Source organism: Diplotaxodon limnothrissa, linkage group LG20 (assembly GCF_057381915.1).
Source record: "Diplotaxodon limnothrissa isolate DT_005_m linkage group LG20, D_limnothrissa_male_GT1.1, whole genome shotgun sequence".
NCBI classification, from domain to species: Eukaryota; Metazoa; Chordata; class Actinopteri; order Cichliformes; family Cichlidae; genus Diplotaxodon; species Diplotaxodon limnothrissa.
In genome coordinates, this window is record NC_140615.1 from 2,460,883 (window position 1) to 2,529,329 (window position 68,447).

General features: G+C 42.0%; 7 protein-coding genes across 12 annotated transcripts in view; 2 read left to right on the plus strand and 5 right to left on the minus strand.

The window, feature by feature from the left end:
• Nucleotides 1–170: 170 nt before the first annotated feature.
• Nucleotides 171–9,671, plus strand: tead3a (TEA domain family member 3 a). 4 transcript variants are annotated; one of them, XM_085344054.1, is made up of 12 exons: nt 175–656; nt 819–881; nt 972–1,034; nt 3,422–3,433; nt 3,832–3,942; nt 4,036–4,079; nt 4,192–4,253; nt 4,344–4,477; nt 4,575–4,745; nt 5,213–5,353; nt 5,492–5,644; nt 7,111–9,671. In XM_085344054.1, exons 1-12 carry the CDS (start codon nt 585–587, stop codon nt 7,222–7,224), a joined length of 1,140 nt encoding a protein of 379 aa, XP_085200180.1. In that variant the 5' UTR covers nt 175–584; the 3' UTR covers nt 7,225–9,671. The 4 variants fall into 4 exon arrangements, with proteins under 4 accessions (XP_085200182.1, XP_085200180.1, XP_085200181.1 ...); XM_085344055.1 differs by lacking the exon at nt 3,422–3,433; XM_085344057.1 differs by lacking the exons at nt 819–881; nt 3,422–3,433 and having other exon boundaries at nt 177–656.
• Nucleotides 9,672–14,843: 5,172 nt separating this feature from the next.
• Nucleotides 14,844–28,642, plus strand: pkp1a (plakophilin 1a). 2 transcript variants are annotated; one of them, XM_085345036.1, is made up of 15 exons: nt 14,844–15,208; nt 16,004–16,122; nt 19,252–19,425; nt 19,519–19,703; nt 19,853–19,982; nt 20,538–20,745; nt 20,979–21,147; nt 21,320–21,437; nt 24,526–24,687; nt 24,769–24,933; nt 26,805–26,958; nt 27,060–27,246; nt 27,332–27,416; nt 28,016–28,119; nt 28,271–28,642. In XM_085345036.1, exons 1-14 carry the CDS (start codon nt 15,028–15,030, stop codon nt 28,085–28,087), a joined length of 2,109 nt encoding a protein of 702 aa, XP_085201162.1. In that variant the 5' UTR covers nt 14,844–15,027; the 3' UTR covers nt 28,088–28,119; nt 28,271–28,642. The 2 variants fall into 2 exon arrangements, with proteins under 2 accessions (XP_085201162.1, XP_085201163.1); XM_085345037.1 differs by having other exon boundaries at nt 28,275–28,642.
• Nucleotides 28,643–31,748: 3,106 nt separating this feature from the next.
• tnnt2a (troponin T type 2a (cardiac)) lies at nt 31,749–39,705 on the minus strand. Of its 2 annotated transcripts, XM_085345361.1 has the most exons (16): nt 39,613–39,705; nt 39,413–39,489; nt 39,229–39,239; nt 38,545–38,562; nt 38,137–38,184; nt 37,734–37,790; nt 35,498–35,527; nt 35,239–35,263; nt 34,342–34,405; nt 34,024–34,140; nt 33,838–33,915; nt 33,643–33,753; nt 33,449–33,558; nt 32,917–33,007; nt 32,793–32,833; nt 31,749–31,959 (listed from the first exon to the last, which is right to left on the minus strand). In XM_085345361.1, exons 2-16 carry the CDS (start codon nt 39,448–39,450, stop codon nt 31,926–31,928), a joined length of 873 nt encoding a protein of 290 aa, XP_085201487.1. In that variant the 5' UTR covers nt 39,451–39,489; nt 39,613–39,705; the 3' UTR covers nt 31,749–31,925. The 2 variants fall into 2 exon arrangements, with proteins under 2 accessions (XP_085201487.1, XP_085201486.1); XM_085345360.1 differs by lacking the exons at nt 38,137–38,184; nt 39,229–39,239; nt 39,413–39,489; nt 39,613–39,705 and having other exon boundaries at nt 38,545–38,558.
• Nucleotides 39,706–40,508: 803 nt separating this feature from the next.
• lad1 (ladinin) lies at nt 40,509–46,255 on the minus strand. The gene is made up of 14 exons (XM_085345247.1): nt 46,218–46,255; nt 45,392–45,583; nt 44,732–44,999; nt 43,839–43,912; nt 43,322–43,466; nt 42,973–43,062; nt 42,592–42,635; nt 42,474–42,516; nt 42,228–42,271; nt 42,066–42,132; nt 41,822–41,956; nt 41,639–41,728; nt 40,720–40,844; nt 40,509–40,561 (listed from the first exon to the last, which is right to left on the minus strand). Exons 1-13 carry the CDS (start codon nt 46,253–46,255, stop codon nt 40,752–40,754), a joined length of 1,323 nt encoding a protein of 440 aa, XP_085201373.1. The 3' UTR covers nt 40,509–40,561; nt 40,720–40,751.
• Nucleotides 46,256–48,398: 2,143 nt separating this feature from the next.
• tnni1a (troponin I type 1a (skeletal, slow)) lies at nt 48,399–50,342 on the minus strand. Its single transcript, XM_085345460.1, has 5 exons — nt 50,295–50,342; nt 49,663–49,794; nt 49,405–49,494; nt 49,084–49,260; nt 48,399–48,503 (listed from the first exon to the last, which is right to left on the minus strand). The coding sequence occupies exons 1-5, from the start codon at nt 50,340–50,342 to the stop codon at nt 48,399–48,401; spliced, it is 552 nt and encodes a 183-aa protein (XP_085201586.1).
• Nucleotides 50,343–63,699: 13,357 nt separating this feature from the next.
• phlda3 (pleckstrin homology-like domain, family A, member 3) lies at nt 63,700–65,995 on the minus strand. The gene is made up of 2 exons (XM_085344888.1): nt 65,333–65,995; nt 63,700–64,203 (listed from the first exon to the last, which is right to left on the minus strand). Exon 1 carries the CDS (start codon nt 65,762–65,764, stop codon nt 65,342–65,344), a length of 423 nt encoding a protein of 140 aa, XP_085201014.1. The 5' UTR covers nt 65,765–65,995; the 3' UTR covers nt 63,700–64,203; nt 65,333–65,341.
• Nucleotides 65,996–67,333: 1,338 nt separating this feature from the next.
• csrp1a (cysteine and glycine-rich protein 1a) overlaps nt 67,334–68,447 on the minus strand; it is an 8,980-nt gene continuing 7,866 nt past the window's right edge. Inside the window, exon 6 of the mRNA XM_085343954.1 lies at nt 67,334–68,297. Coding sequence (XP_085200080.1) covers nt 68,221–68,297 — 77 coding nt within the window. The 3' untranslated portion in view covers nt 67,334–68,220. The remainder of the gene's footprint in view (nt 68,298–68,447) is intronic.

The window sequence follows — 68,447 nt, forward strand, 5'->3', positions numbered from 1 at the left end:
TAGCAACCACCTACACGTGGGCTAAAACGACCCATTTGTTGCATTTCTGCACCTGCGACACCATTAAAGCAAGCTTGGGATCATTTTCATTTATTTATATACACAAAGCTAGACACGTGCAATATATAGTCATCTTGTTGCTTAGCAACCACCTAACAGCCTCAAATAACATTTGATATAGTAGAACTGATGAGTGAATTGATGCTGTTTTTTAGATTAAGTTGATATGGTTCCTTGATCATTGAAAGATTTAAATACATTTTATTGTATATCAATAGTCATGTCACTCCCACATTTACCTTGTAATTTTTTTACCACTCCTGTTTTCTTACTTTTCTCAATGTCATTATGCAAATCAGTTTGTCAGCAGCACAAACAGCCCAAACAATACTGCAGCTTGGCCACATACTAGTAATGTAAATACTAGAGAGTGACTGTTACAGGGAGACATTTGAATATGCCCATGCTAAGTCTGCTCATAAGGTGTGAGCTATATCTGCCCAAACAGTGCAGTTTAAGAATAACTTAACAATTGTATAACGTGTTTGTTTTTTAGTCATTCTAATTTTATCAGTTTCTATGTCATGTCAGGTCGAAATGAGCTGATAGCTCGCTATATCAAGCTGCGAACGGGGAAGACACGCACACGCAAACAGGTACGCACAGATATTTGTGTCGACTACGACACTGATCTGTTTTATGTAACATTGTAACTTGTTCCACCTTGTTTAAATGAATATTTATGGACTGTGTCTGTTTAAAATGATGAAATCATTGTGTAAATGTGTGTTTTCACGGGGGTAACCCTGGGTCCACAGGTGTCTAGTCATATTCAGGTTTTGGCACGTAAGAGGGTACGAGAATACCAGGCAAGCATCAAGGTGGGTTCTCACTGACTATACTCTACTCCTCTCTGTAGTCACAGCCTTCTTCTTTTCTCTTTCCTTTTCCTTCATCCTGTCTTTCCTCAGGTCTCTAGTCACCTGCAAGTCTTGGCCAAGAGAAAGTCTCGCGAGATTCAGTCTAAGCTGAAGGTATACATGCTCACTGACTTTGCAATGCTAGCCGCTTCGCTTTGCATGCTCAGATGTAACTTGACCCAATCTTAGACGCAGATTTTTCTGCTGGGGTACTACCTGTATTGGGGGTATCTTTACTGTCAAAGCCGACTCCCACCACCTTAAAACTACAACTATATTTAACTGTATTTTCCAACCATATTCATGAGACTCGTGCCCTTAAAACTGGTGCCTTGCTCTTAGTTCTTAACATCGGCCATACGAGTCTCCAGGGAACTGCAACTGCTAATCAAATTGCAGACGATCAATATAACCTTCATGGAGCCTTTTTGTCGAGACCAGTAGAAAACTTTGATGGACCAAAGTTAAATCCAGTATAGAAGGACTTTGCTGCATGATTGGAATATAGTCAGTAGGGCACAGACATTTATTTATTTATTTTGCTTGTATTGTCTAGCATTGCACAGTGCACAAGTTTGTTTTCTTGAGTGTTTATATATGTTTGGCATCATTTTTATGCATGGCTGGTACGTTGGTCATTTCACTTGGATCAAGTTTGTGGCCTTAGACAAATAATTGCATGAGATTAGGTTGCTGGCTTTTGTTGACCACTTAGTTTACAATGCTAGCGGCATGTAACCTACATGCATGCCCCCATATCAGTAAACATGCAAGGTGTCTTTAATGTGGCCATTTGAGGAATTTCAAAAGTTTTCTCCGTTGATTTTTCTCTTTCTTTAGATTCTTGCTCTTGAACATTTCCTACATTTCTTTTTATCTTTTCTCTCTATTTCTTTCTTGTGGTTTTACCATTCTCTGTTCTACACAAAACAAACCGTCATTTTACACCAAATCTGTTGAACCACCTGCTCTCCTGTACACATGTGGAGAGTAACCTTTATAATCTCCAGATATAAACAAAGGACTCAGTTTTATGATGGAACAGATCAGTAGGACATATCCTGCTCTTTCAGTATAAGGCAGTGCTTTTGACTACAGTTACAGCTGATTTCACCTTTTTCACCCATGAAAATTTCATTCTAACTTGAAAAATGAACCTAAATTCATTAACTCACGACACCAAAGTGAAAATTGTGTTTTTAGGTTTTTGATTTTATTTATTTATTTAATTTATTATTCATGTATGCGCACATCTGTTTATTTTCTGACAAATTTATTTAAAGAAATAGTTGAAATAAGTATGTCAAAGCATTTGGACTATAAATTAAGTTCTTTGTGGACATCAGTCACTTTTGATTGTTGGCCATGCTCACATGGATTGTGCAGTTTATTCTTTCTGGGTCATCCGCTGACATTAGCTGAGACTTTGATGGTGCCACCAGCACTACTCCCAGACTAATCATGAATCATTTGATCCCATATGGAAAAGATATATATAAATCTTATAAAGTTTGTATCTGTCTTGTGTGAAACTTGTATGAAAAGCATATAAGAGTGGAAACAGATATAAGATCCCTTGAAAAATTATATAATGAAACTTGTATGTTTTAGTAAGTATCCAAAACAATGTATGAAAGTAATGAGAAAGTGGCCACTTTCATGAGTAATCACATATACGTTTTTACTATTTCTTTTCCATATGGGATCAGTGATTGAGTCTTGTTGAGGTGGTACTCCTCTCTGCAGTTAACTAACTGAACACCGATTAGTTAGCTTTGGGTTCTATCGAAGAAATACTTGCTTCCGTAGTTAAAGAGAAAACTCCAGGATGTGCTTCTAGGAACACTTCTAGCATCTGCTATCTTTTAAGCTGTGGTCTGCTAGACTGGTGGAACGGCAGAGAGGGACAGGGGGAGACTTAACAAACTGGTCAGGAGGACCAGCTCTGTCCTGGACTGTCTGCTGAAGTCCATCGAGCAGGTTGGGGAGGAGAGCATGTTGTCTAAGCTAACATCATCATGGACAACACCTCCCAGCCCCTGCATGACACTGCGAGCACTGAGCAGCTCGTTCAGCAGGAGACTTTTACACCCACAGTGTAGGAAGGAGCGAAGGACACCCCCCCACACACACACACACACACACGTACATATCTCTGTACAATTATTATACATATTTCTGTACATTGTTATCTCTATATGCGAACTTCAGTTGCTTATTTATATAAGACCACTTTGTGTCTGGCTTCTATATTTTATATTCCACTTGCCATAAGAGCTGCGTAACAGCCAAACTTCTCATTCGTGGAATAATAAAGCTTTATTCTATTCTATTCTATTTAGAAAATAAAAAACTTTTATTCAGACATAAACATGCAAAAAGTGAATGTATCTAAATGTTTTCTGAAGTATGAACAAGGCATATTCCTAACAATGATTTTGTGATCTGCTTTTACTTTGAATGTACTGAAGTTAATTAATAAAATGTCTTTTTTGCCATAGGCCATGAACTTGGTAAGTTTCGGTTATGCAACTACAGTTTTCTGCTTCAGGCTTCTGTGTTGTGTGGTTGGCATCACATTGCTGCTAGTCCACAGTTGCAGTTTTATTGCCAAACTCAAAAAAACAAAACCCTGCTTGTTGCTCTTTCGTTTTAGTGGCTTTAGTGAAATACTGGTGACGGTTAGCTCTTCTTACTTGGTTTGCCTCCTGCTTCGGCTCCCCCTCGTGCGCTTTGCTTTCTGCGCTATTTTTCCATATAGTTGCTGCATCATGCTTATGTACACTACATGTTGGCTGGCTTGCTGTCTAAAGTGGCCTTTGGAGTTGGCTGATCTTGGAATGATAACCTGCATTTTATTGTGACGTTTCAGAGTTTTGTCATTGTGTTTTACTTTGTCTTTGTCATTCAGGACCAGGTCTCGAAGGACAAGGCGCTGCAGACGGTGGCCAATCTCTCATCAGCTCAGATCGTCTCTGCGAGTGTAATGAAACCCCAGACTCCCTTTCCTCCACCAGTCAGAGTGAGACGCTAACACAAACACATCTGTTGTTTTCTACTTTTCGGGGTAAACGTGAGCAAATCGTTTTACTCAATCTGTTTCTTCTTTGTGTAGTTTTGGCCCGGCCCTATGCCAGGACAGCCTGGGCATTCTCAGGAGTAAGTATAGCTGGCACATACCTTGGTTTTCTGTCTTGAAAATCAAACTTTCTTGCGTAAGCAGGTACATTTACTCATTTTTGGGGTTATTTCTTCTGTTTCGTTTTTACAGCATCAAGCCCTTTGCACAGCCGCCGTACACTACACTCCCAGCCCCCGTCCCTGCACCTATCAGTAAGTGTGAACTTGATTTGCACAGTTTTTTTTTTTTTTTTTAATAAATATTGTTATTTGAATTGTTTCACAGTTTTAAATGTTAAACAGGTTATGAGGCCTTGCCACCCCCTCGACCTGCAGCTATAGCAGCTCCTGTATGGCAAGACAGAACCATTGCCTCTGCAAAACTACGGCTACTGGAGTACTCTGCTTTCATGGAGACTCAACGAGACAGAGAGACGGTACAGACAGCCAGAACCTTTTGAAGCAAGAGTCCTCAATATAAAATTTTTTCTTTCTTTTTACCCTCTTGGACTTATTTCTCCTTCCCTTCTACAGCATAAACATCTGTTCGTGCACATTGGCCCATCAAACCCTGGCTACAGTGACCCAGTGTTGGAGTCCATAGACGTGAGGCAGATTTACGACAAGTTCTCTGAGAAGAAAGGAGGCCTGAAAGAGCTTTACGAAAAAGGGCCACACAATGCATTCTTTCTTGTCAAGTTCTGGGTACGTAACCAACAACACTAAACCATTTTAGCAAAGAAAGTCAGCAAGTTCTAATCTCAAAAACTGAGCTGGCGTTTAGGACATGCGCACTAACATGCTTAAGTGTTTACACTAGATTACTTTCACTTTGTTAAACAAAAAATTGGGTCTTTTGTAGAGTTCATTTTGCAGTCTGAGGTAATAACCTGCTACACCACACGGGGGAAGCAAAGCCAGTGTAACACTAGAAATTATGCAGGAAATTACTTTTTCACTTTTTTGTTCTTAAACAAGTGTTTTTAGTTGCATTATTATTATTCAGCAAATCAAACACAAGTTCTTGAATAGTTTCTAGCTCGGTCCATGTAACGTGTGAGTATTAAACACTACAGTTATATTCTTTGGTGGTGACGTCTTCATTTATTTTCTTCTACCCCTTTATTTTTTGTCGCACTCATTCTGTGTCCATCTCATTCTCCTTGTTTTAGGCGGACCTGAGCAGTGACATCGAGGAAGGTTCTGGCGCTTTTTACGGCGTGAGCAGCCAGTACAGCGGAACAGAAAACATCACTATCAGTGTTTCAACAAAGGTCTGCTCCTTTGGTAAACAGGTGGTGGAAAAGGTTGAGGTGAGAAAATTATTCACACATTTTAATAATGGCTCTTATTTGTTGAATATATGTACACATACTCAAATATATTTTACATTAGACCCCACCTGCATGTGTTTTAACTGCAAATAACGCATGTGGATTTCTCCTAACCAGACTGAATATGCACATCTGGAAGGAGGAAAGTACATGTTCCGCATCCATCGCTCACCCATGTGTGAATATATGATCAACTTCATCCACAAACTCAAACACCTGCCGGAGAAGTACATGATGAACAGTGTTCTGGAGAACTTCACCATTCTACAGGTGTGTGTGGGTAATCTGACCACCAATACAAAACCATACACTGTTTATAAACCTGCTTTGGTTCATAGTGTGAGGCAAGATTTGGTTAATAATTCATATAAACTATTATGTGGATAAAATGTAGAGTTGAATAGAGTTGAATAGAGTTGAATATCCTTCGGCATCATTTAAAAACAATTGTTAAACTGAACTTTAAGAATTCATGAAAACGGCACGAGGGGGTTACAATCAACTGTACATTTACTGTATTGTACACTTTTTTTGTAGCTTTGCATATTTACATCGACATAGTGGATTTTAAATTGGGCTCGATGCTGAAAATCTTGTGAATATGATAACTTGAGAACAAGGTGATGTAGGATTCACACATTCATAATATAGTCGTCTCTACTAAAAATGGCAGAGGAGTTTCAACACCAGTGACCTTGACCTCAAGATCAGAGGTCAACCTTTATGATAATAATGAAATAGGTGAGGAACAGGCCTCAACTGACTGCCATGGTCCTTTCATGACAAAGTAAGCAGACATGATTTGACACTGAGTCCATTCAAAGTGCTCAGTTTCACTTCAGTTTTATTTCTATGACTCGATACACTTTTACATCATAAATTAAAGACCTAGAAGTGATTAATTTGTATTTTCTAGTTTTCACTGTGTTTTTAAACATGAGGCCTAAAGACATGTCAGTGTAAGTGCGAGAGGCCTTTATTGCACTGGGGGGGGAGTGGCTAAATCAGTAATCTGGTACATTGTTAAAAAGGAGTGTACCAGCCAAATATTGACAGACCTAACTGCATGCTTATGACAGATTAGACCAGAAAGCTTTAGAGAGTCTGGCTCTCTCGGGGTGGAACCAAGATTAACAGCTCATAATCTGAACCATAACATATCTTGACCTGATCTCCACCAAGTCTACTGAAAAACTTCACTGACTCTCAAAACAACAGCAGCTGAAACCTAGTGCAGCATGTCCAGCAAGTAAACAGCATTTGGTGATGTGCATGAGTTTTGGGCTTCAGGCAGTCATTCACTGCAAATGATTTTAATCAAAGTATTAATACCAATTCTTAGATATTCATAAATGAGGTGAGATCTTAGATATTTGTGCAATTCATTTTGAACTAAATATAGAAATAGAAATATAATAATAATAATAATAATAGAAATGTAAAAATGGGTGTGAGTGGGTTATTCCAAAATGTCTGTAAAACCCCTTGAATTAAAGCTTGCAGTTTGGTCACATATTTATTAATTGATTGATTTTATTTATTTTGAAATCCACTGTGGTGGTGTCCAGAGGCAAAAAAAAAACCCCAAAAACAAATTATAGGCCTAACTGTGCACAAAGGTATTTTTGCACCTTCTTAATGTAATGAACTGAATTTGAAAAGGTTTTGCTGCACATTGACAAATGTACTTTCTCCCCCCTCAGTGCCTTTCTTGTCTTTATTTGTGTCTTTGCTAGGTGGTGTCCAACAGAGAAACTCAGGAGACTCTGCTGTGCATCGCCTTTGTGTTTGAAGTGTCCACGAGCGAACATGGAGCGCAGTACCATGTTTATCGACTAGTTAATGACTAGCAGCATGTTGTGTACATGCAGAGACTCTTCACGGACTTTTTGATACTCACACCATAAACACTATTTCCAGCTGAACACTCAGAATTGCTCCTCTATTCTAAACACACGTGTTTCAACAGACCAACCGTCACACTGTAGTCACGCCTGTTGTTTATGGTTTCCCATTGCTGGAACATGTATGATGTATGATCATATAACAGCATCCCTCTGCTTAAACCAAAAGAGTCGGCAAACGCAAAGGTCTTATATACATTAGATACTCCTTTTTTTTTTCTAATTGGAAATTGAAAAAACCTTTTAAAGTGAATCAAGTTTAACATGCAATCCTTTGATCAACAATGGAAGACTGTGTGATGCACTACAAGTGGATCTTTGCATTTGCATCACAGGTGTGACTGATGTGAGATGAGTTTGAATATAATCTATGAAAACAAATATTCATCGTTCATGTAACCTGCCACAAACACTATTACTTTTACAGACTGCAGTAGCTCTGCGAGGTACAGTTTGAATGAGTCTACATTGGAATAGCCTCTGTTACCTGTTTAGTATGAAATCGTGGACTTCAGTCAGCTCAATCGAAGGTCCAAGGATACTGCATAAAGTATAAGTGAGCCTCATGTAAAGAAGAGCATGTTGTATTTATATTTGATGTTGTGTCAAAGTGTAAAGAGGGAGATCATTTTAGGAGTATTTGCTTTCTCTTTGTAAAGGTTTCCAGTGGAGGACGTGTTTTCGACTGCCTCACTTGTCGTTTTAAACAACAGAAGAATTCAGACAGTCTCAGACTAAGTTCACGTTTTGCTCTTTGCAGCATTTTTAACGACAGAATCACCTCCGTGGACGTGCAACTATTTTTACTTTGACTGTGTGGGCTTGCTGCAGTACTTCTACCTCCATGCGAGTTGGGATAAGAATGTGCTTTGATTTCTAAAGCCTTAAGCTGAGGAGCACTGATGTATAGGACACGTACACTACGCTTGTAATGGTACTGTTTGTAAGCCAAACCTAAGGTAAATAGTCCATTTTTGTAAAGATGAACTTTTTTTCTTTCTTTTTGTATTTCACCAGCAAAGCAAAAAAGTGTTACTCTAAAAATGTTAAAGGACGGGTGTTCGGGGTCTATCTGTTTTCATATGCAAACAATGGTATGGTACAGACCTCATTAAGGTCGCCAGCAGTGCACTGGGATAGATTTTGCCTGATAACACTAACGACTATCCAGCTGACACTTTTTTCTTTTATTCTATGTAATGTGTTGGATTATTGGTACATTTGGCTTTTCTCTTTCTTTAGTAAACCTCACATTTTTTACTTCCTATTACACTGTCATGGCCTCTCTGTGCAGGATTATCTTTGCCTGTGCCGAAGAGAATTTGTCATTTGACTTTCTATCATGACACTAAGAGCTAGCTGGCTCTATATTTTCTTTTTTTTTAAAAAACATGAGATCATATTTTAATACTCACTGTGTGGTCAGCCAAAAGTGTTTTATTTTATAATTGCGTGTACTGTTTGGCTGTGCCTCGTCACTCCTGCCTGCTCAGTGAATTAAAACTGGCTATACGCTGTACCTGTAAAGTTACGCGTTGGTGTCTTGATCATAACGTTTAGACAGATGAGAGGAAACGAGCCTTCCTGGGTCTGAAAATAACAAATGGTAAATATCATTTTTAATCCACTGTTCCTAATTTATATATTCTGGTTGATCATGTCCACGTGCCTAATTGCTCTGAGTTCCTGCCAGTTAATTGGCTGAATTGTAATCTGGGTAAACGGTCAGTTGAACAGGTGTACCTAATTAAGTGGTCGCACCTAATTTAAATTAGAATGGAGCTTTTCACTGTTGGTACATAAAACATTTGTTAAATGTAGTGTAGGAATTAATAAGACACTTTTTTTCTTTCAAAAATAAGGAAATATGAGCATAAGCAATACTACAAGGTTTGTCTGAGAGTACGGGGGCTGTTTGTGTGTTTTTTGGGGGTTGTTTTGTTTTTTGTCCTCCTTTCCATGCAGGCTGACAAAGCCTGACTTAGTTTCACGGATGCAGAGCATGGCTGCTATATGAAAGGCACTCGTATATCCCTCAGTGTCCCTGGTGTTTTAACAACCAGGCACAGTTTGAGTCGCTTCTATGCTCATGACAGCGTTGACACAGAGATTGCAGTTTGTCGTTTGCCCTACTAGATGGCGCCCTTTGCTCAAATGTTTAAACAGCATCCAAAGTATAGCAGGCTTTTTCAACGCACTTGCATATCAGTTTTGTCCCACAACTTTTTCACTTACACTTGCAACCAACACTCCCACATAGTTGCATAACACTGGAATTACGTTTACGTAACCCCTCTGTGCTGCAGTCATATTGCCTAAATATTAAGATAAGATAAGATAGAACTTTATTAATCCCTCGGGTGGGTTCCTCTGGGAAATTCGACTTCCAAAAAAAGCACAGCAACGACCGAAGTTACAGTTACAGAACTGATATATATATATATATATATATATATATATATATATATATATATATATATATATATATATATATACACACACACACACACTCTCACATATATAAATACAGAGACAAATATAAATAAAATATACAAAGGGGATAAATAGGAATAAAAAAATAAAAATACAAGTGAATTGCACATTTCAAGTATTGAGTCTATTGCACTGTTGACTATTTACAAAAAGTATTGCACAAGGTATTGTACAGTGAGGTGCAGAGGCACTACAGCTTAGTTGTTCCCCCCTCCTTTGTCCTCCTGTCTCCCCTCCCTCTCCCCTCCAGAGAGGAGTTAAACAGTCTGATGGCGTGTGGGACAAAGGAGTTTTTAAGTCTGTTAGTTCTTGTCTTGGGGAGAAGCAACCTGTCACTGAACAGACTCTTCTGATTGTTTATGGCCGTGTGCAGAGGATGCCCAGCATTGTCCATAATGTCCATCAGTTTCTTTAATGTCCTTTTCTCTGCCACTGTCACCAGAGTGTCCAGCTTCATGCCGACCACAGAGCTAGCCCTCCTGATCAGTTTCTCCAGCCTGGATGAGTCCCTCTTTGCTGTGCTGCTCCCCCAGCACACCACAGCATAGAAAAGTACTCCAGCAACCACTGACTGGTAAAACATCCTCAGGAGCTTCCTGCATTGCAAAGCACTGCTGTCTCAGATAATCATGGCTCAAAAGTGCAGATGTGTGTAATTGTCTGGTTTTAATTACTGCAGTTTGTCAGTTAACACTAACATGGGGATGGGGGGGGTCATCATCTATAAGACAAATCACGTCTTCAAATACCAGAGCTGACCTGAAGTCACGTGTATAGCTGTCAATTTGAAATTCAGTCACACCTCCTGCGTGGGCTGTCCAGTCTGTTAATCCACTCGATAAATCCAAGTCACGCCAACAGACTAATGTACAGACAAGTGAAAGCTAACATGGTAAACCTCAGTAAGGCGATGCACCGCCGCTTGCTGCAGTAAGAGTTTCATAGAACTTCAACACGTTGGTGCAAAATGTCTCACAGAGGTTCAGTTGGGCTGAAGTCTCGTGGCTGCGAAGGAGACGAATCCCATCGGTCTTGTACATATCAATAGTGTGCCACATGGGTGCTGATAACAAGCACCCTTATCACTGCTGAATTTCTAACAATTGATAAGCTTTGTGTGGACTTACGGTAATGGTGCAATAAGGACACAAGTGAAACCACAATGCACTGGGACACAGCCGCCAGATTGCTCACGGCAGACGTTCAGTGCAGTCACCTGTCTGTATGTGCTTTGGCAGCCTTCCAAGGTGTTTAAAGGAAAAGTGAAGTTTATAGAGCTTTAACTTCACACATTTTCTGTCCGTAGCCAGACTATAAATAGACGGTGAACGGTGCTTACTTTGTGCTCTTTTTTTTCTGGGATTGGTGTCTTGAGTAAAAACACAAAAACAATTCTTGTTATAATTGATGATAATAATAAAATGCAGTGAATGCCGCACATGCGTAAATGCTGTCCTAGGTGGACAAATGTGGCAAAGTCGGATGTTACTGTAAGTTTGTCATGGTAATGAACAACTTGTCTCTAACACACTTCTGAGTTTTTTCTCCCAGACATTACTCAGCTCACCTGTCGCCATGACAACCACCCCACCAGTGACAGCATAAGCAAAGCCTGGGTGTGGCCCTGACAACTAAGATTGTCATCTAGCAAAACACAGTCTTGGTTAACAAGGGGTCATTTTATATTTGCAGTGAAGACACTTAATTGCTCGTTTATGGACGAGCAGTGGGGGGGCTTTGGTTTCACGCAGAACTCCCCAGCACTTTAAAAAAAATCCTGGTGTCAATTTTTTTTTTCAAATGGTAGTTTTACCTGATCAGGTTATTAGGGATGGGTATTGATAAGATTTTAACGATTCCGATTCCATTTTCGATTCTGTTTAACGATTCGATTCTTTATCGATTCTCTTATCGATTCTTTTTTTTTTTTTTTTTAAAAAGGAGAACACTAAGGTCGATTAGCTCAGAGCTTTGTTTTATATCTTCTCTTTGAACAAGATAGAAATTTAGGAGTAACATGGCCTTACAAACCCAACAGTGAGATCTTGAGAGATCCAGCCTACGGCTCTTCAATGGGGTGTCACAGGGTCCCCAGGAAAAAAAATTGTAAATGTAAAATAATAAAATAAATATTCTTGGGAGACATATCACATATTGACGGGGTCGGGTTATGTTAAAAAGTATAAATTGTTATACTTTGTTCATTGGTTCAAAGGTACCCCACACTTCTTTTTTTGTTTGCTTGTTTGTTCTGGTGTATTTTTCATTTGAACTGTTACTCTGCCAGAGTACTCATATTTACAAGATGGCATTGAACGCCCCATTGGTGTATCAGGAAAACTATTTTGTACGTATGTTCCTTGAAGGGGATTGAAGTCGTTCTTTTTTCCACCGCAGCGAAGGGCTAGGAGTAGGAGAGGAGCTGCTGTATGTTTTTGTTATCGAATCGATCTGATTGTGAAATAAAGCATATGCAGTGAGAAAGCAACTCCAGGAGTCATCCCTGCCTTAAAGCTGCAACATTCTTCTGTAGCAATAACAAAGTATAACATAAATTGTTCTGTGGCAATTACACAAGAATATCCAGTAATGTCCCTGCCCACAATTAAACACATTCACTTACCAAAAATCGGGGGCATCTGCTGTGGCAAATGGGTGCAAGCCTTTGACCACAAACTTAGACACTGCTCGGTGACATTAGTCTATCCTGGCCTGAAAGGAGACGCTACCGGTAGACTGCAGCGAGAACTACCAGCGAGCGCCAGCCAGACTCTGTCTGTCTCTCTCATCATGGTCACCTACATGTACAGTAATGGCAGGTTTTGGAATAAGGCAGATTGCGCTAACATAATATGCACTGTTAGTTGATTATTTACCTGCCGCATTAACGGGAGAGGACGTGCAAACGTTAGCGCTGCTGCTGGGTTGAGAGTCACGAGTCCGGAGCGGAATTAAAAACGCGTGTCATCGCGTGTTTTGTGAGCAAATGCTTTTGCATATTCGTAGTGTTTCCTCCCTTAAATGAAATATCTACTTTGCAAGTTGCCCTGTTGTCATCAGTTCTCATAAAGTATAATCAAACTTTTGAGCGTTTGAGCCGCTTAGGCGCCGTGTTTCCTGCCAGGTAAATGACGCTCCGCAACGTGGTGACGTCATTCGGGGCGACTGGAATCGATAAGGGAATCGTTTGCAAAAATGGCAAACGATTCCAAGGAATTGAAACAGTGGGAACCGGTTCTCAACAAGAACCGGTTTTCGATACCCATCCCTACAGGTTATCAAATAAAACTTCAACTAATGTCCCTCCCACTTTCTTTTTTGGCTCAAATACTTTGGAAGCTTATTTTAGTGGGTTACCGTTTTCCTCATGAATACATTCACATTCATTCAATACGAGCACATGACACACACTGCAAGAATTTACTGCAATTGCACTGTACAACTGAAGGGCGTGGTGGGAAAATGTTACCTGCAGAAACTTCGCCATAACAATCCGGTTATGCAGCGAGCATGTGCTCATATTATTACTCCCCCACTCCCTTTCCGTCCCTGTAGTTTTTCCATTATCTTAGAAGTTTGCTTCTGGGTATCTCTTTATTGACTCTTCCTTCTTATCCTTTCCCAATTATTTTTGCAGTGTTTTTTTTAAATGGTGCAATTAAATAAAACATTATTACTGAAAAAAATCTAAGTTTAGCCCCACAACACCACCCTGTTTGTTTATTTATTCATATGCTCCTCATTATCACTGACCAACACTTATTATTATTATTATTATTACTAACATCTGCACTACCACATGAAAAGCTATTAAAGAAGAAAAAGCCCTGCATGTGACTACACAAAGCAATGCCCTTTTCAGATAATTGATAATTTATTGCATAAATTGCACAAAATGTGTTAAAATTTACAATTACATGTGTGGACTCGAAAAGGTTTGTGTTTGTTACGATTCTATCGTGTTTTGTATGCAGAAAAGCCTGTTAATCTGAGAATAGCTATAACTATCAGATATAGTCCAGTAAAGAGGGTTTTCATCTGAAATGCAGTGCATCCAAATGTATGACAGCTGTAATATTTGCAATCCGTTTGATTTGAACTTCGAAACAGGAATATTTCATTTTTGCCTCCACCAAAGAGGTTATGTTTTCAGTACTGTTTGCATGCATGCACGTCAATCTCAAGTTTTAGTATGCTGATTCTGATTATTACTTTCTGATAAAACTTCATGGGGATGTCGTGTTAACCATCTGCTGAAATTTGGCTTATGTCCTGGTCAGCTTGATTTATTGATCGAAAACTTACAAAAAGCCTTATAACGTAGAAACTGTGACTCTGTGTGGTTTGGATTTTTAGCATACAAAGTACCATTTAAAGATATAAAATAATGGCACATTTGACCTCTGACCTGTGTGTGTGTGTGTGTGTGTGTGTGTGTGTGTGTGTGTGTGAGTGATTGAGAGTGAGAGAGAGAAAACTACTTAATAAAAACTGTTTAAACCTGATAGTTGTTACTAAACATTTAAACGAATTATGCTACACAATGAAATTAAATAATACTCAAAATGATGTCAAGTGTATTTATAAAGCCTTTAACAGGGCAACAAAATTCTGCACTTTTTTTTATTGAACTAAAAACATGTTGAAGTACGTTTAAAAGCGACGTTGCTGTCTTGGAGGAGGTTTGCTGTCATCAGACATGGAGAAAAATGAAAAACGTTTCAGGATGAAACACTAATGTTTTCGTGCTGGTGGAGACCGGCCGGACTCTCACGTCTCAGCCTGGTTATAAGCATTTCTTTTTCCAACAGGGTTTATCATAGTTCCTTGACACGATGCAAGACAGACAACATTTCCTCGAGTGGCAGTTGCAACGCTAAACAGGCTGAACATGCTCCTGTACGGTTGTTTGTTTGAAAATAGAGAATTAAAAACCAATTTTAAGAAGAGCAACATTAGCGCCCCCCCCCCCCCCCTCCCTCACCCCCCCGCACGTATACCGAGTACTGCGCAGTGGAACTCCTGCCTTTCTCGGCTCCTCCTTGCACACCACACCTTTCTGTGAACTCTCCCGGCCGGGCGCGGTTCCCAGGGTGGAGTTATACCGCCACTGCTCCGAGAACAACTACAACCAATCTGCATACTTAGCGCGGCCGTTACAGCTGTCGGTGCACTTTTTATTTTCCCTCCGGGCCTGCGCTTCTCTGGAAGCCCGTTCTGTCGATCCGTTCACAAGAGGGGCGCTGAGTTGGGAAGATGATGGCTCCGGAGCCGCTGCGATCAGTGACAACCATCCGGGTCGCGGAGGATACTTCGCTCGCGCTGCCCTCCGACAACAAGTTGCGGTCGGGACAGCAGCGCGTGCTGGACCAGGTCCACAGCATTAAGAGGAGCAAGTCCAAACACGGCAAGAGTGTCAGAGCTCCTTCTCCTACAAGTATGGAAATAAGTTTCTACAACTATAATAAAACAAAAAAACAAAACCCAACGTGTCTGTGGGGCTCGTAAACTGAGCGTTGTGTTACCTGAGTAAGATGCGTCACACAACTTCCATTGAAGTAGCACCGCTTAACGGGCTCGACGTGCTTTTTTTTAATGTGCCACGTTATCCTTTCCTTTTTATTTCTTTCCTTGTTTTTGTATAACTTCACAGGCGCATCTAAGTTGTAGGTTGGAAAGTAGGTGGTTCAAATATGTTTCGAGGCTTTTTGGTATCAAAGTGACAGTTTTGTTTAAAAAAAGAAAAGAAAAGAAAAAAGACCCGCTGTGTGACACTAGCAGGTTCCAGCAGGCGTGAGAAAGGCGTAACGACGATTGTTGACGTAAGAATTTCTTCTGAAAATGGGTTGAAACTGCGCTGTAGGAAGATTTTACCCTTTAACAAACACTCGATTGTAAATGGGGAGAAATCAAAGCCGGAGTTGCGGACGCACCTCCGGCTATCAGGTTGCCTTCTTCAGTGTGCAGCTGCTTTGTAATGTTTGAGTTACTTCTAGGATCTTAATTACCTTCAGTTGTTGTTTGCTGTTATCTAAAAGGACGTGTTCACTTGTAGCCTCCGTGTGACACTCAGTGATTGTGTGTGTGTGTGTGTGTGTGTGTGTGTGTGTGGGGGGGGGGGGGGGGGGGGGTTCAAGTTTCTGCTTTTTGTCATCATTCATACATACATACATACAAATTATTATTATTTTGTAAAAGTGTGTGTGTCTCATATCTTTCTTTTTTTAAACAGGTCCACCTCTGCCGTCTTTCAGAAAACAAACAGATTTCGCCTCGTTCAGATATTCTCCATCCAAAGCAAATGGCACCTTCCGCAGCAAATCCACTATGTCTGCTGGCACCACGAAGGAGGTAATTACAGCAGCGCACAAACCTTTCCCAGCAACAGACTGCTTATGCTCAACATGTTTATTTTTGCTCGTTATGTTCACACAGAAACAAATTAATTTGGCTGCTTCCCTGTTAGCAAGTTGGCTGCCACAGCAGATGGATCTGCATATTTGATTGAGAGCTGATTTTATTTTATTTTTTTAAACCAGATGCTCTTCCTGTAAAACGTGTGTCTCTTTCACTAGAGATCTTTGCTTATCTTATCAGAGCCAATAATATGACTAAATCTGCATCATGTTAAAGACACTGCTGAATTCTTGCTGAACTAAATGCCTTTTGGTTTCCAGCTTCTTTAAACAGATATATGCAAGATTGTTTTTGGTTATCTTGTAATTCTCGACAAGAAAAGCAAAAAACAAAATAGATGCTTCCACAAATGTCTGCCCATTTCCAATGTGTGCGTTTACAAGTCGGGGTGTATTTGTGTGTGTGGCATTTCTGTGCCCCACCCTTCAAAATGAGGGGGTTTATGTTTTGAAACTCAACTGTGAGAAATTTAGGGTTGATGGAGCAATTGGATGCAATCTTAAATTCAAGGAGGATGCCTATTAGTCCATATGTTAGTGTTGACACCAAACGGGAAGGCTCGCTCAGTCACTGGTGATTTACGACATTGTTTTAGGAAATGATGATACTGGCTGACGACTCTGTAGCTACACGGGTCTCCTGGTGTTCATGCCTGAGGTCATCTCAATCCATACAATGTTCTCTTGTACCGAAAACCCTGAAAAAAATATGCACGTTTTCTGCTCGTTCGTTTTTCTTCTCACAAACCGGAGTGTATTTTTGCGCTGGTGTGAATCTGTTGTTTTTGAATGTTGTTCTGTGAGTCTTGCCAGGAGCAGTCGGGGTGAAACAACTCATTTACAATATCGAACTATTTGAAATTCCATAGCTAAGTGTAATGCTCATCGTTCTTGGTGTGTGTGTGTGTGTGTGTGTGTTTTAATATTTGTTTGCTGCGTGTTGTCCTGATTTGATCTGACAGTGAGTTGAGGAATGCGGCGAGAGTGTGGTGATGTGCTCTTGCTGATGAAGACTCATAATCATCACATCATGAAACACTTATGTCACAAGGTCGTTTCCAAATAATCCACAGAACAAAAATAACACAAAGTTACTTAGTGAAGAAATTGTATCCAGCAGTTGGAATACAACGTGTTGTCTAGTGCAGCATTTACAAGCACTGCTTGAATGAGACGGCTTACGAATACAATTATTTATGTCTTTATAAAAAGAAAACCCAGAAGAAAGTATAACAAACTGAATTACTCACAGTTTTTGTGTTTGTGCGGTTCTCACATTTTTATTAGCTGAATTTGTCATCTATGGATTACCATATTATCACGAAACAGTCGTGCCCATTAAGTTGCAACCTTGCACGCAGTGGACGGACAGGCCACAAAGATATACCGTTAATGTCTTTGATGCAGATAACAACTTTTTTTCTGTATCTCGGGAGCCACCTCGGTCTCAGTTTGATGGGACTTGAACTGAGCTTTTACAGTTCTGTTGGTGGTTGTAGCCGCTTAGGAGCTCAATCTGCTCATTTTAAGGGCGCAGGTTCGATGCCTGGCTGCTCCAGTTTTTAGTCTGCGTGGGGTTCAGTGTTGTTTGGCAGTATGGTGAACCCAAAGTTGCTCTCTGATGTGTTCATCGGAGTATGAAAGTGTGTAAGTTTTAGATAGGTGTAGAATAAAGTCCTTGTATGAATGGGTGAAGGAGGTGTGTTATATAAAGCGCTTTGCGAGTAGAAAAGTCCTACATAAGAAGCAGCCCATTTACCCTTTTTTTTCCAGTTTCTTTGCTGTTTTTTTCCAGATAAGTTGGCTAACCTGTTATAACTCTGCACCACTCGACTATAATAATAATACCTGTGCTGTTTGATACGGCTTCTTTCTGGCAACACCACATACAGTAAATCTGTGTTAATCCCAGGTATAATCTCTCCTCGTAACAGAAAACAATAAAGCCATTTTTTTATTAGTCTAGTGCCAGAATAGAAGCATTGTACTGTTTGTCTCTGTATTCTGGACGTGCTGAGTTTGCATTTGTCCACATTGTCCTGTGTATGAAAGGTTCTCGTGGCTCACTCAGGCTGTAGCTGCATGAAGGGAGCACTGTGAGAATAAACACACAAACTTCTCTTATCAAGTGTACTGTTGACATATCTTTCTTTCACCATGTTTTTACTGCCTGCTATCATGGCTGACGTATGGATGGTAACTCAGCAACCAGTCCAGTTAGGAACAGGAACGAGCTAAAGACCAATAAGAAAATTCATGTGTGTACCCGGAGCGCCTGCTCCACCTGTAGCAGGTCCTCCTTCATAATAAACTCTGCGATTGAAAAGAGTGAGCTGAGGCTGTTTGGTTTTGTGGTCGTGTAAAGGCGAGGTTTTTCATTTCCTCCTTTCTGTATTTTTTTTCAAGCCAATAGGAGACGAGCATTTAATTTGGTGGATGACTAATCAGTGAAGCATTAGTGAGACATGTTGGGTCCTTACTTTATGGGAAAGCTTGTCAAGTGTGTTTTACATGTGAACAAACGCACACACTGTCGTGCCCATGCACACACTTCATAGATTTCATTTATTATCCTTTTAATTTTGCACTCTTAAATGATGCACAATTATGAGATTAAGCTGGCAATTACATCAAGATCGTGAATACAGGTTTAGCAGGTGCTCAGTCTCACTTGTGCACACAAAGCTCCTCTGTTTGCTCCAATGTATCATCAGTCTTAGAACAGAAATGGCTTGGGTTAGTCTCAAATGACGGACATTTTGTTACATTCGCACGTATGGTCATTTGCTTTATTCTACAGGTTTCCTGAGTGTAAACCGAGAAAAGGGAGGATAGGAAGTGGCACGCAGGCTTTGTGTCAGTTGAAATTTTCCTGTTTTGGGTTTCCGGGGATCTTTGAAAACTGTTCTTGTGGGAAACCAGGTTACTTACCTTACAGAGAAGCCTTGAAGTTAAGATGTTGTGGAGTTTTGCAATGTGTCATTTGTATCTCTGTACTTTTGGAAAACCAACGATGCAAATGTTGCTTGGACAGTAAGTAAATCTCTCTCTTTTGACAATGCAGACGAGTCGTACTCTATCCACTAGAAATTCTGGAGGAAGATATATGAGTACCTCCGGTGTTTGGGAAGAGAATATCAGTGCCTCCACCTGGCCAAAGACTCCCAATGGGATAAAACCCAGTAAGAGTGACCCTGCCTTGGCTCCACCTTTTTCTCCTGCCACTGGACCTGGCATGGTGATCATTTTGTGTTTTACATTTTTTCTGTTCTGCGTAGTTCACATAGAAGTACCAACAAAATGTTCTAAACTATTTTTTGTTGCTTTCTAGAGAATAAAAGGACAGATGGCACAGGGCCAAAGCACCTTTCAAACTCGAACAAACAGACACAGTGTTTCATCAGTGACTAACGGTAATGCGATCACCAGCAGCCAGTCGCGCATAGTCCGGATGCCCTCCACCCAGTCTCAACATGAGGGCAAGATGGGTACCATCAAAATGGAGAGTAAATCAATGTAAGGTCACCTTTATTCTGGCATTAAAATGTAGCTTAATATATATTTTAAAACTTGAAATTAAATCCAGACTGTTTACTAAACTCAGAAGAGCGTATTTCTTTTCTAATTTCCTACCCTTGCCTACATTCCTGGGTGTGTTTCTCCAGGATGAACAATCCAGACCTGACCCTAAAGGAGGCTGTAGAGTTTTTGGGTAGCAGTGAGGAAAGTTACCAGCAGTGGGGAGCAACTTTCATCCAACACACCACCTACACCGACGAGTCTGCCAAATCAGAGGTCCGAGCAGGCACACAGAAGATTACTGTACATGCTTACTGTGAAGAGAAACACGCACTCTGTATAGTACAGAGTTATTATAGTTTTGTATTTTTAATTATTTAATTAATTAAATTAAAAAAGTAATTTAATTAATTATTTTAATTTCTAATTAGCTATTATTTTTATTATATCTTGACTTTCTGTTTTTAATTCAGTTTAGTTTTAGTTGGTTTTGAGAGTAATGAGGCTTTTTAAGAAAACAATTCACTTCAGTTTTTATTGGTTTGCATCATCAGGCCAGAAGTTATTAGAGAGAACATCCTGGTACTTTATTTACTTAAAAAAATATGATCCTCTCATGTTCCCATACGCAAAGCTTATGCACACGTGTGATGCACTTTAAATAAAAATGCATGAGCATCTATTAGTTTCTGAAAATAGGTGACTATAAGCAATGCTAATGCATGATTTGCATACTACTAATTAATAAGTAATGAGCTTGTAACTGCTTTTGCTTTCATATCACATCAAAAAATTCTCTCCACCTCTCCGCTTTGTATTTCTGTGTTGCAGGTTTTCCAACTCGGGGGCATTCCTACTCTGGTGGCCCTGCTGAGAAGCGGCAATCCTCAGGTGTGCCAGGTTGCTGCTGGAGCTCTGAGGAACCTGGTGTTCAAGAACCAAAATAACAAACTGGAGGTTCAGCGCTGTGGTGGTATAGCGAAGGCCCTTCAGCTGCTAAAGGAAACAGATTCTACTGAGACCCAGAAACAAATTACCGGTAGGAACTTTGACTGAGATAGAAGACACTGACATATCATATAGAAACAGAAATGAGGTAGTAGTGATTCCAGTAATAATACAGACAAATGCAAAAAAAAAAAAAAAAAGAAGTGAAATAGAGCGAACCAATTTGATGATGGATGAAATGCCCAGAAAAACAAATGGACTGTCTGGCTTTAAACAAAACTAAACACCGGTTGCATGTATTCTCCTTTGGTTGCCATATTATAGGCCTGCTGTGGAACCTGTCCTCTGCCAACGAGCTGAAGGAAGAGCTTGCAGCTACAGCACTGCCCGCCCTGACTCAATGTGTGGTGGTGCCTTACACAAGCTTGTCAGACAGCGGTCCGAGTAGCTACATTGACCCCTCTGTCTTCAGCTCTGCCACAGGGTGCCTGCGGTAAGAATAAGTCTTTGTAATGACAGCGATCAGTCAGTTAATATCTTTTATACAGTGGCTATAAAAGGGATTTATATATGTTATACCATCTGTTTTCACTTAATTTAAGGGATCACGTATGTATATTTATATGTATGTACACGCTGCAATGATGATTTCATGGTGGTTGCAGGAACTTGAGCTCTGGTCGGGGTGGACAGAGGCAGGCAATGAGAAGCTGTCCTGGCCTTATCGACTCCCTCATGAGTTACATGAAGTCCTGTGTGGCAGAGCAAAACCCCGATGACTCGGTAACCACTTAAACACACAGTTAACTCTTTTATTACCAACAATTCAACCTTTTCCCATCAGTTACAAGTATTCATAACTTTTTCACTGGTAGTCTAATGATTCCCATATAACAGTACACAATCGGGCCGTGTGGCCAAAATGCAGAGTTTGTTTTGTCTGCTGTCGTCATCGCATCAGTAAAATCAGTAGAGCTGAAACAGTTAATTGATTTTTCAGAGACGTCAGTGACAGAAAGTTAACCAGTAACCGATTAATGATAATTTAGCAAATTGGTTATTAGTCTTTGTTGATATATTGATTATATTGTTTTTGTCATTGTAAACTGTCTTTCAGTTCTGCTTGTAGAGCTAATCGGTATTGAAGATAAGAGATAAGATAAGATAAGATAAGACTTTATTGATCCCACAACAGGGAAATTTTTGCATCACCTCAGCTCAGGTACAGATATCAGAAGAAAATACAAAAATACAAATAAGTGCAATCAATGAAAAAAAAGTAAGATAATACACTACATACAGCACACACAGTATGTGATTATGGATATGGTTGGAAATATGCAAGACATAAACTGTATAGCTTGACATAACTATTGTACCACTACTATTCCTATTTATAGATACACACACATGTACACACTAAATATACATATGTATACATATACATACATATATACCTGCACACGTCCATACACATGGAGGGTCCATTATGCATGAAGTGAAGTGGTGGATGTTCAGTGTCCAGTGACTTATGACATCGTGACTGAGGAGTTATGGAGTCTAACTGCTGTTGGGATGAATGATCTGTGAAAGCGCTCCTTCCTGCAGCGAGGGTGTTTCAGTCTCTGGCTAAAGGAGCTGCTCAGCCCACTCACAGACTCATGCAGTGGGTGATGTGGGTTGTTCATGATGGATGTCAGCTTTACTAACATCCTCCTCTCGCCAACCACCTCCACAGACTCCAGGGGACATCCCAGCATGGAGCTAGACCTCCGCACCTGTTTGTCAATCCTGCTCCTGTCCCTGTCCGTGCATCCACTCCCCCAGCAGGCCACTGCATAGAAAAGGGCAGATGCTACCACAGTGTCATAGTATGTCCTTAACAGAGTCCTACAGAATAAATAACAGAGTCCTGCAGACTCCGAAGGACCTCAGTCTCTTCAGCAGGTGGAGTCGACTCTGGCCCCTCTTATACAGGACGTCTGTATTTGTAGTAGGGCTGCCACAAACGATTGTTTTGATAGTCGACTAGTCACCGATTATTTTTGCGATTAGTCGACTAATCAGATCATCATCCATTGGAGTAAAACGTACAGCTTATTGCACCAGCAGCATCTGCTCTTATATAACTATCATTAGCTTACAGCTTTAAGTGTTTAAGGTCTGTGCTAACTAAAAATAAAGACAAGATGATAGTTTATTAAATTTTAATGAAATTTGCAGATTGTCTCGGTGAAGTTTAATAAACTCCTTGCTATCTAAAATATAACAGGACACCGGAGTAAATTCTTGAGCATCTCACACTTCTGATAATCAGCTGTCTGCTTGACGTTTATTCAGCTGTGTAAAAACTATAACTTTAATCTCAGCCAAACCGATTTACTCAGGAAAAAATAAAATACTAAAGAAAGCCAAACAATAACATTTGTAAGTTATCTAAGTGACTTATATATCATGTTTAACCTGAGTAGCGAAAGACGGTGGTGGGTTTGAAAACGATTTGCCCAGAGTCCGGTGTTCTCACGGCTCTAGTTAGCCTTGCCCCCGGCTAGCTATCGAGCTAGTGGGTAACAGACGTCTCCGAAAACGTCGGAGCGCTTTTGAAAATATGCGGTGTCTTGATAAACTGAGCAGATATTTGAGGTTTACACAGCTACATTCTCGCCTGAAAATATGTTAAACGTTTATTTTGTGGCCCAGAAAGAATAATAAGAGTAATATTAAAACTAACTAGCTGCCGCCATTGTTGGAAACTGAGCAGGGCCGCGCTATGAATTCTGGGACACAGTCTTCTTCTTCGGGGTTTAACGGCAGCTGGCATCCTTGTACATGCAGTGCTGCCATCTTCTGTTTCAGTCCGTTATTACACTCTTAAATCCTGCTACTTATTCCTGCGTCTTTTGTGATCTTACAAAGCTTCAAACGACGCGTCGACTATTAAATCAGTCGTCGACGATTTTGATAGTCGACGTAATCGTGACTAGTCGACTAATCGTGGCAGCCCTAATTTGTAGTCCAGTCCAGTTTATTGTTGAGGTGAACACCCAGGTACTTATAAGAGTCCACTATCTCAGTGTCATCAGTGGCATCACCAGCCTCATAATCATTGGGCCCTTCTTTGTCTTTGTGGCTTTATTGTTTTTCTGGTTCACACCAGTTTGTGTGTTTAAATTGTGCGTGAGTGAGCAGTTTTCTGTTTTTGGAATCATATCTTGTGACGAATCCTTGTGTAGTCAAAGTTGTACAACATTTATCTTGCGTCTCCTACAGAATGTAGTCAGTCCAGATTCCAAATGTGTCTTTATGTTTGTTTTTTAAAAGCATACCCATGTGAATGTACATATGCTCACTAAATTACATGCTTATTATGAATCTGTGCGTACCTGTAATTTGTGGACGTTTCAGGTGTGGGTGTGTCCTTAATTCTATGTTTATGTTAATGCAGAGTTTACACAGACTTCATTTCATGAACTAAAGCATAATTAGTGAAAGTGCAGGCAGAGATTATCTCATCGCACAAAGAACATAGAGAAACATAGCGTTACCTTGAATAGAGCTTCCCATTTGATCCAGTTGTAAAACAGTGATCTCATAATAGTATATAAACACAGGTATGTAGTGTTTTTTGTGAAACATGCAAACAAAAAGCACTTTTATATTTACTATTAAGTATGAATTGATGACTGTTATTAGCTATTTTTTTCTACTGCAGTCTAAATATGTTGTCAGCAGACTGACTGTCTTTCTAGTGTCTGACACTAAAACCGTTGTCCAGTTCATCATCAGATAGGTCTGCTATGCTGTTTATGAGTCATAACAGACAAAAGTATGAAAATAAAACCTTTAATGTGAACTCTCTCCTGTTCTTTAGTCCTTGGAGAACTGTGCATGCATCCTCCATAACTTGTCCTACAAACTGGAGCAAGAGTCCCCCGTGAGTTTCATAAACTACAACCCAAGTAGAGATGCCCAACACGAGAAAAGCCCCACAATTGGATGCTTCAGCCCTAAGAGCAGCAAGGCCCAAAAGACGGTGGGCACTAAGCACAATGCCTGTAGACTATTTTGTTTGTTGGAGTCTTTCATTTAAACTTGCCTTCTCTGCTTCTCTCAGTTCTCCTTTGATACTGTGGATGCTAGCCCCCCATCAGGTGTTAAGTGGTTGTCCCATCCCAAAGCTATAGACACCTACCTGTCCCTCCTGGAATCGTCCGAGAACAAAGCCACTCTAGAGGCCTGCTGTGGTGCTCTGCAGAACCTCACTGCCAGCAAGGGAAACGTGAGTACGAAGAAGTTAATTATTAGGATTATGGTGTTACTCTGTAACTGGATTAGCTCAGGTTGATTTATGAAAGAGGAAAGATGTGAAAGTTTTGTGAGAAAGGGTGGAGTTGTCTTTGTATTTCAGGTTTGTAGATGAATTTCACTTGTTTTACAACACAAAACATCTACACGTTAGTTAACCGTGTAAGTCACAACATAATGTAATGAGCTATTGAGCACATTTATACATATATACATGCATGTTTCTCTGATTCTTTTAAAAGAAACTGTACATGCAACAAATGGCAAGTTGCCCTGTGTGACATTCATACTCCAATCGATATAATTCTTTAACTCTTTTGAAAAGTGTTTTCAAGCCTCTTCAGGCACCAGTTGTAAGGATCTGTTTTTCCCCTTTGTCCTGTGCAGAGCTCTAAACCGTCTTATCATTTTCTTTTCTGCTTCACAGTTTAAAGGTGAATCTTGTTCAACCTCTTGCAGTTATTCTCCCATATACAGCGATGTGTGGTTTTGTTGTGTTTGTTAGGGGTTCCGAAAGAGACTCAGGCGCAGGCCAGGGTTTTCCTTTAAGCGAAGGACAGTGCGTTTATTTACAGTGAACACATACACCAAGTGGCTATATACAACGTGCAGGGGAAACGGGTCCGGGTCGCCAGGGTCCGTGGGAAACAGGGTTGGGAGAAGGGTGTTCCACACTTTCTGTACAAAAAGTTCCCCCTTCAATCACTCCTCTCCGCATCGGGTTCCAAAAACGATCTACACAAAAAACGTCGGGTTAGCAGGATAATAATAAGAAATTCTCAAGGTGAAGGTTAGCCGAAACACAAGTCTAACTGACACTGATAGCTCAACGATCCAGCGAAGACTAGTGCAGACTCGCCATCTAAGTAGTGCAGTAATCAGCTGGGATCAGCGGCCGGTGTGGTGATGAGCAGGTGTGTGGGCCAGCAGCGGGAGCCCGCAGTGAGCATCGCTGTGGCGAGAGAGAGAGAGAGAGAGTGAGAGAGAGGGCGAGAGAGCAAACAAACCACAAACATATTGCCCAATAGAGGATTGACCAGCGGGGCACAGGGACCATGACAGTGTTAGAAGTGAAGAAAGCTATATTCCAGTTATTAGTCACGATTAACTGGTGACACCAGTGTTTAAACCAGCTGAAGCTGTTCTTAAACTTTCCTCTGCCAGCTCCTTAGTGCAGATTCTGTATAACGTATCAGTGTGGGAATATGTCTGGAGAGTTCACAGTGACTGGCGATCCAGCCTCCTCCACACTGGCCTTAACCAAACAGGATGTTTCCTTCAGAGGCAAAGAGCAGCTGAGGCCAGTGTCCCAAGCTGATTCTCCCAACACTGTCTAGAGTTCATGTGTGAAAATGGCACATGGTTACAGACACTACTAAACATTTTGAAGTGAAGAGAAGAGCCTGTTCTTTGACATAAATCTCATATTTCTAACCTCCTTAGACCTGAACTCTTCCACGGCAGCATTTTTAATTTCCCTTTGATATTTGGGCTGATTGGGACCTGATGAATATAAAAACAAAGAATTACCTGATTTTTTTATTTTTTTTTTACCTTATTTTTGTTTCTAAGAAAAATCAGAGCCACATATGAGGATATTCATTTAAAATTTCGATAGAACAGTAGCAGCATAATGTCCTCGTAAGTGGATATCAGGCCCTTGTAGAGCGAAATTGCGTATTTTGGTCTAAATAACCCAAAATGTGATGTCCACATATGTGGAGGTTAAGAAAGTTTTCAGCAAATTGCCTTTTCCTTAATTCCGTTGTGGGTGTTGTTGATGTTTTTTCCCCTGTGTTAAATAAACACAAAAATTAAATAAATTCCTCTTTGTAACCATTTCAGGGGTCAGATGCTGTGAGCCAAATTTTGGTTAGTAAGTCCAGAGATCTGAGTCAATTTGGACCTCTGCTGAAGCCATCTAACCCGAAGCTTCAGAACACTGCCTTGTCCTTGTTGGGTAACATGTCTCGGACCGACAGTTTGCAAGGCACCATGGGTAAGAAGTAGGATAATGGTAGCGCACAAAAGACTTTGACTATCCAGTTTTCAGATATGCAAGTTTAGTCCACATACAATTGATTTGCTGTTTTCTTTTAGCAAAGCAGATCTTGCCTCAGCTCGGAGAACTCCTGCAGGGTGGGCCCAGTCAGTTGGGAAATTCTGACGAGTCTGTAGCAGCAGCTTGCAACACAGTGCTAAGACTGATGTCAGCAAACAGTGACACCAGCAAGAAGGTCATCAATAATGCCGTTATTCGGTCGCTATTTGACCTCAGTGAAGACAAGTGAGTGTTTTTTTTAAATATCATTTGCAGAGGTGGCAAGCTTCAGCGTGTTTCTATGACCGATGATGACTTCTTTTCTTTTTAGGAAACTTACCAAGGGAAGCAGCGCAGCCTCGCTGCTGCTGTACAGCATATGGCAAGACAAGAATTTGCAAAGCTCTGTGAAAAAGGTAAATTAGAAAAGGGAGAAATGGCCTAATGGTACAGCTGAGGTGACGTTTCAGTGATGTGCTTATTGTCTTTACATTTCATGCTAGTTCATGCTCAAACTTCCTTGCTGGGAGGGCCCAGCTTTATTGGTGGACAAATGGATGGGTGTTTATCATGACTCCTCAGACTCTTCACTTTCCCTTCCCTTCTGCCACACCCAAAACATCAGTGAATAAAGAAACATTAGACTGGAATCCTGGTAGACTTGTTTTCAGTGCTCACGGTTTCATACGGGAGGAGTAATCCGTGGAAAATTGGGGCTGTCGCCCCCACAATAAAAGCCTGAGGTGGAGGATCGAAGGAATATGAGACATTTTCTTTAGATTCATGCAGCTATGTTCACCTTATTAACACTATCTGCACCATTTCTGTCAAAGATTAATGCGTCACTAGTAAAGAAAAAAATGTGACAGATGAGTAGAAAACATTTTTCCCCTCGCCGCTCTAAGTTCAGAGGGCTTCACAATTATTGCAGGGGTGTGTTGCAAACACCACGCGTGTTTGCGGACTAGTGCATCTCTGCAACATCTTTAACTGATGGAATCTATTGAACCCACAGATGGGGTTGACCAAATCAGCCTTCATCAACGACAACATAACCCACGTGGTCTCGCAGCTCGAAGGACAGTGATCGGGCGGGATCGGCAGCAGTAACCGTAAAAGGTACGATTCCAGTTTGAGTGGCTGTATTTGTTCACATTTTCAGACCAGTTGGAATCAAAGCAACATGAAATCTGAAGATGTCTTTTTTTCTCTTTGCCACTCGCTTTTCTTTCTTTTCATTTCCCCTGTGTGCTTGTGCCCGTGCTTGCAGATAGAAACCGACGTGTTCAGACACTGCTGTTGCCACACCCTTCCAACGAAGACAACAAAAAAAGAGAGAAAAAGGATGCTTTTTATTAATACCATCTGGATAGAGCCTGACAATTGCTGTTCATTGATTGATGCTTTGTACATATTATAAAGGAAAGAGTGCTTTTAATTTTACAATTAATCCTGTGGTCTGTTTGGAAATGTTTGCCTGTATCTACGTAGGTAGGCTGAGAGTGCTTTAAGACGTGTGTGTAGTGTGTGCTGAAACTGGCTTGTTTTAGGTTGCAAGTCCCCGTACACCAGGCAGCCACCGTACACCAGGCAGCCACCGTACACCAGGCAGCCACCGTACACCAGGCAGCCACCGTACACCAGGCAGCCACCGTACACCAGGCAGCCACCGTACACCAGGCAGCCACCGTACACCAGGCAGCCACCGTACACCAGGCAGTGTGGATTGACAGTTTTACGTGCAGCAGAATGTTACTTGATTCCCATCACTGTCAAACGTGTCTGCACAACTACGACTACATAACTAAAAGTTATATGCAGAGAGAGGTCTGAGCAGCCAAATATGAAAGCTTTCTGACAAAAATCAAAGAAACAAATATGACTGTATTTGTGGTATAATTGCAGTATGTTGAGAAATATGATTCAAAGAAGGTTGTTTCTTTTAAAAGAATAATAATATATCCCCACCACAGCCCCATTTCTTGATTTCCTTTAGTGAAGGTAATAGATTTTCATGTTGAATGCACTAAGAATACATAAAAAAGGTCCAAGCAAAGATTCACTTTAGCAGTACTTTGATTTTCAAGGTTAGCAAAGAAGCGCTATTTTTAATGTACAAATGCACTTTTATTTTTTATCAACATTCTGTCACCCTAAAGAGTCAAGCACTAGTTCAACATTTAAATGTGTTTACTTGCTTTCTTTGACATTAATATCATGCTTTTGTTTGTACATGAAATAGAAGCTACAACTGGCAGCTCGTTAGCCTAGCATGTAGACTGAAAACAAGCTCAGAGAATAACTCAGTAGTGTCTTCATTATTCATTAAACCACATAAAACAGAATTGTTGACAGTGGAGGTAAATTACCTTCTCTTGTTTCCAGGGTTTGTGTTAAACTAAGCTAACTGACTGCTGGCAGTAGCTTCATTATATACAGGACAAAGGTTATCTAACTTTTCAAGCAGCTATTAGCCGTGTATTCAGTTTTGGACTCTATCTTAGTACTGAGTGCTTGTCAATATTCACTTTTTTTAATGCTATATATATTTCTTTTTTAAGTATTGCTTTGTTTTCTTGTGGGGAACAGGGACATGGAAAGACTGGGATGTAGCACACAGCATCTAGCACCCATCACTTTGCCTCACTCATGAACTATGTGTAGAAATTTGAACCAGCAGTAAATTATCAGTCAGCACTGTCAGCAGTTAATTTGCTGGCTGACTCTGAGTGTTCTTTGACCTAATTCAGATAAATGTTGTGGAGACAATGAAGGGGTCGTGCCTTCTAACCAGCATTTTAATGAATTACGAACTGTGCGCACCAGTCGAGGGAAGAGGAGCTGCTTTTACAAGTGTGTCATGTTTAATAGTTGTTTTTATTAAAGCAGCTTACAAAGAGGTTATTTGCAGGATATCTGCCATCATAACCGAACTGCCTGTTTATTGAACACAGATTTTAAATTTTTGTAAAACTGAAATGCTTTTGGAAAAACCACCATTACACGTCATAAAACATACCTGCCATGAAACACGGTGGCAGGCAGCTATGGGGCTTTCCCAGGGCCACAGGGTACAAGGCAGGGGACTGTCTTTCTGCTTGGGAAATGGCTGTATTGAGGTTCATTTGATCAATGTCAGTATTTGCTTAGAATGTATATTTTTGAGAAATGTGTGTGTGTGTTTGTGAGGCGCATAAGTAGGAGGCTTGTCTTTCACTCAGAATAAATAAAACATGCCAAAAATATTGCGAGTTTTGTTTTTTGTTAATTTTCCAGCGACCTTTAAAATATGTGATAAATCTATGCATGATTTTCAAAACCGTGAATCACTCTGAAGCGAATGCAATATTCAGAATTGACTGTTGTGAATGAGTAATAATATTTTTCTTTCTTACTGTGCCTTTGTTTTCTGCTGATCCTGGATCAGGCAGGTCTCAACAAGGCTCTTTTGGTCACTGAGTAAATCAGGCGTTTTTTTCTTTTCACCCTTTGAATCCCCAGAGGTTTGTGGGAAAACTGAGACACCAGACTGTTTGGTGGGTTGAGAGCTTGTTTTTTGTTATCAGTAACAACATGACAAACCATTGTTGCTTTGCTGAGGAGAAGCAGTTAAAAACATGATGTGCATTTTCTTTGCTCCTGTGACCAGTTATACACCACATGGCCATCACAAAGACATTCTCAGTGTCTCATTTCAGCGTTTTTGTTCTTTCTTGTGCATATTTTGAGTATTTTCAGACTAAATAACTGGGCTTGTATCTGCCTGTTTGCTGAGAAACTGCAGTTTTTCTCATATGAAACTTGGTGACACGATTGATTGATTGATTGATTGATTGATTGATTGATTGGTAATTTATTTCAACATGTGAACAATATACAAGTACATTTAGAAAAGAAATAAGAGAGAAAAAAAATACTATACAAATTACATACAAAAAAACATTCTGATTAATTTATATGTTGAAAGGGAGTGGGAAGAAGTATACACTTATTTAATCCCACCCCTGTCCCATAAATTATCAGTGAATATTTAGTCAGCTTCCTTACTGATATAATTTGTAATAAAAATAGTGAACAGATTTCTGATATACTATATACTATAATATCACATCATGAATTTTTTGTTTGTTTGTTTGTTTTTAAATAGAGACATTCACTTAATTTAAATATTTTCCTTTTCTTTATAGATCGAGAAGATCATATTTTTATAACTCTTTTTGAACAGTTTTATGTTTGGACATTGCTTTAATTCCATATTCAGTTTGTTCCATAGTTTCACTCCATGAACAGAAACACAAAAGCCTTTTCTTGTAGTACGTACCTTCATTGTTTTGAAGTTACAAAAACCCCTTAAATTATAACTTCCTTCTTTCAAAAAAAAACATACTCTGAATATTACCTGGCAGTTCTTTATTTTGTCCTGTAACTTGAGAAGTTACAGGACAAGAAGGATTTTCCCACCTGCAATATGCATAATGGAAATTATTCATTCTTTTTCAATTTAGTGTGGGTGTGTTCATAGGTGAACTTTGGGTGTATGTCTGGGCGTCAGCTCAAAAAGCATCATGTCAGCTCCAGTCATGTTAGAGCCTGTCTTTCAGTAAGAGGATGTCTTTGCTTTAAGCTTTCTGTCATCGGGTCTTGCATGACTTTTTTTCATTGCCAACAAAGCAACTCATGCACACTATGGAAGAACAAAAAGCAAGTCATTAAAGTGAGACTGTTTATTTACACTTTTAAATCCCCATTATCCTGAAAAAGTAGAGCGAGAGATAAGGCTGGACAACTGGACCCCCAAGCTGTGCTTAAGGCAACCGTAAGAAGATAAGTGTGACTTGGGTGTGGCCGTAAAGCCTGGGCTTGGTTTGAGGCAGTGGCTGCATGACAGGGCGGATGATAATACTTGTCACTCAGCACATCAGCATCTATTTCCTCAGTCCTCTCTTGGTCCTCTTTGACCTGTTGAAAAACAGAAGCGTTTGTGATTCAGACACAACTGATGTGGCACAGATCGTAGCGAGGTTGCACGGTTACGTTTTGAAATCTTCCTGCACCCTGTTCAAAAATAACAGTGACATCATGTTCTTTCACTTTATCCCTGACAGGTATGACAGATGACCAAACGCAGCCAGCTCGCCGAGTTAGGACAAGGCGGCTGTGAGATTGTGAATACACAATATTTGGTGACACTGCAGGGAGTCTGAAAACAAAAAGCTTTTCCACTTGGGCCTCAGAGACGGTCGTTTCTTAACAAAAAGCTTCCCCCACAAACACCGGCATGAATCACAGAAGAAGGGATTCATGCAAAACTCTGTCAAGTCGCTCTAAGGGAGATGCACGACCGTTCAGGGCTTTCACTCATAGCTGCAACTAAAAGTCAGCCTCTCCTCACTCATCTCATTGGCCTCTCCAGTGGTGACCTGCTGCTTTGTCCACACTTGCTCTTTTCTTTTCTTGATCACTCATTTAATTATTATATATGATTTGTTTGATTTCTCCTCACCTCTTAAAGCATTTGTTTGTTAATTATATTACTTTTTTTGGTTATTGTTACTAACAAAGTGTTACACTCCCTCTCTCTTTCTTTTAACCCCGCCTCACTATAAGTTTTAAATTCCCATGACTCTAATGCTCTCACACACACATAGCTTGACACTCTCCAATCAAGTTATTGTCCCAAACCTCACCTGTCTGTTGCATTTTGTTACACCTGTGTGACATCATATGTGCGCTCTATGGTAACTACATGTTTTAAACTTTTAATTAAAATGGGATTTCGAGCTTGTGCTCACGTTTTCTGATGGTCGCTCACACGGTTCCTCAGCACATTAATCTGGAATGAAGAAAACATTTTGTTACACTGTGACCAGGTCTCACTGATGCCGTGTCTTTGTTTCTTCAATTAGCTGAGCGCACCTCATATTTCTGTCTGCTGAACTGGTACTGCAGATCAAACTTCTCTGCCTCCAGCTGCTGGATCCACTCCCACAGCTCCTTAGCTTTCTCTCTGGAAAACAAATTATTATAACGAGAATTATTTTCATTGTTTTATTATTTTAATTTTGTGTGTCGTGAAGAAAAAATGCAATAGCTATTGTGTGAGATAATGAAACATGCAGTGGGAGAAATAATTATTTGATGCCCTGCTGAATTTGTTTGCTTACTTACAAAGAAATGAAGAGTCTCTATTTTTAATGGTAGTATTTGTTTTAATGGAGGGAGACAGAATATTAACTAAAATCCTGAAATAAAACCTCCACATGACCAAAATGTTATCAGATGATTTGCATGTAATGGACACGTGTTCTTGATACACACAGGGAGTTGAGGCAGTGCATTGATTAATTTTTGGTTCATATTCGTCTCTCTCCATTAAAATGAAACCACATTTCTTTGTAAGTGAACAAACCTACAGATTCTAAGTCCTGCTCTGTGCGTCTGAACCTACTTGAGTCTTTCCTGACTCATGTTCTCGATGTCCAGAGATTTGCGCCTTTCGTTCAGGATCTTCTTCTTCTTTTCTCTCTCTGTCTGCCTCTTGCCACTCCGTTTGTCTGTCTTTAAAAATAAAATAATTTCTGTTATAAAAGTTACTAGTGGAGCTTTTTGAAAACCCCCACTGTTAAAACTCCACTGACTCACCAGCTTTTGCATGTAACCTCCAAAGTGGAGGCTGGTGAGGGTTTTCTTTTTCTTTGCATCATCCTCTGCCCTCTTCTTGGCCTCCTCCTCCTCCTTGCGAATCCTCTCATCCTAGAACCCCGAGAGAAAGACGATCCGAGGTGAAACGCGTGCCACTTTATAGACCGTGTTAAAGCGCGTAGAACAGGACTCTACCTCAAGACGCTTCTGTCGCTCTTTATCTCGCTCGCTGCGAATTCTGTGCTGCTCTGCTCGCTCAGAGCGACGCTTCTCCTGAGCAACAGATCATCACATCTCATTAAAACAGATCCTAAAGCAGATCTGTAATGTCTGAGGTGGGAAGTGGTTTACATTTGACTGGCTGTAGTGTGGGGCACTCACAATCCTTTCTTTGAGCTGAACGAGCTCTTCTTCTTCCTTCTTTCTGCTTTCGAAGTGAACCTCGATTAGAGTTTGAAGCTCCATCAGGTCCTTCTCCATTCTCTTGCGATGTATATCCTGTTGAATTCAGTGACCCAGTTCTATGTTATACTGATGCACATATTTGTTTTTGGTCCTAAATTAAAAGCAGGCTTAGAGAAAGCTAGAAAAATACAGAGTGAAAGCTGTGAAGACATGTCTACTCCACCCTGAGACCTGTACATAATACACCAGGATACAAAAGCCCATGCACAGTAAGTACTGTATTGTGTCACGTACATCAAAATCCACCCTCTCGCCGTCTGGGATCTTAGGGGGAATAAGGTTTGGCATGATGAATGGCCTGAAAAAGCAGGAAAAGATATTAAGTTAACAAGCGTGGGTTAAATAAGAACTATTTAGTTAAAAAAAAAAAAGATCAATAACAGGGAAATTGAGTTGTGATGACAGTTGGTGTCAAACGAGGATAAAAAACAATAAGCATGTGCCAAACAAATGTCCCCTCTGTGTTTGCACGTGTTGCTGTCTGTTGCTGCTCAGAAGTAGCTGCATATCTGTAGTTTCTACAAACTGCACTATATGTAGACAGAAATTGGGATTTTCTTTTCTTAGTGCCGGAGCAGAGAGGCACAGCCTAGAGAAGAGATCTCTGGAAATGTTTTTATTAAATCAAAGTAATTAAATCTGAACAATCAAAACGGCCACTTATGGTCAATGCAACTCTCAACACAAGTGTATTTGTAAAGCACATTTAAAAAACAACGTGCTGAGAAAAGGTGGAATGGACATTTCTAAAAAGCCACAGGATACACAATGAGGAATCACACAGACTCAAATGGCAGTGAGTTTTAATAGATTTAATGAAGGGAGCTAATTTGGCAGCGAGGGGAACGACGTTCCACAGTTTGAGTTTAAATCGAGGGGGGGGGGCACTTCCTGGATTTTAAAACAAAGTAAAAACGAAATTACTTTGTGACTTTTGAGCTTAAGATGTTGATGTAGAAGGATCGTATCAAGCAACCTCATTGAGTTGTGAAAACGTAGCTTGCTGCTGGTATGATACATAACAAATGGATCACAGTGGTGTGAGTCCTCTCTTTGTTTATTTATGCGTCGTATGTTTGTTACTCATAACCATGCTATCGTAAAACGTGTTTATCCGTGCGTTTTACTTACTTGAATTTGGGCTTTGCTTCCTCCTCTGTTAATGAAAGACAGTCAAGCAGAAAGTATGAATGAGTTAGTGCAGACCACACATTAATAATGAGACTGCACAAAATCACAAATTCTGCCAGTTCCCCCCGCAAGTTATGGCACTGAAGTCTGTTTACACCATTTGTGCTGATATTAATAATAAAAGTAATGATGTGTGATTCATGTCAGGGAGAACATCCAAGAACAACAGAGCCACAAAACGAGATTCCCATTCACTTACCTTCTCCCTCCTCTGCTTCGCCTTCTCCATCTGAAACCAAAATAACATGCTTGAGAGAGGGTTTGTGAGAGCACATCTCAAATGACTGAGCATTACGCCACAGTAAACAGTCGTTTAGTGAGTGATAAGATAAGATAAGATAAGATAAGATAACCTTTATTAGTCCCACACGTGGGAAATTTGTTTTGTCACAGCAGGAAGTGGACAGTGCAAAAGTTATGACGCAAAAATTAGAATACAATAAGAATAAATACAGTACACAGCTGTACAGAATAGAATAAAATAATATACTATATACAGTAGAATAAAATAGAATAAAAATATACAATAAGATAAAAATAGAATACGAATGCTATATACAACTGAGTAAAAATACAACGATGCCAGAAAAGATTATTGCACTTAGTGTTATTGCACATGTGTGGATGTGTGTGTTTGTTCAGTTAAAGTCTTTGTTGTGGAGTCTGACAGCAGTGGGGAGGAAAGACCTGCGAAATCTCTCCGTCCCACACCGTGGGTGCCGCAGTCTCCCACTGAAGGAGCTGCTCAGTGCTGTCACAGTCTGCTGCATGGGGTGGGAGACGTTGTCCAACAGGGATGACAGCTTGGGCCTAGTTTAGCTTTCTGCAAAAGAAGCAGCTAAGTTCTTTTTTTGTTTTCGTAATAATAGAGGACAGCTAGACCGTGCTTGAAACCTAAAACGTCGTCCAGTCAGCTGATAGGCCCAGACTAGTTTCCTATGCTGCCAACTTGGTTAATTAGAACCTGAACTGGTAAAGGGAAGGGTGTAGTCGTGCTTTTTTTTTTTTTGGCACGTCAACAAGTCGCCTGCCTTTTGTCTTTGTGGAAAGTGACAGCTCACACGGTGTTTATCAGTATAAAGGAGCCAAAAGGTAAGAATAAGTCTAACATCCCTCCCATTTCAAATGATCTCAGTGGGAGCAGGTGAGACACCGAAACAGTGAAAAACACCTGGTTCTGACTAAGAAATGAAAGCCTTGGGGCTGGGAGGGGCTGGAGGACTACTCTCAGCCCAGCTGGCCCTTCTGGTGTGACTAAGAAAACCTGCATGCTTGATCCTCAAGTGCAGACTGTCACATACCAAAATGAAATGTGTCTGAGATAGCATGTTATCTCCCTGCCTGTGAGTGATGGTTACTGGTAAACGACATTACTCATCTTCACTGTGCTGTCAACACAGGCCCAAAGCTATCATTTCTCCCATTAATCAGTGGTTCCCAAACTTTTTTTGCTGGGCCCCCTTTGTTTTACAAGAAAAATGTTCGCGCCCCCCTCCCCCCATGCGCGCGCACGCACGCACGCACGCACGCACACATCCTCCAACCACACACACACACATTTTGCTCCATTGCGGTTTATTTTACACCTCAAACATTTAGTAAACAATTAAGCAAATACAAGTAACCTGCAATAAATTACAGGTAATAAAATAAACTCTTTTACGCTGCGGCCGCACCTACACGGGTGTTTCTGAACACGCAGCTATTTCGTTCACGTAAACGGCGTTTCGAATCACCGAGAACGGAGATTTTTAAAACTCCTTTTTTTGCGTTTACGTGTGGACGTGGAATACAGAGCTCATCAGGCAAAGTCAAAGGTATGTGCCTTTTTCCGCGTCACGCTGTGCGCCACGTTATTGTTTACATGAGATGAAGAGCAGACAGTCAGATTAACAGTATTGTGTCTCTATCTGCAGGTTTTACACGCAGTTACTGTCCCTCCATTACAAAGGCAGAGGCGTCACGGTGTCATTATTTTACACGTGGTTGTTTTTCCTGTGTAATAATGTTCAACACTGCGATCAATACATTTTAAAAAATGCTTCTCTGTGCAAAATGGGTTTAAAAACATAAACAGCTGTGGGATCCTGTTTGTCCGTGATGTAAACAGCCCAGCGCTGCTCCCCACGCAGGGAAAAGCAACCCTGCAGGGAGACCTACCTCCGCACCTGTGCAGGTGAAGCCAAAGGGCAGATTTGCTTCACCAGATTTTCTAGTCTTTGGCTTAGAATGAAGTTGGTTTGGAAACATATTCAGCGATGCTTCATCTCCTGCTTTGCGTTTGTGTGGGAGCCCCAGGTCGTGTCCAAACGTTGTTGTTTTTTGTTTGTTTGTTTTTTTTCCTTTTCATACCGCGCACCCCTGCAATGGCTCTGCGCCCCCCCCCCCCCCCCCCCATTTGGGGAAGTCTGCATTAAGTTTTTAGTAACGTCTACCTTGTTCTTCGTTGGCCTCCTCTTCTGCAGCAGGTTTGTCTTCCTCCTGTGGAGCCTCTGGTGGAGAAGGAAGCAAATAATGACTTATCACAGAAAGAATGTTAACTTTCACTAAGCCTGAATAATCACTCTCCCTGATCAATAACCTCTTTAGTACAGTCACAGGGAAAGAGACGAGAGGAGTCATCCTGTGAACATAACTGATATCTTCTGTCTTGTCTGATTCTGTTGAATGTTTTGCGTCCACATCGTTTTGTTTTCTTTTTCTTAGACTGAAACTGCTCTATAAACAAACAGGCAACGAGCAAACATAGTATGTGGTTTCCACATCAACAAATTCACCCTCAGGTTGCTATCAATGCACTGTGCCGGGAAAAAAAACATTACATCTGCCCAATTATACCTTCCTCTTCCTCCTCCTGCTCCTCCTCCTCATCTACCCCTTGCTCCTCTGATGAGCAAAGCAGAAAAGTAGTTAGCAAAGCGATGAGAAGTAGGTGAAGTAAGTAAACAGAGTAAGTCAAGTAATTAAAGTAATGTAAGGAGGTTAAATAAATAAGAATAGCTGAGCAAGCAAAGTAAGTTAGCAAATACATCAAAGAATCTCTTTCAAAGTGAGATTAATCACAATCACTTTAAATGTGTTTATAGATGAAGCTCAGTCACAGCGCTGCTATTTATCCCAGAGACTCTCAGGATAACTGCTGTCGACCGCTCCTCCACATCACCCTTGATGTGTGCTATTGAAACGTGACAAAAGCATTCATCGATGACCTTGACACTCATTTATAAATATCAGCGCCGTCAGTACCTTCAGCGGCCTCCTCTTCTGTGTCGTGCAGCCGGAGAAACCGCAGAGAGAAACACGTGAACAATATTTTCACATAATCAGAAGTGCAAACTCTACAAACTGTTGTTTCTAGCACACAAAGTCAAATCAATTAATGATACTAACTAATGAAACACTGACTTACGAGTAATCATAATATAAGCATTTGATTCGCTCATTTTTAATCCAGATTGTGATCCTTACCTAAACCACACCGAGCTGCAACAAAAGAATAGAAAAGAAAACTTTCTGGCAGGAAGTCCTTAAGGCAAACCTTTCCCACTAGCGATTCCTGACTTCACATATAATTTGTGCTTTTGTGTTGCATTATAATTAAACTTACCATGAAAAACGTTTTACACGGTAATTCTGTAACTCTCACACATACATATAATAACCTCCTCCTACACCTGATTAGGAGTTGACAAACAGGCAGAACATTTACGTTTGATTTATGGATGATCTTGACATTTCATTCAAACTACACACAATTAGCAACATGTCTTTACATTCCTCTTAAATCCTTATAAGAGCGCACTGAGTATACAGTACAGCAGTTTTTACATCACGCTCGTCGGATTAGCCAAGAGAAAGCATTTGCCTGCACAACAGGGTTTTAACCACAGAGTGACTGCGCTGTGTATGAGTCATGATGAGAGGTCTTACCTTCCACCTCCCTGTGAAAATGAATCACATAGGCGCGTTACTATTATGATCAAAAAGACAAATGCATGACAGTGTAAAATGATCATGCAGTTGCTGCAAATAAACCACGTGTCAGTGACAAACGGTGGATGTACTCTCGGGATACATTTAGAAGTATTTTAAGTAGAAGAAAAATCCAACCTACTCCTCATACTCCTCCACCACTTCCTCGTTGTCTGACATGACAGGGCGCGTTCAGGTGCGCGGCAGCAAATCTGATTACTTAGAAAAAAAGCCAATCATGAATTTTTCACTTTCTGTTCAAATCAATAAAAGCTTCAATATTTTCCAGTTAAAACACTTTCTTTCGTGTGCACACGTTACGTTACAGTTAGTCAATCGTACCTGAGGATCAGATGAAGGGATCAAGACAGAGACCCGGAGAGAGTGGATTTGCAGCACAAGACAGGTCCCACTTTCTCTAACGGGAGCGTGGGGTGAGTGTCAGCGGGTGAAGGACGGACTGTGTTGTGCGGATGAGGCTTTAGGACCCCTTGTTGTGTTATTAATAACTTTCTAGATAGCATGTACTCTCCTTTATCACCATTTCCCAAAAAGGCCGCCGTGAGCATGACTGTGGGCTGCAGAGCCAAAAAGATCACAGACAGCTGATTCGCGCACACACACACACACACACGCACACATTCTGGTTTCCTTGTATGGCACCTTGTTGTAGACGAAACACAGGCACGGAGCGCTTATCTATATGCATCCCGGTCTGAGATAAGGTAAAGTGCGTTTATTCATCCAGGGCTATTTAAAAAGAAATAGTGACAGACAGTTATGGTAGTAAAACATTTTATTACTTAGAAAGACAGAATCTCGTCCACAAGTCCAGATGAAACCAAAAAAAAAGAAAAAAATTACACTGGCAAATTAAACAAGACACACACATATTACAACTCCAGCAATCCCAGCAGTGTAATTCAGTAAAAGATATAATCCTTAAACCTTCACCTGTTTAAAGTGCTCAAAGAAATTACACAACGTTAAGGCGAACAAATAAAACATCACTGACACGTTTTTTTGGGGGTATTTTAATGTTAAAAGTAGGCACACTTATTTTTTAAAGAAACAAAGCAAAAGTGTAAGATAGAAGCTTTTTAACTTTAAAAGCAGTTTCCTCCTTTTCAGTCCTCTAAAGATACAACCCAACAGGCCATTTCTCTCTCTTCCTCCTGCCTGTTTTACATTTGTGCTTTGACGGCAAAGGGGAAAAAAATCACTCAGTCATCAAATCCGTTAATCTTCCAAATCTCTGCCTCTCCCTTCGCCATCTTAAAATCCTGCAATCCTGCAAATACAAGCACAATAAGAGCAATTTATAATTGAAGGAGCGCCTTTAAAGTTCAGTGAAACATGTACGGCTTCCTCTTGTTTGCTTCATTTGTGGAGTTGGTAAATCTGCCTCCACAGCATGTAAGACTAACTCAGTAGCACTTGTATCCTTACCTGTTGGACATTATAAATAAACTTCCTTCACTTCAGATTTTTCCAGGGCTGGATTTAGAGACACTGTCTTCACCGCTATTCTCAAACAGGCTCCTCTTACTAGAAATGTCCACATGTCTCAAATCCTACAAATCAGAAACAGAATCATTATATCAGTTCTTTTTACAGTGAAGAGAAAGAAAAAAACACTCTTTAAATCTGGAGTCTTGAAATATTTCTGAAGCAGGGACCTCTTACGGGGCAAATAGTTTTGTAAACACACCCTAAAATGGTCTTTATGTCGTCTGACAATTTGGACTGACTTAAGCATTTCTTCATGCTCAATAGATAACTGCTAAAAAGCCAATGGCACAAAGCAGGAGGAACGGGTCACTCTACTCTGACAAAAGTGATGTTAGGACAGATTAGCACGAAGTCAGTCATGCCAGTGTTTCTGTAGGCGACCCTCTGCTTTAAAGTGTGCTTATGAATTTACCCAGATAGATATTGTTTCTGCTCAGATATAACAAAGATAAGATTTCTGCAGCCAAAAACATGCACTGCTAAATCTAACAGCAAGTTGGGTATGTCGTATGAAGCTTTCTGAACAGCTTAATTAAGTTAAACATCCAACTCTAAATTCTTAAGATCAAATTCTTTGAGCTACTTTTGAAATTAAATGAAACGTTCCCATTCATTTAATGCCTAAATGACTTTACTGAGTTTACCAGAGTAGAAAAAAATCTGTGTTTAAAAAGAATTAATTGATCAGAACTTTCTTCACGATTAACGACAGTCATGCGTTTTACGTAGTTACCTACATAATGGCAAACTCTTTAATTTAATGTAGGCAACACAAACAACGAACTACGTCCTGCTCAGCCAGGACTTACAGCTCAAAGAGTAATACTGCCCCCTGGCTTCCATACACTGCACTTACAGCAGGACTGTGCGAAGACGCAGCTTTGTTGCTCTTGTGGAGCCAGCGGTTGATCCGCTCTGACATTCCTGATGTCAAGCCTCTAATTTCCTGAAATCAACAACAGTTACAAAATCATTTGTTAACTAACGCTACGCACACATCTAATACTGAAAAGAGCTTTTGGGCGAATGATGAGTGTACCTGTTTGGAAACTCCGGGGCTGGTGGGGCTCTGCACCTGCTGCTCCTTCTCAAAGATCTCTCTCTTCCTGGACACTTCTTCCAGCAGGACCAGAGTCCTCTGGGTGACATCTGGGAATCGCGTCAGCTCGGACTTCTGTGGATGAAGAGCCAAGAGAAGACCATTGGCGACTGACAGTTGATGTTTGCTACAGAACACAGGAACATAATTTCCCCTTTAGTACATGGAGGGCTGAGAGGCTGACCTGCGCTGCCTGAGCCAGCCTCTCCATCTTTTCCTGGATGGATCTAGATGAAATCCTCTGCCTAGAGCTGGGAAGACAGAATACATTAATGTACAAGTGTAATCAGTTACACTCAATAAAATATAAACAAATAAATAAAGATTAAAAAATTGTCAAACTCACTTTCTCTGGAAAGATGACGCTTTGTTTTCATCCTCATTTTGGTCCTGCTTCAAAACAAAGACAATCAACACTGTAAATTGTGCATAACATTGTGTGTAGTGCTAGCAGGTCTACAGATCTCATAATCCTATAACTGTAAATATAATTGTGTTTTTGTAAAGTGCCAAACAAGAAAATAATGGATAAGCGATGAATGATTACTGATTATCAATCATATTAGGTGAAAGTCAATTAAAGTTATCTCACGGTGTTGGGTTCAAACTTCTTGGAGGCCATCCTCACACTGGAGCTACAACAGAAGAAGCAAGTCAGCAAACCAACTAAGCGAGGCTGATACAAAATGAACACAAGGCTGTTTCCTTACCTCCTCTGGAGCGGCGAAGGATCCTCTTCTTTCTTTCTCATCATCTGTGGAAGACCGAGCCTGTGTGAGTGCGTGTTAGCGGCACTTACAGCAAGTGACCTGCTCAATAATCCTCTGCACGGGGATGTGTTTGGGTGTTAACAAAGCAACCAGTCAGCAGTAAGAGCTGGTCAATATTCATGTAGCTATTAACATGAGCTGGAAGCTTGACTGGCACAAGCAAATTATCCTGAACTGATATTCTGAAAGCTGACGGCAGATAAAATCGTGTTTTAACAGTCAAATTGGCAAAAGTTCATGCTGACGTTTGCCAGGAAGAATGCCTGAATGGTTTTGTGTCCTCGTGCATGTATTTGTGTGTGCGTGTGTGTCAGTGTTTACCCTGAAAGATACAGTCCTGGAGCTCTGTCTGATGAAGGCAGGTTTGTTTGCCTGTTCAAAGTTTCCACTGGTGGAGCGATTCACGCCGGTCTGAGAGAAATTAAAACAACTTAGGTTTGCTGTTTAGCTGCAGGTACCTCTCTGGAGCCAAGACTGTTTTTACCGCCATAAGGAACCTTTACTCTTTATAACACCAGAGGGCGCTGGTGCCCACACTGGATTGATAAGATGCAGCGTCAGTGCTTACCTGGCCTTATACAGCATTTGACAAGCAAAGCTTGAAGCTGAGACGAACATGTCAGTTTATTTGTGTTTGTGTTTCTTTGTGCGTGTGTGTGTGGTGAACTACCTCCTCTGTGTGCCCATTGTGAACAGGGCTTTGGGGGGAAGTCCAGTGTTCGCGAGGTGACCAGGGGGCTGACGGAGAACCGGGGCTCATGGGAGTTGTGCGCCCGCTGGCAGATGGACTCTTGTCAAGTGAGATGGAGACAGAACTGAAAGGCAAGAAAGAGAAGTGAGTTTAAGGAGAAGTTGAAGAGAAAGGAACTAGTGACCACTGAAAGTACAGTTTTCTCTGATCTGTTGCCTAAATTAAATCTTAAAGTGCGTCTAACGTGAAAACTGAAGGCAGATTTTTTTTACTCTTCCATCTTATTCTCTGGTTATCTTTATGTGGTTCACAATCTGTACAAAACAATCTTATACGTCCTGTTTTCTCTTTTATATTTCTACATTGTTCTGGTGCTTTCATTTCCATTTGTGGAATCAGTAACCTTTATCTTATCTAAATAAAATGCATTTGATCCTTTTAGGTGATCAGCCAACAAAGAACAAAAGAGCAGCAAAAAAGAAATGTCACTGTTAACCTGACAAACTTGCGAGCTGGGCTGGAGGAGGGTTTTGGATCAGGGTCTTTGCCTGATGACTCTTCATTTTCATGCTGACAAAGGAAGAAACAGGCAGACAATCAGCATGAGCACATAGCACACAAGCTTTTGTACAGACGACACACCTTGCATTACATAACACGGCGCGGTTATGGCCTCATTTGCAGATACACAGAGCTAAAGCAGCCTGCGAAGGTAATAAAAGATAAAGTTCAAATTATGGCCTTAAGCACGTCTTATCAAAGCTTTAGAGATGATTTGCATGGTCACTTGACTCGCGGGGAGAGTTCAAGTCCGGAAACAAGACGGGGAGTAAAGGGTTGTCTTCTTTTTCTAAAGCTGTAAGTTAAAAGTAGATTCTAACTTCTTCTTGTGAGCACAGGAGGAAAATGCCCACACCAGCGTTGGTCTTTAATAGCAAAAATGACATCATATGCTGCACTACAAAAAACGGTTTGTTGTTGTAAAATCTAGAGAATAATTAACTCCCCCCTCTGTGTGGGATAGCAGTTAACTGTACAGGGTGCTGCTACTGGTGTCATGACTTAGTGTGTGAGGGAAGATTGGTGCTTTCTTGTCAAAGGATCTGTCAGTTCATGTTTTATCATTTGTAACGTTTCTCAGAGAATCAACAAAATCTCTCTGTTGGTCATTTAATCAAAACTGAGGTTATGACCTTGTTTCTTCCACTCCAGGTGGACAAAAGTTCTAAATAATCACGTGAAAAATCTCGATTTACATCGTTATTTGGCAGCTGACTTACAGACTTTCACTGTTGCAGTCTTGTGAAACTCAAGCACATTTAAAAGATCTGTGAGATGTTTTTTTCTTTAGATTTTCTTCCAGAAATTAAGGAGCAACTTCCTTCTTACTTTGTTGCTTGAGATGCTGGTTCTACTTTTGCTGCTGCTGGTGGGACTGTGAGAAGATGTTTTTACTGGTGGCTGTGGTTTGACAACACTTTCCTTCTCTTCATCCATGTCTCCCAGCAGCTCTACCCTGGCACCTCCTCCTTTGCTGACCTCAGCTTCATCCTCCCCTCCATCCTTCTGTTGTCTCAACGTTTCCACGTGCCTCATCCTTCGCCTTTCGTCACGCACTCGCAGCATCTCCACAAAGTCAAGCTGTACCTGCTCCATGCTGGCAATAAACAGTACATATGTGCACATTAATGACCAACACATGTGATGAATGGTCTCTAGAGAGACCTAAAAAGATTCCTGCATCTGATCAGGTTTCTATTATAAAAGGCTCTTTGAAGACAGGTACTCAGCTGTCGGGGTTTCTGACAGCATTTCATACTTTCCCTGCGTGAGTATCAGGTGTTTTCATGGGTTTGAAATGTATACAGAAACACTCCCATGGGGCAAAACTGTGAGAATCATCCCTTTGCTAGTTTGAAACCACTAAAAAGGCCTTCAGAAACCAAAAGAACAAAACAGTCACACAGACAAAGTCCACAAAGAGGATTGTGTTTAGACAGCGTATGAGTCCAACGTGACATATTTGTTTTACTAAACTATGAGAACAACCTGTTGGAGCTTTGGGACATTTCACTTGAGGAGTCTGTCCCAAAGGCGCTCTCGCTGGCAGATGTGTTTGTAGGAGTGGGAGTGGGGCTGAAGTCATCATCTTGGTCAGCACTGGTGCTTGAGCTCTTCACCCTCCTCCTCTTCTCCCGCTCCACCTCCTCCTCGTCCTCCATTGTCCACTGTCGTGCAAGGCTGAATCAAGACAATCAGCGAATATGGAAAAACAAACATACAAAAACAACAGAGGCTCAGTGAGGATAACGGGTGGTGGACACATGTAAAACAGCGTGCTGTACATGAGAACTTGATGAGTGGATCCTCCACACTATTTGTTTTTGGTTTGTACTTTAAAAGAAAAGATTAATAAGCGTTACAGGGAACCTGCTTTACTTGTTCATCAACCGCTTTTTGTGGCTGTATTTTGCATCCTGTTTAAAAAGAATTATCAGTGGATTCAATCAGCCAGCTGCAGAGCGGCAGGCTGGTGTTTCCTTTTTAACTGAGCTCAACAAGGGCCAAACAGAACAAAACTCTCCGTTATCTCTAGACTGTAACGGGCAAAAAAAGGCAGAAGTGACAGTATAACAGTGACACCAACCGACACAGTTTGACTGCATGTTACACAGTTACTATATGAATGTAATAAATCATTTCTTCCAAATTGGGATGCTTTGTTGCCAGAGTGAAAACCCTGCAACATGCAACAATTATGCGCGTTCCTAAACATCCAGCATCTATTAAAAAGCATAGGCGCGGGCATCGCTCTGAAACGCAGGTAACACAGGTAATTAGTCGCTACAGAAACCCAGAAGTCCTTGAATCTTACCTGGACAAAGCCGACCAGTTTCTCCGACTTACAGACATATTGAGAAAATAAAATAGTTTCCAGCTACGATCACAGACGAAGTCGACTGACACTCAGACGACGGCAGTCGAATTACAGTCACCGCGGCACAAAGCAGTCCACCTTTAGCCCGGTGCAGCGCACAGACGCGTCACGTGACCACAAAGGTAAGCTCCCCACCTGACAGACTGAGTGAGGGGTGGGGAGAGCGCGCGCCAGAGAGCACCTTGTATGGTGGAAGTGGAAGTGTGGAAAGCGTAATACCTGTACCTGGCACTCCTTTCCCGCCCCTGGACACTTCGCTTATTCGGGCAATGGCAATAAAACATCCCAGAATAATTAATCTTACACTTGTATTCATTTTGTTTGTGTGGATCTTACAGGCTGTAGCTAAAAGGAAAACCTGTACAAGTACAACAAGTAGTTAATAGCAATCAAACTCTTATTAAATGATAATAATAAAGCATACAAATATATGTTATCCTTTCTTGTACTGGACTCTCACTACAGTCTGAGTCAGAGTGTTTGCTGTGTGAGTCCACACCTTTCTCTGGAGCCCATGTGTGTTGGACTCTGACCTACACTCTTTATATCACATCTGTGTCTGTTATACTCTGTGCAGTTCCTCAGTAAACAAAGTTAGATATTATCGTAACTGATAACTGAGGCATAGCATAAGATGCATATCAAGACTCTTTCAAGTTTCACCTGTGAAAGTCTGCTTCCCATTTATTTAAAGAAGAGGCTGTCTTATAGCATACGTTGTTGGTCTATCATGCATCTGCTATCTTATGGAAATAGTTTGCATGCCCCTGCCTGCACCGGTGCTGTATCATTTTAGGTCCTGTAATGAACTCTGTGTGTTTATGCATCAGTGTCCATTCAGTCTGTTCTAATGTTCCTGTGTCTAAAGTTAGTCTTACATTTTCAGGAAAGACCTGATCAAACAAACGGAAATAAAACAGAAAGGCATTCCCAACAAAAGTTATATTTACAGACACAAGACGACTGCGGGTGCTTTGCATCCATTTGGGTAAGGCGATTTTTAAAAAGTACTGAAGCAGAGTGTGCTTTATGGACATGCAAAACACACAGAAGTGCTTTACATCTGGACAGCATGCACACAAAGCATATCAGTTCAAATGTACAAGTTGTTGCAGCAAACAGTAATCCTTCAAACTAACAAGTAACTGTAACCAATATTGAAAAGCTATTAGCAGTAGTGATGCTTGCCGTTTTTAAGTATATATTAGGTTGCAGAGCGGATTCATCAGATCAAAGTAGGAACTTTCTTTTAGTGAGGTTGAGCACAGCAAGGTATTGTTCCCATTAATCCCAGGTGTCCTGGGAGTCAATCCCAGTCAGTATGATCTAGCAGTTAAATGTCTTAACCATATGGGAGTTGTTGGCAAGGTTGGCATCACAGACTGAACAAATTGTGTTCAGACTGGAGTAGAAATAAGCATTTTTTAGTAGTGGATGATATTTTAGCCATAAGAACACACACAAACCATTTAAACTGCACGTGTTCTTATGTGCATTTGCTCTATCTGCTGTCTGCAACCTGCAATAAAAAGCTGGTCCTACTGCGACAGGATCACAGAAACTAAAATTCTCAGAGTTTATAAAAGCAGTTTATATATCTGAATACAGCAGCTGATCACACATGAAGGAGTATCACACAGAAAAATGTTTCATGTAAAGTATACTTTTGATATTTTATTCGTTCTTTTTCCCTTTCAGTCCAGCCAATGAAGTGCACCTTTTTTTTTTTTTACCACTATTATTTGATAATCTACATTACAAGGTTAAAGTTTATCCCAAGCAAAACAATCACACGTACAGTTTAATTTGGCACATTTGTCCGCCATACAAACATCAGGCCGATTGTCTGAGGCTTTGGTGCAACATGGTGTGAAAAGTACAAATAATCTTACATAACAGACAGAGTCATTTGAACACCTTATCAAAAACAAAGCTGACAGAATAGTTGAAAGCCTTTCAGGGGTGTGGGGGCATACTGTCACCTCCATGGCAGGAGCATCCGCAGGGACATCAGCGCGAAACAACAACACAGACGCCACAATAGACCCAGGAAGACCAGGACAGATTCAGATGTAGGGGAGTGATGTCACTGATGTGACCCCAGCCCACCTCCTGGCTTCACTGCGCAGAACCTTTAGCGGCATCAAACATCTTCTTCCTTCCCTCCATCCCTGACATGGCTTCCACATTCTTCCTCCAGTCACTGTCCTCCACTGGCCTCTTCTGCAGATAAGGGAGACAGTTGGATTGTGCAACAGAGAGTATAAAAGACTAAAAACAGAGGCTGCAAAGTAGAGCAGGTTCAGAAAATGTTATTGTTGCATCTAAGCCTTTGAGACCTGTTCAATTCAATGGGAAGCCCTTTGGAGAATTGTTTATTACCATACTAGTATAACTGGTTTACCTCACACTTGGAGAGACACACATTCATTCACAGGTATACACACACCGGAACAAGCTAATCTGTACATGCATGCACTCAGGAGTTGGGAGACGTGGCCACAAAAGCTTATATTCGGTGTACAATGGGATCATTGTCTTGTGTTCGGTGCCTTCTCTCACAAACACACGGCCCCCGCCCTGCAGTGGCTTCCTACTCGGTGTCTTAATAAACACACTTTTCACACACACTGTTTCCAGGTGTTCCATGACATCTCAAGCGCTGACATCATGTCTGTATCTTACAGTACCTGAATGCATATCTGTGCTCTAAGGATGGCACAGACATTGCTCAGGCTGGTTTCATTGTATTCTGTGTGCATATGCATGATTGCATCTTCTCTTTTATCCATTTTTCATGCACCTTTTCAGTGTCCTCTTTCTTGACAGACTTGAGATTGGCTCGCAGGTCCATGGAGACTTTGTGCTTGGATCCCAGCAGCGAGCGAAGGATGGCGTCAGCTGACACACGGACACGTCGAAGATTAGGCCTCTTGAATTTCCCCCTGAGGTCCAGCACCTTGATATTCAGGTCTTTAATCTGGTCGAGTGACACAGAGTGGAGGGAGCAGGATGTAGGAGTTTCTCATGGTGCTCATAGTGTTGCATAATATACGTATAACTGATATGAAACATTTCAAATTCTACTTATTGGAAATGCGCTGGGATAATAAAGTGTACCAACCTCGCGTGTGTTGAGCATGACCTTAGCTTCAATGTCATATCGCTCCTCGTCAACTACATCTATCTTAGCATGTAGCTCCCTGCAGAGATCCTACACATGCACAAAGGAAAACTTAGTATGAAATCATGTGCAGTCCTTTCTTTACTTGGTTTCTTGTCCTGATTTGCTTTATTGACATAATTTGGGAATGATTTAAGTTGTAGCTGCAAAGGATGGAAAGAAAAATGAGAAATTTGGGGGAATCTGTAGGGAACATACCTGAAGCTGGCCAAGGCTCAGGCCACTCATGTTTAAAGGAGGCGCTCTCTCAGCCAGGTACCTATGTTTCTCCTCCTCTTTGTCTAAAATCTCCTGCTCCAATTCCTCCTTGGCCTTTGCCACCATCAGACTCTGTCAAACCAACATAAAATAATGTTTTCCATATGCGTTCAGATTCTTTCAAAACACCTCATCACATCATTTTTTCTCAAATAAGATAAGATAGAACTTTATTAATCCCTCGGGTGGGTTCCTCTGGGAAATTCGACTTCCAAAAAAAGCACAGCAACGACCAAAGTTACAGTTACAGAACTGTTATATATATATATATACACACACACACACACACACACACACACACACACACACACACACACACACACACACACACACACATATAAATACAGAGACAAATATAAATAAAATATACAAAGGGGATAAATAGAATAAATAGGAATAAAAAATAAAAATACAAGTGAATTGCACATTTCAAGTATTGAGTCTATGACAATGACAAGTGAAACATTCAGATGCTGGCTTTCTTTCAGTTGTCTGTATCTGCTGCCCTCCTGTGGGCTGAACACATGTATTACACAAATAAATCAAATAAGTCTGCAGATGATTTCTCGTACCTTGAGCATCAGCTTCCTTGAGGCTGAGATCTTGGGTTTCCGCTGCATGGTTCAGATGATTCACAAGATTATCCGTAAATATGATGTATATGTAGTTTAGTAGCTTAACTTAGTTATAAAAATTGTTGAATATTGTATCAACAAGTTAGCAGCCAGATGGTCTTACCTCTTGGCTGTAAAAGAAGAGAAACATACATAATTTAAAATACCTGTTTTTGTGTTTTTTAATGTCTGTGTATCTATAGTAAGAAAACACTCACACATGTTCAGGCATCCTGCTGTTGAGATCTCACTGGAAAAGAGACGGGAGAGATTAGAAACACACACAGAAACACACACCCTGTGTCACGGTCCTGGGTCTCCTGACCCAGCGTTTTTAGTTCTTTGTGATTTTTGTATTATTGTACTTGTGTGTGATTTATTCTATGGCTTCTAGTTTTGATCCCTTGCCCTTCATGTCTCTCTGTGTCCCCTCTGTTCTGTGTAATTGTGTCTTTGCATGTTTGAGTTTCTTGTTTTCTGTCACTCTGCATTGTGCATTATGTTCTCATGGTTGGTTTTTTGTTACTCTCTCTAGTCTAGTCTCTTGTGTTCCCAGCTGAGTATTTCCCTGTGTGTATTTTGGTTCTTAGACCTCTGCCTTATGGTTTATGTCTCTGTATTTCTTAGTTGCTGTCTCCACTGTGTCAAGTTCGCGTCTCTGTGTGATACTTCCTGTTTTACTTTGATGGTCCGTGTCTCATGTGAATGCGTCCTGCTTTGCTTGTCTCGTCAGTCCTGATTTCTCCCAGCTGTGCCCTCCTTCTGTGTCTCATTCCCCTCGTTACTTCCCAGTGTATTTAAACCCTGTGTTTCTCTGAGTCAGTGTCGCGTCGTCCCTCATGCTGTGTGGATCTCCCTGTGTCTCGCTGTAAGTTCTTAGTTTGTGGCTTCCCAGTTTAGTTTAGTTCGTATGTTTGTTCTACCGGCAAATAAAGCTGTGTTTTGAGTTCATTCCCTCGAGTCTGTGAGTCCTGCATTTTGGGTCCAACTCCCGCCTGCCGCACAGTAATTCATGACAGTACGACGCGACCACAACATGGACCCAGCAGACTTACCCGGGGAGAGCGATCTGATACGTGTCCAACGCCTAGTCGAGTGGATAACCCACACTTCCAATACAAGGGCAAAGATTGTGGGGATAAATGCTATCGAAGCAATCCTCAAAGGAAATTCTCATCTCCGCCAGGTCAGAGGATGTTTGGACTTATTGGCCAATTTGAATGAAGCCCGGGAGGCGGCGCGAACTCGGGAAATATCAGACTTGGCCCAGCAGCAACAGACAACAGCCACCCTGGAGCAGCCGCGTCAGTTTCACCGGCCGGATGAGGTTTTGCCCGGCCCTTTGGAGCTATCTGCGGGGAAGAAGCGTCGATCACGCCGCGGGCGCGCCACCCCACAGCCGGACGTTCGGACTTTTACATCGCCGGCTGTGGTGAATAAGGACTCTTTTTCTGTGTCGAACCGTGGGACTATTCGTTCAGGGGTTGTGTTTTGTGCTACGGACGGTAATGTGAACAGTTTATCAGCTGCCCAGCCTCCTGACGCTCTCTTAGCTGCCCAGCTACAAGCTGCGTCTCCTGTGTCCCCGCTAGCACAGCCATTAACTCCACCACACGCTCCATTTTCACCTCTACCATCGCTTCAGTCATCAGTTCGGTCTGCCACTCAGTCGCCCTTAGTTCTGTCATCCACACTACCACCTGTTTCCCTTCCACCACCACCATCACTACACCCAGCCATTCAGGCTGCTACTCAGTCAGACATTCAACCCATAGCCCTGCCGTTAATATGCTCTGTAGCTGAGCCACTAGCCGCCCGACCCGCAGCCACTTCAGCCACTCCTCCACCCGTCACACCTCCACTACAACCATCACTGCAGTCTCTAGCGCAGTCTCCTGCAGCTCTGCTTTCCCCAGTGCGGCCTCCAGTGTCCCCAGTGCGGCCTCCAGTGTCCCCAGTGCGGCCTCCAGTGTCCCCAGTGCAGCATCCCTTAGCACAGTCATCCACTCAATCACCAGCTCCACTTTCCCCTCAACTATCACTACCACCTCTAGCTCAGTCTCCTGTGCACTCACCTCTGGTTCATTCTCCTGTGAAGTCATCAACTCCCCTGCCTACTCCGCTCTCACCACCTCCGTTACAACAGACATCAGTTCAGTCCCCTGTGCCAGTGCAGACGCCCTCAGTTCAGTCTCCCGTGCAGTTATCTACTTCACCACCATCAGTAGCTCAGCTCCCACTCTCACCCGTGTCGCCAGTAGCTCAGCTCCCACTCTCACCCGTGTCTCCAGTAGCTCAGTTAGCTGCCCAGCAGCCTCTCTCTGCTCAGTCTCCTGTGTCGCCAGTTTTGCTCATTCACTCCATGCAGAGAGGTAACTTGATTTCTACTCAGGGTACTTTTCATGGTTTAGCCGCCGTTGGCACAGTTGGCCACTCCAGGGCTTCCCCAGAGGCTAGGTCTCAGTCCCCAGCTGATTCTGGACCCCTGAAGTTTAAGCAGCCCCCTAAGAACTGCACCATGTTCGCATTGCCTGGGCAGAGTCAGTGCTCAGTGCAGCGCCAGTTGTCCTCATGTCCGCCAGAGGACTTCATGCCTGTTGGCTTTGTTTTAGCCTCCGCTGGAGGGTCCGAGGGGCCCGTTCAGCCTCCCGTCTCCGCTGGAGGGTCCGAGGGGCCCGTTCAGCCTCCCGTCTCCGCTGGAGGGTCCGAGGGGCCCGTTCAGCCTCCCGTCTCCGCTGGAGGGTCCGAGGGGCCCGTTCAGCCTCCCGCCTCGTCAGCTGGAGGGTCCGAGGGGCCCGTTCAGCCTCCTGTCTCCGCTGGAGGGTCCGAGGGGCCCGTTCAGCCTCCTGTCTCCGCTGGAGGGTCCGAGGGGCCCGTTCAGCCTCCTGTCTCCGCTAGAGGGTCCGAGGGGCCCGTTCAGCCTCCTGTCTCCGCTAGAGGGTCCAAGGGGCCCGTTCAGCCTCACGCCGCATCTGCTGGAGGGCCCGAGGAGCCTGTCCAGCCGCCACCTGCGACCGCCTCGTCGTCGCCTGGTCCGGCTGCATCTACCTGTGCTTCTGCTACGCCTGGGCCAGCCTCTGCCTGTGCTTCTGCTACGCCTGGCCCGGCCTCAGAGTCTGCGTCCTCGCCTGGCCCGGCCTCAGAGTCTGCGTCCTCGCCTGGCCCGGCCTCAGAGTCTGCGTCCTCGCCTGGCCCGGCCTCAGAGTCTGCGTCCTCGCCTGGCCCGGCCTCAGAGTCTGCGTCCTCGCCTGGCCCGGCCTCAGAGTCTGCGTCCTCGCCTGGCCCGGCCTCAGAGTCTGCGTCCTCGCCTGGCCCGGCCTCAGAGTCTGCGTCCTCGCCTGGCCCGGCCTCAGAGTCTGCGTCCTCGCCTGGCCCGGCCTCAGAGTCTGCGTCCTCGCCTGGCCCGGCCTCAGAGTCTGCGTCCTCGCCTGGCCCGGCCTCAGAGTCTGCGTCCTCGCCTGGCCCGGCCTCAGAGTCTGCGTCCTCGCCTGGCCCGGCCTCAGAGTCTGCGTCCTCGCCTGGCCCGGCCTCAGAGTCTGCGTCCTCGCCTGGCCCGGCCTCAGAGTCTGCGTCCTCGCCTGGCCCGGCCTCAGAGTCTGCGTCCTCGCCTGGCCCGGCCTCAGAGTCTGCGTCCTCGCCTGGCCCGGCCTCAGAGTCTGCGTCCTCGCCTGGCCCGGCCTCAGAGTCTGCGTCCTCGCCTGGCCCGGCCTCAGAGTCTGCGTCCTCGCCTGGCCCGGCCTCAGAGTCTGCGTCCTCGCCTGGCCCGGCCTCAGAGTCTGCGTCCTCGCTTGCTGCAGCCCCGTCGTCGCCTGGTCCTGCCTCGACTGGTCCTGTGCCCACCGGGCCATGGCCAGCACGCCTAACACTGGAGATCCCGCCTCCTGAACTGCTCCGTTGTCTCCTTCACCGCCGCCGTTGCCTTGCGCACGGCCGGTCTCCTGAACTGTTTCCACGTCGCCGCCGTTGCCTTGCGCACGGCCGGCCCCCTGAACTGCTCTGTGTTTGGGTTGTTTTCTTGGGCTCCGGTGTTTGCTGTGCTCTTCTTTTGTTTTCTGTTCCGAGCCCTCCGTCCTGGGCCCCCGCCGCCCGCCCTGGGTTGTTTTCTGTTTGGTTTTGTTTTTCTGTGTTTGGGCTGTCTGGAGCCAGCCCTTGAGGGGGGGGTACTGTCACGGTCCTGGGTCTCCTGACCCAGCGTTTTTAGTTCTTTGTGATTTTTGTATTATTGTACTTGTGTGTGATTTATTCTATGGCTTCTAGTTTTGATCCCTTGCCCTTCATGTCTCTCTGTCCCCTCTGTTCTGTGTAATTGTGTCTTTGCATGTTTGAGTTTCTTGTTTTCTGTCACTCTGCATTGTGCATTATGTTCTCATGGTTGGTTTTTTGTTACTCTCTCTAGTCTAGTCTCTTGTGTTCCCAGCTGAGTATTTCCCTGTGTGTATTTTGGTTCTTAGACCTCTGCCTTATGGTTTATGTCTCTGTATTTCTTAGTTGCTGTCTCCACTGTGTCAAGTTCGCGTCTCTGTGTGATACTTCCTGTTTTACTTTGATGGTCCGTGTCTCATGTGAATGCGTCCTGCTTTGCTTGTCTCGTCAGTCCTGATTTCTCCCAGCTGTGCCCTCCTGTGTCTCATTCCCCTCGTTACTTCCCAGTGTATTTAAACCCTGTGTTTCTCTGAGTCAGTGTCGCGTCGTCCCTCATGCTGTGTGTGGATCTCCCTGTGTCTCGCTGTAAGTTCTTAGTTTGTGGCTTCCCAGTTTAGTTTAGTTCGTATGTTTGTTCTACCGGCAAATAAAGCTGTGTTTTGAGTTCATTCCCTCGAGTCTGTGAGTCCTGCATTTTGGGTCCAACTCCCGCCTGCCGCACAGCAATTCATGACACCCTGAACCATTGGCAGTATTTGTTTGTCAGCGGATCAGATAAAAAAAAAAAAAAATAAAATATATATATATACAAATCCACGTGCGGATGGATTATAAAAGTCTAAAACCGAACAATATAGAAATGGAGCCAAACAATAGGTGGGGAAATTGTTAATAATGAATTGACAGAGGATAAGAGGTGTTAAGCGGTCTTCACCTGTTTGGACAAAAGGAAGTTGCTGGTCTAGGCAACCTTAAATCCATTTTAAAGTCTGAGGTTGCTGAAGCTTTTTTGTCTTTTTTTTTAAATGCATGTTTAAGAAAATGTGTTTTGTGCATGAAAATATCATACAGGCACAAAATGTTTGTGGAATCAGTGTCCTAGTTTTTCACAGAACTTACCGAGTGCAGTTTTGCTTTTCTACCACATGCCATAAAAAACAGTGACGCATTAACACCACTAAGATGTGTTTAAGATACTTAATTTATCGTCACACCTCATTGTTAAAGTGTTGTTTTCACTTTTGTTATTACCTGGTCTTACCTTTCCTCAGTCTCGTGCCCTTTGTCCTTCATCAAATTTGCAAGTGATTTGCAGCACTCACCCTTTCACTCTTTCAATTTAAGCCAGCCTTTCTCCTCATACCTCCCCTCTCATTTCACTATTTGGCTCCATTTGAGAATGGCACCACATAAGACCACCTAGCATGATGGGGTTACAATCTGCCTTAGCGGATTAGGAAAATTCCAGACAGATAGCCGTCCCTCATCCATCTCTTCTGTCCCTTATCCCTGTCTTTCTCCTCAGGATTATCTGGCCAAGAGGAATTTAGAGTGGCCTGTCTCCCCAAATAGACCAGGGGACAACTGATAGACAGCTGTGGTGGGTGACTGTGCTCTGGGGTGCCCAGCCTGGATCAGGGATTTATTGCTAGTAACTCATGGATGCTTATGACCCTCTGTGGTGCGGCCAACTTGGCAATGAAAAAAAACCCACCCAAAGTGTTTTGGAAAGTTTACGTCAACCTCGGATTTGAACATAGTTGCTTTGGCTGCAGATTTAAACTCCCCAGTTTGTATTATTTCAGCTGATCATCCCATTGCTTTGGCTTTATCGTAGCACAGCTTTAGTGTACACACAGTCTGTGCCCAAAGATGGACCTGGGCTGCTAGCAAAATAGCACTGAAACACTTATTATTGTCTATGTCTCTGCTGTTCTATGTCCCCGCTGTTCACCAGGTTGACATATTGAATAAACTAACACTAGATCAATCTGTATTCTCACTGTACAGAGATGCATGACACATTTTTGACAAATGCAAAGGTTAAAATATCAACACTACAGTCTAAATATCAGGAGAGTAAATCAAGAAAGCACAGATATAAAACTTGTGTCTAACTCTACACACAGAGCGTATTATGAAGGGAACTTACCAGAGTCAGAGGCAGGAGAAATGTGACCATGGATGCAGCTCGATGGACAGATCAGAGATGAGCCCTCTATTTAACTGCACCGCCCATTGTCCAGATCTCTCTTTCTTTTCTGTGTGGACGCTATTATTAGTCAGCCACGTCCTTCTTGGTACATAATCCTGCTCTGCTCATTTTTCATGTAAACAATGGCAATATAGTTGGAGCCTGAAGGCTGATGAGAGTAACTCAAATGACAAATTGTAGGTGAATATGAATATGAACTATAAGCTGGCCATAGACTGCATGGAAAAGGAAATTATGTAAAAAATAAATAAATAAAGGGGGGAAAAAAACACTTGTAAGTAGATTAAGTAGAAGTGGTGAACAACTTCTACTTAATGATCAACTTCCCCCCCTTTTTGACACATTCCCATGAGTTTTAACATCAAACAAGGGTTATATGAACATTTTTATGACTTGTGTTTTAATAACTTAGGTACGGTGAAACTTAAGCTAATAGTGACCCAAAAGGTTTCCGGACTTTTTTAGAGAACCAGTGAGAAGCATAAATCATTATTTCCATGTTTAAGCATTAATCATTAAAATGAACTGAATAGCGTTTAGAAGATAAAATGCCCGTGACCATGAGAAGCTGAGTACCACACTGGAGAGGAAACCGTGGGACGGTAGGCGGAAGCAAACACATGATTTTTGTGAAAAGGGGGGCAGATGTTAGAATTTAAAATGGCTAATTTGTTTTTGATGTCTTTTGTTAAAATGAGTGGTTTTAATAATTTTCAGACACACCTTGCAAATGTGCTTATAATGAGTTGGCACTCGGTCTTTTGAAGGTCGTAAGCTTCGTTCGGCGTGATGGTCCGGACTGATGAACTGTAGGAAATGCCTTGAGTGCAGAGGGCTAAATGCAAACACGCTTATACACATAAATTGTGATTAGAATAAGTAACTGGTCAGGAGGTCCTGAACATGATGTGCTAAACCGATTTTGAATCACTAGAGGAACATTGGATAACAACATTAGATTATCAAGGCTAGGCAGAGAGGTGTTTTGGTTTTCTGTCTCTTACAGAGACAGGAACAGACACCAGACGAGGTCACGGAGATACGAGGATCCTTCACAGCAGAGACAGACACAGTGACTGCCGAGACACCAACTGGGTCCAAGTGTCATGGCGTCTTGGGCTCCAGCTAGTCACTCCAAAAGGATGGATCCCATAAACACAGCAATAACCATGAAGGGGTTAACAAAAATCCAGGAACACCAGACCAACGAGGTTCGAGAGGCTCTTGGGCAAAAGGGGGACACATTCCTGTTCCTTTCTCTGGGGGCCACAGCTGTGACCCGAGGATACACAGATCGTTGTTTGAAATCGGGGCAGAATAATCCCCTGATCTGTGCCACGACTGAAGGGTTGTCTAACCCCTGAGGTTGACGAAAGAAGAGCAGAGGATCACCCAACTGGAAGACGCTGGTAGCTGCAGCAATAAAATAAAGGCTAAAAGCTCCTCGGACAGAGGTTCTAGTCTGAGTACGTCTGAAGGGTATAAGGTAGCACCAAAATAAAGCTGTGGGAGAACTGGGGAGTGATGGGGAGTGTCATCTGTGCCGGCTATTGTTGTAATAATAGTTTTTCTTGCATCTGAACTGCGCAAACACAGAGGTCATCTCACATATGGTTCGCCCATCAGAGGGACAAAGGGCCTCAGGGGTAGGAAGAAATGAACCCGGCCACACTGGATTGCAGGGTGTAGGTGGGACTGTGGGATTATAATATTATTTTATGCCATGTTAGACCCTTAATTAAAGATTGTGAATTATTATGTAGTTTTAGTTTGCATTATTCTCCTGAATTAGAAGAAGGTGGTAACTATTGCATTTGTTAAACTGATTTGCATTACATTAGACTGCTGATTTATTGTGAATGAATGATATTGTTTTATGATGCATTATACTGCTGAGTTATAAGAAATGCTGTTCGCAGAGAGTCATCGCCTTATTTGTCTGATTAGAAGAGAACAGAGCATGCTGGAGTTTTCTGCCCCATCTCAGCAGGAGCAGATAAACAGGGAGCCAAGGTCGTAGCTTAGGCGCCGTGTGAGAGAAAGCATGTGAATGTTTAGGCTTTTATGATAAGGTGGGGGCCACGAGAGGCTATAAGAGGTTGATCAATGCTCCACCATTTTGAGATCTGATGCTGTCTGCGTACGGTGTCCATCTCCCACGCGTGTGATCATTAAAATCATCGTTTGACTCAACCCGGCCGGACCAGTGTTGTTATTGTGGTTTTTCCTCTTGTGTCCATCCCCAATATTTGAATCCGTAACACTAGCTGTGCCGTACAGTGACAGGGGTCCTTTATGTGGTTACGCTGAAGGCTTCGTGACTTTTAAGCCATGCCAGTAGCAGCTGTACAAAGGGCAGCTATGGTTTGTCATTCCAGCACTTTAATCCACAGAGAATCACCTCAACCAATATTGGGTGGAATGTCACTATATTTTATGAGGAGATTTATGGTCAACAGGGAATTAATCCTTTTGATTGTATTGATCCCGTGCCGTGTCTTTGATCCATGATGACTTTGTCTCTTCTGTTTGAGTCAACTTAACAGGCGTGGTACAAAGTTTGGGGCAGATATTTAAGTTCCCTTTAGGGAATATGAACTTTTCCTCTTGCACCACGATTGGCTCGAAATGTAAACAAGCTTAATACTTTTATTCATGACTAGTTAGTCTCTTGATCTAAGGTGGAGTTTGGGCAGTGCTCTGGTTTGCTGTTCTGTCCGTGGGTGGGTCTACCTCGGCTCCTGAATGCTGCCTGCACGCCTGCTTTCCGTTCGCTGATCACCTCTCAGGGATAAAAGGCCAGTGTACGTTCCTGCACTCTGGCTGGTTGTTGTTGCCCTTGTGGTGGTAATAAGACTCTCAAATTATGACTCGTTTTATGTGTGCTTTCTGGTTATCTGACCTTTCTCTCTCAGTTGGAGTTATGTTACCTACAACCTGAATAAATTGTTCACCTGGAAAACTCATGTCCTCTAAAACCACTGCATGCTTCCCCTCAATTCCAGTAAATCCTCAATAAAAAATTGACTCTCAAGACTCACCTGAAAACGCCATGAACCTGTTTTATCTTCTCCTGCAGTCTTCTGGTGCTCCACGGCTTAGTCCCTGCACCGCGCTCCATTACTAAATACTTCCCTGTATCTTGACTTTGCACTTTATTCGTTGCTTGTGAAAATCAAGAGTTAAACTTCCATCGAGTTTTTGTGATTATGACACTAATATGGCACTAGCAGACCAATGCACAAATGCAAACTGGTCAATCACCTCTTAGGAGTGTCAAAGAGGCATTATTAACAGACTGCAGATAGCTGTATAGTGCATACTGTAGACGACCCTGCAAGCAATCAGTGCAATAAAAAGCATGATGTCACACTGACAAATGGAAAAATATAAACTGGCATCAGTGTGCCAAGACGTCTGTCATCATATCAAATCTACCCCATATCAGATAAACAAGGGGTAATCTGAACATGGCAGGGGGGAAGAGACCCTCTTCCAAGACAAAAGAAATATTCAATTCAATTTTCAATTTAATTTTATTTACATAGTGCCAAAACACAACAACAGTCGCCTCAAGGCGCTTTATTTGGGGAGATATTGGCTCTATTTATCTGGTTTCCAGGATCATCTATAACTGATAAGTGCAAAACTGTAGACCAGGAAGTTAGACCATCAAATACACCAAAAAATGAGTTCTCACACTGCATATTAAAAGGAGATTTAATAAAGGACATTGCAGTCTGTCCCTTTCCTTCTGGATCGAGGCATGCATGTTGAGGAGGGATTAGTCCCAGACTTCTCTACGCAATCATTCTGGTGATAATAATAGGGCTTAGGCAGCAATGATAAACATTATGTTAACATTCTCATATTAACATCTTAGCACGCTTAACATATTTAACTCGTGATATTGTCATAGTGAGTACAGCTACATGAACCTGGGGCATGGTTTTGTTTACTAACACCTGAACCTCGAAGGAGAGATTAAAATGCCAGACATGCATGTGAGGGCGTCTTTGATGGACAAAGTGAAACCTCGCCACACCGTCTGTAATCCAAATGAAGACAAAAGGGTGGCTGCACCCACCACAGAAATTCTAAACACATGTCTGCTATTACTTATAAATAGGTTGCTTAAGTTTCCTACAGATATATACAAAGATATTCATATTGTCTAATAATTTGAGGTGCTGTCTGATGAGATGATTTTATGTGTAAAATGTGTAAACTGAGAGATAAATAAACCTTAACTCAAGAGTCGGAATCAGCAATGCTCAGTGAAATTGCAAAAAACTTAAGCGCTGTGACTCAGACTCTACAAGCCTCAGTGAGAATGTTAAAGGTTAAAGTTCACGACAGTACAATTAGAAAAAGGCTAAGCAAATATGGCTTGTCTGAAAGGAGACGGCTTCTGCTCAGGTGTTGCGATGGCCCGGTTAAAGTCTAGACTTAAGTCTGATTAAAATGCTGAGGCAGGACCTTAAGAGAGCTGTGTACAAATAAATGCCTGGAAACTGAACTGAAACAACATTTAAAGAAAGAGAGGGCCAAAACTTTCCAACAGCAATTTCCAGAAACTGATAAAAGTCAACCACACACACACACACACACACACACACACACACACACACACACACACACACACACACACAGGCATTCTGTTTGCAGTCCTGCACAGTGTGTGACAACAGATAATGGAGAATGTAAACCAAAGAGGGAAAAAACAGAAAAAAACTTTTTAAACACACAGATTATCTGAGAACTTGGATAAGCCCAACACAGATTCATGCACACAGACTGGTGTACACACACACACGGACATTTTCCTCACTTAAAAGTGGCGAGACAGACCTCTAGTGGTTTAATATTTACACAGCAGCTCCATCTCTAGAAGCTGAGAAGCTGGAGGCTTGCCAACGATTTTTGAAGTGAGCTCTGGTCAGTGAAGAATGCACTCCAACATAAACTAATCAACAGACGGTCCCATTGGTGTCAACATCAGGAGAACATTGTGAGTCCACATCTGACACCACTCTGGTTCTTAATTAATTGTAGCTCTATTTTCCATGTTTGTCAGATTCCCTGGAAAGATGATGTTTAAACAGAGAAGAGCTCGAGAGGATGTGGAGGGTGAAGGTAACGGTGGTCCCCGTGGTAATCAGAGCACTCGGTGCGGTGACTCCCAAACTAGGCGAGTGGCTCCAGCAGATCCCGGGAACAACATCGTAGATCTCTGTCCAGAAGAGCGCAGTCCTGGGAACAGCTAAGATACTGCGCAGGACCCTCAAGCTCCCATATAGAAATGAATAATTGCACTGAGACACGCTTAAAAGAAGTGGATGACACTTTGGTGTTGTGAGGGAGAAAAAGATGCAAGTTAATGTATGTTTTCATATAATACTGTAGATACATGTTTGCTATTAGCTGGTATCTTGTCACTTTCATAACTGTTCCATCACATTCTAGTCGACCCCCCCAAAACAACACTTTTTTAAATACTTATTTATTCTAGATATTGGCCCAATTGCTTATTGTCAGAGGGTTATAAATGTAATCTTACCATCACCAACCAGCTGACAACTAGCTAGCTAAATAAACAATAACAGCTGGTTAAAATCTACCTTTATGCAAGCTAATGTTAGTCTCAAGTCTCCTAAAAAACAAAGTTTCCCTCTGATAAACAGTTTAGTTACATTCTCACATCATATGAGAGTCTATTTGTTAAGTGTCCGAGTCCTACCATGTTAGATTCTCTTCAAAGAAAGTTTCACAAACGCCAGCTACAAGCAGCTAACACCTGCAATGCAGCAGTGCTTACCGACAAAAACTCACCTCAGTGCCTTCATCAGACAGAAGTTAGCTTCACTGACTCATCAGCTTTACACTTTAAATTTCACAGCCTCCTCCAGAGTAAACAGAGGTGGACACAGGTATATTGGCAGTTGAGGTAAACAGCAGACTAAAAGCCTAAACAGGGCATTCTAACTCATTTTACATCAGGGGACACATACACCTAGTTACTTTGGTGTAATATTAATGACTGTGGGGAGATTAGATTAGATCAGAGTTCTTGCTGGGCCCTCATTGTTTGACACCCCTGGATTACACTCACTACAGATGAACAGCCACTATAGCAAACTAAATTCTGTTGACTGCAATCTGCTGACCTCTAGTGGTGAGATTTTACACACTGTACCTTTAAAGGTGTAACCTCTCCACGGCTCTACTTCACATATATTCTCTGTGAAACCTGCTCTCCACACAAATCCACACACGCAAACATACTGCTTAATACAATGATCCATCTCTACTTCTTGCAGCACTCCTTGTCCTTTGCTGACTCATGCGGTGTGGCAATGGGGGTTTTCCACAGGAACACAAGAAGTTGCTATACAACTAGCCCTTTATTCTAAAAGTGCACCGAGCCACACAGCTAAACATATCACACACAGACTGCTATATTCTTGATATACACACAAAAACATGCACAAGATGATTAAATGAACAATAAATTCTATGTCTCCTTGACAAGAATCTGCTGATGCTTAGGTCTGGATGAACTTCATGCTGGGTGTGCACACAGGTTCCTGTAGGTGAATCTGTGTGGGTGGATGTTTGTGTGCACATGCCTCAGGCTCACTGTGCTTCTCATTAGTCCTCCAAACCGCTCAGAACAAAAGGTGCCCTGACTTCAGCACACACGCAATAGCAGGAAAACCATGCCACTGTGTGTGTGTGTGTGTGTGTGTGTGTGTGTTTTCCAGAGGCTATAACAGCAAGGTTAACGCACAACCGGAAACAGATGAGCTTAGCAATTAATGGTCTGAATCTAAAATAAACTGTGGCTGACAGTTCAGTGCTAAAAGACTTTAGACTTCCCAGTGAACAGTGAAATGAAGTGAAACACCATTTAAAAATAGAAGACCAACTAAAATATGTCAGAAAAATCTGGATTACAAAAATTTATTATTATTATTTTACAGTTCTAATACTGTACATGGTTTAAGCAAATATGTAGTATACAGAGTGCAATATATCAGAAACAAAATACTTCAATTCCATCTTTAGAAAACCTCAAAGATCTGCTCATTCTGTAAGTTAAAGTTTTCAAAGTAAGTCATACCAATCCTTCAAAAACAAGCCTGCAGAACAAATCGACTCCTGTTTCAGCAGCGTCAAAAACTGTCGCAAAATGATGTTCAAAAATGAAGATGCTACTGAAACATCAAGGCACAAAGGGTAAACTGTTCCCAGAAAACAGCTTTTTTATGCAGGAGTCTCCAAATTGTCCTTAAGCAATGAGATCAGGACAGAAACAAAGTCTTTATCCACAGTTTATCAGATTCCTATACTTTGCAAGTGAATGAGGGAAGACAAGATGAGTTTCTGTGACACTTGTTCTCAGTCGTTTGTTCCATGGTCACTGATGACCTTTTTGTGCATCCTCTGGATCTGGTGAGTTGTACTACTTTCCCCTTCTTATTGATTCCCTCCAAGGAAGTAGGAAGGCTGAAGGAAGAGAAAAAGATTTTTATTTATTTTATTTTTTACCATTGAAAAACGAAATAAATAATTTAAAACACGCACACGCACAGATATGGTTATTAACGTCTATGTTCAGCAGCAGGGTCGCTCAAAAGTGCATTTGTAATGAGTTAAATTGCACTGTTACCACGGCTCCTAAGTTAATTTAGGCACTTGACTAGAGCTGCTCTCTTAAAGAACCATCGCTGCAGATTCCTAAACTGTGAGCTCATAGTTCAGACTCACACATTTGGGTCACGAGTTCATTTGAGATGACCGGTTTCATTAAATAACTCTGTTTCCATTAGATGGTGACGACTGTACCCTTGATCTCAAAAGTCACAACGACAGATTAACACCCTTAGTGTCCCACTGCTTCATGTCAACTAAACCCATAAGGAAAGTCAGTGTGTGTGTTTGTGCGCGTGTTTAAAAATACTCGACTGCTTGGTGAGGGAGGGGCAGGCAGATGTTATTTTGAAGGCTCACGTTGCATCTTAATTATGTCCTCAAGTGAAGCTGGTTTGTGTCTACTGAGGTGTAGTACAGGCAGATGAGCATAGTAAGAAAAACTCGGAGAGGACTCTAACTCGGTGGAACATCTAAACACTGAAGTGGTTCTTGTAAATAACCTTCAGCACGAGCTTAACGTGAGTGCTTCTCAGCTCTGTGTCACCTCATTCCCAAGAGTCTCGGTCTTTTCATTCCTTTCCATCCAGCTATTGCAACAACTTGTTTGGTGATTAGCACAAAAAGGAAATAACATGTTAAGTCAGGTGTTTTACTGCCGGCACACGGCTGTGCGTTTAGCTGCCAATTGCTTGAAAAACCAATAATAATAATAATAATAATAATAATAATAATAATAATAATAATAATAATGATGATGATGATGATGTTTGTTTAGCTGAGGTATTTGCTTGGGATTCACTGCCAGTCTCAGTTACTGGGAGTGAACTTGAGGATATTTGAGCAATGAGAGGGTGTGGTGCCACTCTCTCCAGAGCCCAGATAAAATGATTTCTACATAAATGAAATAAAAGCTTTCCCACGCCAATAAGTCACACTTTGACTTCTAGCTATTTCAGTCCAACCAGACAACAACTTAGGATACCTTCGACAATCAGAGCTCCTCGTCCTCCCCAGTGCTGCCCAGGTGTCCCGTAGACAGGTGCCGGTTCCTCCCGGTCTGCACGGCTTGTAGGTTCTTATAGCGCACCAAAGCCAGAGCAATCTCTGCGTTCCACGCTGTGCCGTCCTGCGGACACCGAAAGTCAATTTCCTTGCCCGTAACCATGACCACAGTGAAGTACACCAGCCCTCGCTTATACTCCACGCAGTCCACCGTGACCATGCGCTCAAAGTGAAGCTCCTTGACTTTGGAGCTCGACGCCAAACCCGGAGCATCACCGCCGCCTCCTTTGCAGTTGTGCAGGCGCAGCCCGTCCTCAGTGAGGACGCAGCGCTTCTTCTTCCACAGCTGGAGAAGTCCGCTGCTGCGCTTCTCTAGCAGTCCGTCTCTCATCGCCTTGGCCGCGAAGGACATTTCCACGCTGAAGGAACCTCTTCAGTACCAGACACTAGACAACTTAATCCTCTGATAGATACTGAATCTATTAAATACGCATCGCGTGTCTTGCCGTATCAACGTCCCTCGGGGAAACAGATTCGCTACAGTAAATATGATGTTAAACACATTTGTCTATTACAACAAGGTTTGTGAATAAGTTCCGTCTGTGCGCAATGACAGGACACCGTGCGGGTTGGTAGGCTGCTCTGCCTGGATATGTTTGAACATGCCCGGCTCCTGTCTGGACCTTCTCCCCCTTTCAACTAGCACCCGCCTCCTTCTCAGTGACGGCAGGAGAAGATCCGGGCTGTTTATGAAATTCCCATCTTGAGTGTGTGCGTCAGCGTGCAGTGCGCGCGAAAGAAAGACAGGCACAGAGAGTCAGTTAGTGCACGCTGACAGTTGTGTTTTACAGCACTCTGCATAGCAGCCTTTTTATGTGTTTCAGTGGTGGAGAGAGTGCTCAGAACTTTAACATAGCAACACCAGGGTAAATATACTTCTTAGTCTTTACGAGTTAGCTCACTCAAGTAAAAAGAAAAAAGTATTAAATAAGCAAAAGTAGTGCAGAATGGCCAATATCAGAATAATGGATTATAATTACGAGTACACCAGTATGTTCATGTTTAATGCTGCCAGTGGTAATTATGGGCCTAACTTGATTATTGGTTACCATTTTTTCTTCTGTTTATGCTATTCATCTTCAAAGTAACTCGTTATCAACGTGAGAGCTGTGGAGGAAAGTGCAACGTTTTTTAAAAACTGAATTCCACAACAAAGGTAAACACAGAGTAGATGGGTTCAGGCCTGACCATCTCCCTTTGAGGTCGCAGTGCACCTGTAGAAAAACCTGCTAACACACCTTTCTGTATAAATGAGTAAACTAAAATTCTAATATGCTTAAAGTGCAATAAGCGCTCATTTATAAGCCTTGAAACTCCTTATTAGAAACTATGTAATCTCGCCTCTCTGAGAGCTGGAATGTGAGTGGGTGGCATGGCGGATAAAGTTGGATAAAGAGTTCAAACTGCTGAATGACTAATCAGCCGGTTAGTGATCATCACCTTCTGGAAACAATGTCGTTACAAGGTAGGGCTACACGCAAAGATGTCCAATTTGCCTCATCTACAGATTTCACATTAAGGATGAAATATTTACAACTAGTGAAATAAAAATGTATATTTCATTTGATTAACAGATTATATTTTCATAACTTTAGAGCTCCGCTTTCACTTCTCTGTCGAACTAATGTGGTGGAATTTGTTGGTAAATTCTTTCTGACATTCTTACGTGATAGATAAGCTTTGTGGGTGGAGTGTATCTGTGATTCCCCTAATTTTACAAGATACTGGACTTACCTGGTCCCAGTGTGTCGCGTGGTGTGAGAGGAATGGATACGATGTATCCTGCACGTGTCGTTTCTTAAAACAGAAACCACCACCTATGATACTCGCCTCAGACACAAACCGAGACAAGGAGGCCGAGGAGGCAGTTTCACTTCACTTTGTGCCAATAAAAACAATGACACCAAATACATTCTCTCTGTAGTTTATTTATCATCATGCTATTCAGAAAGCATACCGCAATTGTGAAATTTTAGATGGCTGTATAGGTTATCTTGTGATGTTAAAAGGTGATCGTCTGACAAAAAGTGATTTCCGTTGATTGTATGTCTTTTTGTGTGTGTTTGTGTGCTGTTCTTTTTAATATCTCTGTTTATATTGATAAATAGTCTGCAGTCAGCACCATTTACGAAGGTGTTATATATAAAATAAAAAATTCATCTGTTTAGCAGGTTTCTTTTTGACATTATTGTACACACTCTATATTCTATAATATAATCAATCCACCTAAAACATCTTTGTATAACTGTTGTGTTATTTGGTGCAACCTCTGCTGCAGTGACAGTTTTACATTCGTTATTAAAGGATGTATAAAAGTCTCTGATTGCAGCTTCTACCTCATGACAGAAATATATCTTCTGACTTCAAGTGGCTCGATATCAACCAAGAGAGATGTTTGACACACGTTTCACAGACCAACAAGTGATTTACAACCATTTAAGTACGAACAATAATTTCGGGCCAAATACCGGAAATCGTTTTTGGCAGGCGATCATTTTTTATGACAACACCAGGGGTTGCAAGTGTTGAGAGAAAAAACAATTCTTAATGAGAGGACGATATTTTTGAGTGCAAATCACTCATGCAGTTTTACATAGATATTCATGTTCACTAAATGTGCATATGTGGCAGCACTGCAATAGTATTCACCTGTTTCTATGGGATTATGAAGGTGTCATCCTTTCGACTGTACAGTTTATAAAAGCAGCTTTCTATCAAGCGCGTCTGTGGATATAGGTCGTCTGCCCCCTGCAGGAAGAGCCAGGCAGTGCAGTAATCTGGAGCTGTGCTGCTGAAGATACGCGGTTCCTACTGAGTGTGCGCCAGCGCCCCGGCTCCCAGTCCATAGCCAAATCCTTTGGGACCAAAGTTTTTGCCGTAACAAGCTGTTGAGAACAAAGGTAATGCCATAAGACTCCACACTTTGCCATCCTCCCATATAGCTCACGGTGGCCTGCTTGGATCAGCTTTGATTTGAGTGTTTGATTTCCATCTGGCAAACATGATATTCCTCGATTGAATTCCTCACAGGGACC

Excerpts from the sequence above, each read along its gene's own strand:
- tead3a (XM_085344054.1), top strand. The coding sequence starts at position 585 with ATGTCAGGTCGAAATGAGCTGATAGCTCGCTATATCAAGCTGCGAACG. Across the intron at positions 4,080-4,191 it reads CAGCCTGGGCATTCTCAGGA|CATCAAGCCCTTTGCACAGC; the intron begins GTAAGTATAGCT and ends TCGTTTTTACAG. Across the intron at positions 4,254-4,343 it reads CCCCGTCCCTGCACCTATCA|GTTATGAGGCCTTGCCACCC; the intron begins GTAAGTGTGAAC and ends AATGTTAAACAG.
- pkp1a (XM_085345036.1), top strand. The coding sequence starts at position 15,028 with ATGATGGCTCCGGAGCCGCTGCGATCAGTGACAACCATCCGGGTCGCG. Across the intron at positions 19,426-19,518 it reads CTGCCACTGGACCTGGCATG|AGAATAAAAGGACAGATGGC; the intron begins GTGATCATTTTG and ends GTTGCTTTCTAG. Across the intron at positions 26,959-27,059 it reads CAGTTTGCAAGGCACCATGG|CAAAGCAGATCTTGCCTCAG; the intron begins GTAAGAAGTAGG and ends GTTTTCTTTTAG.
- tnnt2a (XM_085345361.1), bottom strand. The coding sequence starts at position 39,450 with ATGTCAGACAACGAGGAAGTGGTGGAGGAGTATGAGGA. Across the intron at positions 33,916-34,023 it reads TTCAGCTCAAAGAAAGGATT|GAGAAGCGTCGCTCTGAGCG; the intron begins GTGAGTGCCCCA and ends TCTGTTGCTCAG. Across the intron at positions 33,559-33,642 it reads GAGGTTACATGCAAAAGCTG|ACAGACAAACGGAGTGGCAA; the intron begins GTGAGTCAGTGG and ends TTATTTTTAAAG.
- lad1 (XM_085345247.1), bottom strand. The coding sequence starts at position 46,255 with ATGTCTGTAAGTCGGAGAAACTGGTCGGCTTTGTCCAG. Across the intron at positions 45,000-45,391 it reads ATGTCCCAAAGCTCCAACAG|CATGGAGCAGGTACAGCTTG; the intron begins GTTGTTCTCATA and ends GTTTATTGCCAG. Across the intron at positions 43,913-44,731 it reads CCAGCATCTCAAGCAACAAA|CATGAAAATGAAGAGTCATC; the intron begins GTAAGAAGGAAG and ends TTCCTTTGTCAG.
- tnni1a (XM_085345460.1), bottom strand. The coding sequence starts at position 50,342 with ATGCAGCGGAAACCCAAGATCTCAGCCTCAAGGAAGCTGATGCTCAAG. Across the intron at positions 49,495-49,662 it reads TGAGCCTTGGCCAGCTTCAG|GATCTCTGCAGGGAGCTACA; the intron begins GTATGTTCCCTA and ends GTGCATGTGTAG. Across the intron at positions 48,504-49,083 it reads AGAAAGAGGACACTGAAAAG|AAGAGGCCAGTGGAGGACAG; the intron begins GTGCATGAAAAA and ends CCTTATCTGCAG.
- phlda3 (XM_085344888.1), bottom strand. The coding sequence starts at position 65,764 with ATGTCCTTCGCGGCCAAGGCGATGAGAGACGGACTGCTAGAGAAGCGC.